Genomic DNA, 72089 nt, shown 5'->3' with positions numbered 1-72089 from the left:
CAGGCACTCTCGGAGATCGACGAGGGCAACAGTGGCTGAGCAAGGCTGGAAGAAGCTTTGAGCGAGGCAGCCGATGGCCTGAGGCCATCATGGACGCAGCTGGAAGAGACAATGGAGGCCTCCTCGGTAGCAAAGATCCTCTCCTGACTCTTCCCCCACAGCACCAGGTACAGTCCGGCGACGATGAAGACAGCTCCGATGATGCTGCACGAAGAAGAACAAGATGAGCTATGTAGTTGGTGAAGAGAATTAGGAAACAGTAGATTAGTACCTGCCGAGGTAGAATTTCTCGCCTAGAACGATGGAAGCCATGATCGCGACGACCAGAGTTTGAACTGGCTGGTACACGGCCACGAACACAGGGCCTCCCCTGTCGATGCACCATATTTGAACGGAGAAGGCGATTCCGGACGCTACGAATCCCTGCACGTTATCCGTGTTTGAGATCTAGCTGAATCGTTGGATTCATTGTGTGTTTATTCGTTTAGGTGATGGCTTACGGCGTAGAAGATGGCGAAAAGCTCGCCGGTGGAGTGGAAGGCCCAGGCGTCGGAGTCGGGCTCGATGAAGGCGGCGATGATGAGGAACTGGAGGAGGCCGAAGAAGCAGGTGAAGGAGGTGACGGAGAGCCTGGCGGGGTACTTCTTCAGCACCGGCTTCTGGAGCACCAGCCACCCCGACCAGGATAGGCAGTGGCCGATGAGGTAGACGCAGCCCAGCTTCCAGTTCTTCCCCTCCGCCATGAACGCCGGCGCTGCAGAGTTCAGCGCCGACGTAGACGCGCGGTCAAATATGGGCGGCCCTTTGTAGAGCGTGATCACGGTGGCGCCGCCGACGCACGCCAGCGTTCCGGCAGCCTTCGCGATTCCATCTTGCCGGTCGAGCCGCACCTTCTCGATTCTAATTCATTGTTTAAACAAAAAAGATCAAATCTTTACGCATGGAAACCAAGCTGGGAATCAGTTAGTGGAATTACCTGAGGGCGGCAGCCATGGCGAAGGTGATGGCCGGAACAGAGTTCTGGATGGCGGAGGCGAAGGTGGGCGACGTGTGGTCGAGGCCAAGCAAGTAAAATCCCTGGTTCGCCGTTATCCTGATTCCATCGATTCTATCGATCAGTGTACTCAAGATCGAACAAATCGCCCAAACCTGGGAAATTAAAATTACCCGCAGAGAGCGAGAAGGAAGAACTGCACGAGAAAGGAGAACTTCATCGTCGGCCGTTCGTTCCTGCATCAATCCACCACGACGACGTACGTTAAACAATCAAATGCTCTTCAAAATTCAAATCGAAGCAAATTGTATAAATCTGATACTTCTCGAGAAAGTAGGCGAAGGGGAAGAGGAGGATCAAAGCGATGATGTTGCGGTAGACGGAGTAGACGAGTTTGCTGGTGCCCATGTTGAGCGCCGTCCGGGAGACGACGTGGAAACCGGCGTAGCCGAACTGCAGCAAGAGCATGGCGACGTGCAACTGCACCTTCTCCGGCATGCCGCAGACTCTCTTCCCTCCGTCGGCGTCGGCCATTCCTGATCGAGCTCAGAGGCGATATATACCAGTGACCGTTGGGCGGAGAGGGCCGGAGGAAGGGGATGGGTGATGAAGCGAGGCGGAGCCGGTAGGCTATTTATAGCCGCCGAACAGTGTGAACAGAGAGCATGCCAACTGCCATTAACGACGACGATGGCGACGGAGGGAAGGCAAAAGAAACGCACGAGCGGCTTCGCCGATCTGAGGGAGAGATGGCTCTCCATTATAAATAAAAATATATATTAAATAGCTAGTTTAAGGTTTTTTTATTTTTTTCACTAATTTAAATATTCAAGACTAATTTTAGAGGTTACGGTCCATAAAAATTTTCTATTCATCGTCAAAGTACTCATGAAAGCTCATCTAATTTTAAACATGTTAGTTCATCTAATTTTAAACTTGTTTAGAATATTTATATTAATTTGAACATTAATATATATAACTCCACTTAAAAAAGTATGTCATATATTCATTTTATTAATACTTTTCATTTATTAACATACACTCTATTATTTAAACATTAATATTTATTATTTATGATCTCATTGTTTACTCATTCATCTTTATTCTTTATATTTAAAAGTTATATTTATTTTTTATTTTTTTTTTATAAAATATGTTCATTAACTGCGTTTAAATAATTGAACGTTGTTAATATATGAATGTTATAACTATTAAAATCAGTAGACTGACTTAAGAGGGTGAATAGCCTACAAGTTAAAATTTAAATATCTTACTAACTTATTTTTAGTAAGTAATTAAATAATAAAATAAATTACATCAAAATAAAGTAAAAGACTCAAAGAATTTATATAATTATAACCTAAGTGATTGTAATTTAAAACGATAGAAAATACTATTAAACTCCTTCTTCAACAAGAGTTTGAGATGACGTAGCCCCTTAAAGCATTTAAGAACAAGAAATAAAAGACAAATTTGGAAATGGAAATACAGAGTATGTTCTTTTCATTTCGAGTTCAAGGGCTCTATTTATAGTCCATTAGTCGAAAAGTGATTATTGTTGACGTAGCGTAGCTGAGGCACCTCAATTCCATCAAAGGCTCCTCAGTTTAGCTAAACGTGATCCACTCTACAACATTCCTCTAGTTGAGTTGGCAGATTAGAGGTGCCTCGGTTCATGGGAGGCACCTCAATTCAACCGCCATAGACTCCGCTGCTTATCTCAACGGTAATAGCTTCAAACCTTTGGAGATGCCTCGATAAAAGAGAATCATTCAATATAATTATACCAAAATAAAATTATGTCCTATCTGTTATTCCTTTCATATATTACTCTGTTAATTGATAGAGTCTTATAATATTTCTTTTATTTATTATTTAATTAACGGAGTCTTATAATGTATCTATAAATTATCCCTTTATAGACAAATCAAAACCATCAATAATTTTATTATTTCATATTATTTCTATTCAATTTTATTTCTATGATGGTACAAGAGCTATATTTTTTTTATTTCTTTTCTCAACTTTAAAGCTAATATCTAAGCAATAAATGATAAATTCCTTTTAATTAACCTCTTCTGTTATCTCTAGTAATTTTTCTCTTCTCTTGTTCTTTTTTAAAAATTAACTCCTCTCTCTTGACTTTTCCTTTCTCTCTGATTTTTCTAAGTGGGGAAAAAATCTTTCCTTTCTTCCTCCGTTGACACCCAGAAAAAGGGGTTAATCCTGTCCGAAATCTTAATCAGACAGACCATCAAATGAAGTGAATAGAATGTTGACCGAATCACGATGTCCCAGAGGGGGCATGCTGAGATGACTTCTATGTTGACCAAGTCGTCAGAAGTCCTCTGATCAACACTACCTGCAGTCAGCGACTGGGTCACCCCGATCCCTAGTACTCGATACTCGAGGCAGATCCAATGAGTATATAAGTAACAGACTAAGACATAAAATAATGAAATGTGTATAGAATATGAACAAAGAACGTACCCTACCCCAAGGGGGCGCCCTTGGGTGGAGTGAGCTGGTCGAGACGCTGCTCAAGTTGTCGTGACATGGAAGAGCAGATGATCGGGACCCAGATGTGGAGCTGGGTCTGGCGGCGTGGAGTCGAATGTGACCTAGATCCAGAAGATGACACACATGCCCAGACCTAGCAGCAATACACGGACCGAGATATGACATCGGCACGCAGACCGGGATATGATATTGGCACATAGACCAGGAGATGATAGAGGCACGCAGGTTGAGATAAGATATCAATGCGAAGGCCGAGATACAATGGCGGCACGAAGGTCGGAACATAAAAACATCACACAAGTCAGGTCAGAACATAATGACAGCGAGGGGTCGGGGGCCTGATCAGCATCGGAGGCGTACGACAATACGGATCGAGAGCTGGAGAACCGGACCGATGGATCTGAGGTGCCGACAGCCGGGCCTACGATTGAGGAGTGCTCGTCAGGGGTTATGTGCTCTCACGGGCGTTGTGACCGGCAAAGGTTGAGAGGGAGAAAAGGAGGTGACGGCTGGCTGTGGCGTGAAAATGAGGGTCATGGAATGCAACGACAATGCCCTCGGTGCTGGAGGGAGTTGTGGGTGGCTAGCGACTGGTTGGCTATGGCAATGACGCTGCGAGATGGCGATGTCTCACTGGTAAGAGAAGAGGAGGCAGGCAAGAGGCGGTCGTTGATGACGGCGGAGGTTAGGGACGACAATCATGAGGGGGAAGAGAGCTGCTGCCTGCGTGAGAGAAGACGGCGATGAGGTGCGTCGTGGTAGCCAGACGCAGTGGTTGCCGGTTGCGGCAGTGGCCGCCGAGGAGGAAGAAAGGAGAGGGGCAGTCCTGTCCCGGCGATGGTAGGCCTCAACGACGAGCGGCAACGGCGGTGGCGTGCACGAGAGCGAGGCGACATGGGAGGCCACGAGCGGTGGTCCGTGTGAGGAGGGCGGCAGCGTGCGTGAGGGAGAGAGCGTCAAGGGAGACGACGTAGTGGCGTCGGCATGGAGAAGGGAGGAGGTGGCCCAAAGGCGATCATCGCCGGCGGATCTTCCCGGTGGTGGCGGCGAGAGATGAAGAAGAAGCTCTCCTTCCGTCCCGATTCATGGTGGCATGGAGAAAGGAGAAGATGGCGGTTGGAAGCATTTTCCAGCGAGAGGAGAGGGAGAGAGGAAGAGGAGGTTGACGAAGGTGGCGACCCAGTGCCTCCTCCCCCTGGCGGCGACACCATGCAAAGCCAAGGACCACCCCTGTTCATGGCTGCGACACAAAAGGAAACCCCCTGGCGGCGGAAGAGAACCCGCAGCAGCCTCCTTTCCACGGGTGAACAGTGCCCTAAAAGGGATGCTACAGTACAATGATCAAAATGCCCCCCTTCCCTCTCATAATTCCTCCTCTATCCTTATATCATATTCATATCACAAGCCTCCCCCTCAAGTCTAGTCGAAGGTGGTGCAAGTCTGACTGACTAGACCAAGCCTGATGTAAAACAGAAACACTACAGAATTAGATCACTGGGCTCGTCTTATAACATCGAACGAGTAGTTGTGGCGATGCTGGGCAAGCGATCGATTGGATGCTGAGCGGGAGATCGAGTGATATTGAGCAGACGGTCGGGCGATGCTAAGCAGGGTGATCGGGCGATTATGAGAATGTTAAACAAGATGTAAAACATGTGTCAACTAAGCGGCAAAAAATAATGTCGAGCAAGTGCCAAGCAGGGGATTGAGCGAGTGTCGAGCGGGTCGAAAGTCGATGGGCGAGCAGTGTCAAGCACGTGATCAAGCGACAATAAATCCCGACCGTGCGATCGAAAAGTGTCGATCGAGTGATCGAGAATGCCGAGCGGGTCGAAAGACGATGGGCGAGCGATGTCAAGCGCACGACCGAGAAAATGCCAACCAGGCACCAAAGATAATGCCGATTGGGTGGAATGAGAACGGGCGAGCGTAGCCGAGCGCACGACCGAGAAAATGTTGACCAGACAATAGAGATAATGTTGATCGGGTGGAATGAGAATGGGTGATGGATGTCGAGTGCGCGACTGAGGAAATGCCGACCAGGCAACACAAATAATGTAGATCGGGTGGAATGAGAACATGCGAGCTGTTGGTTAGTCCTAGGAAAATGTACCGGTTCCACTGTACAAAAATTTTGTACAAGTGTCGAACCTTTCCTTAAATAACTTATTGTGTTCTTTAGAAGTTAAATTAGGAATCGCAGACGGAACTTAACATCATTGATTCCAAATTTAACTTATTTGTTCTTAATGGTTTAGATTTGAATCACAAGCGGAACTTAACACTATTGATTCAAATCCACCTATGTTATTAATTCCATTACATATTAATTTCCAAAATTGGCTTCCAGGACTGCATGGCGAGACACATGACCTTCTTGGATATGGGAGCAACCACCACCGCCTAGATAAAGCCTTTTAAGAAAAGCTAATATTTAATTTCCTTAAATAACTCTAGGTTAACCAAAAAGAACAATCGAATCACAAATTCGAAAACAAAGAAAACACAAATTCGAACAACTAGATCTAATGCCTCTTGTGTTTGGAATTCTTACAAAAAGAAATAACTAGCATGATGCGGAAAAAATTGCTAATTATACCTTCTCTTTGTAAACTAATGACCTCGAGATCTTCTGCCGTATTCCTCGCCTCGCCTTGGACGTCGTGTGGGCAACGATCCTCCAAGATGAACACCACCCAAAAGCTTTCTTCCTCTTCCTCTAAAATCCGGCCACCACCACCACCAAGGAGAAGAGAGTAAAGGGAAAGGGAGAAGAGAGAGGGTCGGCCACCAAGAGATCCTCCAAGCAATAGAATAAGAGTTGTGTCTCATGAAGCCTCCTCACCCCTTCTTTTATAATACTTGCCCAAGGCAAATAAGGGAAGAATTTTTACAAAAATTAAAATCTTCCTCTAGTTTTTCCTTTTCCCTTTTTATTTTCCTTTTCTTTCCTCTTGATTGAATCAATCACCAAAAATTAATTGATGATTTTATTTTTATTCAATTTGGCCAGCCACATTGCTTGGGCACCAAGCAAGGGTGGCCGGCCCCCTTAAAGAGGAAGGAAATATATTTTTTATAAAATTTTACAAGAAGAAAAACTCTTATAAAATTTTACAAGCTCTCTTTCCTAAAGTAGGAGTTAAAAAAAGAAAGTTCTAAAAATTAAAACCATGTTTTAAAATTTAAAACTTCTCTTATAAAATTTCCTTTTTTAACATGGTGATAGAAAATTTAAATTTTAAAACTTCTCTTCCTTTTTTTTTCTAAACCATGAGGATGGTTAAAAAAGGAAAGTTTTAAAATCTTTTAAACTTTCTTTTAAAACATGTGGCCTAATTCAAATAAGAAAAATTTTAAAAATTAAAATCTCTCTTTTAAAACTTATAGTTTTCTACAAAGAGAAGATTTTAAAAATTCAAAACAACCCTCCTTGTTTGAATTATTGTGGCCGACCCCTACTAGTTTGTTCACCAAACAATAGGGCCGGCCCCTATTGGAAGAGGTTGTGGCCGACCCTTGCTTGGTCACCAAGCATTGGACCGACCCCCTTCTTGGACACCAAGATGGGCTTATATTTGGATGGACTTGAGGCTATAATGAGGCTACAACAGGGACCTAGAGGAGAAATTGGTTTTGGCCTTCCGATGAGCTTGAGTATCCCGTGTTCGCCCCGAACACACAACTCAAGTTCATCGATAATAACTTATTTCACTAGATAGTTATTATCGCACTACCGCACCAATCCCAAATTACATTATGGGCTCCTTCTTATCATGAGTGTGTTAGTCTCCTTGTGTTTAGGATAACAAATGTCCACTAATTAAGTAAGTTTCTGACAACTCACTTAATTAATATCTAGCTCTAAGAGTAGTACCACTCAACCTCATTGTCATGTCGGACTAAGTCCACCTGCAGGGTTTAACATGACAATCCTTATGAGCTCCTCTTAGGGACATTCTTAACCTAGATAACTAGGACACAGATTCCTTCTATAATCAACAACACACACTATAAGTAATATCATTTCCCAACTTATCGGGCATATTGATTTATCGAGCTAAACCTCACCCTTTGATGAGTCAAAAAAATAAATATTAAATATATGTGCTTGTTATTAAATTAGGATTAAGAGCACACACTTCCATAATAACTAAGGTCTAGTTCTTTTATTAAGTCAGTACAAAAAGAACTTACCTAAATGGTCCTACTCAATATACTTAGAGTGTACCAGTGTAATTTATTAATCAAGATAAACTAATACTTAATTACACTACGACTATTTCGATGATTTATTCCTTTCCTTCTTAGTCGTGAGCAACTGTTTATAATTTATAAAGAACCGACAACATGATCTTCTGAGTGTGACACCACACACCATGCTATCTACTTATATAAATTAATTGAACAATTACATTTAACAAATAAATGTAAATATTGACCAATGTGATTCTTTTATTTCAAAAATAAATGTTTACAAAAGCTAGGCTTTTAGTATACACTCCAACACGAGCGATGTTGAGCGCGCGACCGAGGAAATGTCGACCAAGTAACAGAGATAATGTTGATCGAGTGGAATCTGAACGGACGAGCGATGTCAAGCGCGTGGTCGAAGAAATGCCGACCAGGCAACAGAGATAATACCGATCAGGTGGAATGAGAACGGGCAAGCGATGTTCAGCACGCGACCGAGAAAATGTCGACCAAGCAACAGTAACCGCAATCGAGTGACCGAAAAATGTCAACTAGACAATAGGGAGAATGCCAAGCGGGTTGAGCCAAGAGGTCGATGGTGAATAGAAGCGGATCCCGTGAGCAAAAGCGGATCCCATAAGCAGAGCGGATCCCATGAGCGAAACGGGTGTAAAGCCTAAACGGGAGCAAAGCCCTTAAGCTGAGTAGCGAGTGAGACGGGAGTGTCAAGCAATGCGGCGACTGAGATGAGTGCCGAGCAGAGCAACGATTGAGCGATTAGTGCAGACCGAGCAATAGCGATGAGCGAAACGCGAATGGTGAGTGCTGGGCAAAGCGGCGAGTGAAACGAGTGTGATGAGTGCTGGGCAGAGCAGCGAGTAAGCGGTGAGCGCCGACCGAGCAACGGCGATGAGTGAAACGCGAATGGTGAGTGCTAGGCAGAGCGGCGAGTGAAGCGAGTATGATGAGTGCCAAGCAGAGCAGCGAGTGAGTGGTGAGTGCCTGACTAGGGAGTAAACTTGACTGGTTAGTAGTTGGCCGTGAGTGGTCGTTGGTCACGAGAGCATGCTCGCTTATAACTCGCACTAGGACGAGAGTCTGGAGCTCGACCGAGAAGTTGTTGGTCGCAAGAGCATTCTCGCTTATAACTCGTACTAGGGCGAGAGTCTGGAAAGCCCGACCGAGAGGTTGTTGGTCGCAAGAGCACGATCGCTTATAACTCACGTTGAGGCGAGAGTTTGGAGCCAGACTAGGAGGTCATTGGTCGCGAGAGCATGCTCGCTTATAACTCGTGCTGGGGCGAGAGTCTGGATCTCGATCGGGAGGTCGTTGGTCGCGAGAGCGTGCTCGCTTATAACTTGCACTGGGGTGAGAATCTGGAGCCCCGACCGAGAGGTTGTTGGTCGTGAGAGCATGCTCACTTATAACTCGCACTAGGGTGGGAGTCTGGAGCCTCGATCGAGAGGTCGTTGGTCGTGAGAGCTCAATTATAACTCATGCTAGGGCGAGAGTTTGGAATCCCGACCGAGAGGTCATTGGGCGTGAGAGCATGCTCATTTATAACTCGCGCTGGGGTGAGAGTCTAGAGGTGTGAGAGTATGCTCACTTATAACTCGCGCTAGGGCGAGAATCTGGAATCCCGATCGGGAGATCGTTGGGCGTGAGAGCATGCTCACTTATAACTCGCACTGAGACGAGAGTCTGGAGGCGTGAGAGCATGCTCACTTATAACTCACATTGGGGTGAGAGTCTAGAGGCGTGAGAGCATGCTCACTTATAACTCACGCTAGGGTGAGAATCTGGAGCTCGCTCGGGAGGTAGTTTGACAACCCTACTAGGAATTGGTCTGGAAGCCCGACCGGGAATTGGTCTAGAAGCTCAATCGAGAATTGGTCTGGAAGCTCGATCGGGAATTAGTCTAGAAGCCTGACCGGGAATTGGTCTAGAAGCTTGACCAAGAATTAGTCTGGAAGCCTGACCGAGAATTGGTCTGGAAGCCCGACCGGGAAGTACTTTGGGAGCCTGACCGAGAGATCGTTTGCAATACTCTAATCCAAGACTGGTGGTAATACTTTGGTATGAGACTAGTGGCGATAGCTATGTTAGGACCGAAAAGTAGCTAGAGGGGGGGGGGTGAATAGCTCTTTGCGTGCTCGTTGCTCGGCGTTGCTTGTTTCTTCAAGGATGCGCAGCGGAAATACAAAGAAACAAATACAAACACGCTAACACTTGGATTTTACTTGGTATCCACCTCCAAAGGAGGTGACTAATCCAAGGATCCACACAACGCACGCACCCTCCACTAATGAAACTCTCCTTTATGGTAACTACCAAGGGCGGAGAAGCCCTACAAGACTCAATACAAGAAGAAGAAAGGGTAGTAAAGAAATACAAGCTTACAATGAGTGCACAAACCCTAACCCTAGTTTCTTCTTCTTGCTTTGATCCGCCTCTTGACTTGGAAGAGCCTCCAAGAACCTTCAAGAACTGGCGATCTCGAGCTTGAGAAGAGTTGTGGAGGAGCTGGTGAAGATCTGAAATGAATCTGTGAAGTGATGCCGAAGAAACCGCTCGCCTGCGGCTCAAATACGACGCAACGGTCGGATCCCAATCGATCCGATTATTCCCAATCGATCGGGGAGGCTTTGGATCGATCCACGGATCGATCCAGAGCGCCTCTGTGCTCTAGAAAAACGCCTGGATCGATCCACGGATCGATCCAGCGCTTATCACGCGAAGCAGCAGCATCCCAATCGATCCACTGGTCGATTGGGACCTCTGGATCGATCCACTGATCGATCCAGAGGCTTTCTGTTCGTTGGGAAAGGTCTGGATCGATCCACTGATCGATCCAGAGCCCGGATCGATCCACTGATCGATCCAGAGCTTGGTTTTTGCCCAAAACCAAGTCCCAAACCTCCCAAACCAACATCCGGTCAAACTTAACCTGTTGGTACGTCATGCCTAGCATCTAGTCACTCCCTTGACCTGCTAGGACTCCCTCACCAAGTGTCCGGTCAATCCCTTTGACCCACTTGGACTTTTCTTTCATGCCAAGTATCCGGTCACTCTCTTGACCTACTTGGACTTTCACCTAGCTTCACTCACTAGGGTTTTCAATCTGCCTAGCTTCACTCACTAGGTCTTTCACCTGGCTTCACTCACCAGGATTCTCATACTGCCTAGCTTCACTCACTAGGACTTTCACCTGGCTTCACTCACCAGGATTTCCATCTGCCTAGCTTCACTCACTAGGACTTTCACTCTCTTCACCACGTGGTTTTTCACCTAGCTTCACTCACTAGGTCTTTCACCTGGCTTCACTCACCAGGATTTTCATACTGCCTAGCTTCACTCACTAGGACTTTCACCTGGCTTCACTCACCAGGATTTCCATCTGCCTAGCTTCACTCACTAGGACTTTCACCTGGCTTCACTCACCAGGATTTCCATCTGCCTAGCTTCACTCACTAGGACTTTCACCTGGCTTCACTCACTAGGATTTCCATCTGCCTAGCTTGACTCACTCTTTCACACTGATCAGTCCCTGATCAGAATCTCCCCATATGAACAACTGCACCTGCATTGTCCATGTGTCTACATGTATTGTCAAACATCGAAACTATGACCAAGACTCAAGCTTGGTCAAACCAGTCAACCTTGACCTAAGGGATATTGCACCAACAATCTCCCCCTTTTTGATGTTTGACAATACCTTTAAGTTTGGACCATTCTGAGTTAAGCTAATCCCATAGCCTTAACTCCATTCATGCCAAGGTATGAATGTTGGTTCCCTTCATTCTCCCCCTATGACCTCCCCCATAGGTAATGAAGGTCTAACTTAAACCACACATTCTCCCCCTATTGGCACACATCAACCCATCTTTGAGCACACATCAACCCGTGCCTCAATTTTGGGCACTCTTCAACAAATGCCCCATTGTTGAAAACTCTCCCCCTGAAGAGTTGCTCATCGTTGTTCACAACTTCACTCGTTGTGATCAACACGATAATGAAGGTCCCATGCCCCTCTTTAACCTTAACCCTACATTCTCCCCCAATGTAGGCAAATGCCCATCCTTGAGCATTATCCACTTGAAGCCACTTGAACAATGAGGATATCCACTCCCCATTAAAGTTCAAACGCTCAACCTTGAGCATGTTCTTAACGGAAGGTTGACCACCTTCCAAGGTTCATGAAAAATAGTTTTCATGTCTTTAAAGAGTCCCTCCCCCTAAAGACATGGTGGTAACTTCTGTCATTGCACCAACAATGACTTGGAATCTCCAAAACTTTTAGGAAACCCAATTTTAGAAGTTTTGAGGTTCAAATATTCAAAATTTGAAACAAACCTCAACCTAAACTTCAACTTAGCCTTCCTTAACCAATCCATCCTTGTTTTCCACACGAAAACACTCTTTTTATGTATACAAATGTATTTACAGGGGTTTGGAATGGTTACCTAGACTAAAATTGGTTCAAAATGCTGAAAATAAGCTTTCCCAGCCAAAATCAGCATCTTCGATCGATTGGAGTTGGGTTCCAATCGATTGAACCCTGCTGAATCGATCCACCGATCGATTCAGTCTTCTTGGATCGATCGGCTGATCGATCCAGAGAGCTTCTGCTAGCTAGAATTGCCTTCTGAATCGATCCACTGATCGATTCAGACACTCCAATCGATCCATGGATCGATCGGAGCTCTGATAGTTGCTGAATTTCAAATTCAGCCAACTTTAGAAACCCCTAGAAAATTCTACAAAAATTCAAAAATCATGAAATTTTGTGTAGACATTATTTAGGGCATACTTTATCATGGAAAAATAGTTTTCTATGAAAATATATCATATCTTCAAAGATTGACACAATCTTGACAACTTGCTAAAACTTTAGCGTTTTCTTCAAGTTTGTGTCTAACTATTTAATGATGATTACTATCAAAAGATAGCCTTCACCAAGGTTTTCCAAAAGTCTCTTAAAATAATTTTCAAAACCAATATCCCATCACATTCCTTGGGCTTAATGCACATGACTTGTACATTAGCTTTCCCAATGATGGGAAAACACATAACTATGTGTTTTGATGAACCTAAAACTCAAAGAATGCACTAAATCAACATGTTGAGTTTTGTTCATCATCCTAACATCTCACTTGTATCTATTGTGGACAAAACACATACAAGTCATCTTATAGGTCTTTGTGAGATGTAAAATTTGGTTTTGCCCTATTCTAGGGATCATGCATATCTATCTAGGCATTTTAGAGATATTAGACATCCACCCAGGATGTCACTTGTTAATAAGTGTTGTTAAATGCCATTTGTCCTTAATTACAAGGAATTAAACTTAATGCATGATTATGCTATGACATACATCAAAATGAAATAACTTTCAAAAGAAAGATTCCTATAATTACATGATGTATGTATGACATGACATGGTATTTTTTTTTTTGTATTTTTATAATAAGGTATGAGTGCAAAAATAAACATGATGTCATGACATATAATGGGAAAACAATCATGGCAAGATTCAGCATAAATAAAATATACCTAAATTACCTTTTTAAGTATCCTTACCAACTTAGCTAATCCCACTTGTTTTAACTTAAAACGTTAAACCTAGATTGCCCTAAATGCTTCAAAGAAATACCAAAACCTAAATTGACATTTCTGTTTCTCTTGATTTGTTTATGCCACTTAAAAATTAAGCATATCCTCAAATGTTGGCATATTCCATTTTTCCTCAAGAATAATCACATAAATCAAGGTCCGGATTACCTTAAATTTCTAAGAGAATACCAAAATCCCAACTTGGTATTTCTCTAGGTTTTCCCAATTTATGCCATTTTAAGATAAAATCAATTTTTCACCATTAGGCACATTTTACTCTTTCAAGGAGTAAATAATAATTCAATTTCATTTTCAAAGGTTAACAAAAACCTTGAAAATGCTCCTTGAGTGTCAATTTCTTCATGATTGGGTTAACTATCCTTTCACTTAGAGTTGACACTCTCTAACCCATTTATGGGGTAGAGAAAATGCTCCTAGGAATCCAACACCTATTTGTGCTCCTTGGATGCTCTAGGTATTCACTAGGGCTAACTTCCCTAGATACCTTCCTAGTGACCTTGTTTGGCTTCTTAGAAGCCTTGGTCACCTTTTCTAGGTCAACTCTAGGGATAGCCACCTTTGTGACCTTGTTAGTGACTTTCTTAGACTTCTTAGAAGTCTTAGTCACATTGGTTGCAAAGATACTTCTAGGGATATCTTCCCTTGTATCCTTGACTTGACCTCTAGACCTAGGGTTTGTTCCATAACTATATGGAACCTTATGGTATGAAATTTCATCCTTCTTAGCCTTAGGTTTGTATCCCAAACCTCTATGGCCATTGGATGACTTTGATACTCCTAGACCTAGATTTTTACCCTTAGACCCTTGTGTCATATTTGTGATTTTTCTAAGGGTCTTCTCTAATTTATCAAGTCTTGACCTCAAGACTTGATTTTCCTTCTATAATCCCTCAACCATAGATTTTTCACTAAAATCATGATTTTTCACTAAAATCATGATTTTTCTTCTTCTTAGGTACATACCTAGAATCCTTAGGGTTCTTACCTAAGTTTCTATCTACCTTTCTAACCCTAGATTGAGAGGTTTTGGCATGATAAGCTACATGATTTTCCTTAACGCTATCATGCTTCCTATTTTCATGGTAAATAACATTAAAATGATATAAATTTGACCTAGCATGCTTTTTACCATTTTGCAAGGAAATAGGCTCAATAAAAGATACCTTCTTTTTTACCTTGGAGGCTCCCCCTTGAGTTGAGCTTCCTCCATGAGCCTTGACCATCTTCTTCCCATTAGGGCATTTACTTCGGTAATGCCCCTTTTGATTGCAAGAGAAGCACACAATGTGCTCCTTGCTCTTCTTTGTTCCAGGGATGGTCTCCTTGGGCTTCTCCTTGCCCTTTAATGCCACTTGGCCCTTCTTCTTGGCCAATTTAGGGCATTTGCTCTTGTAATGCCCATGTTCCCTACATTCAAAGCATATAATATGATTCTTATTATTAATTGAAATGTTTATACCTATTTGTGTAGGGGTGGCGTTTTCTCCTCCATGTGATGTAGATGTAGAGGCTTTCTCTTGATCCGATAGTGATGCTCCTCCATTTGATTTTTCTTGACTTGTGGAGGTGGAAGCTTCTTCATCCTCTTCTCTTCTTGACCCGGATGTAGACGATTCTTCTTGCTCTTGATCCGGTGTCAATGAAGATTGCTCCCCCTCAATCCTAGAGGTGGAGGCTTCATCATCTTGTACATGGAACAAGGAGTATGCTCCCTCCTTGTTCTCTTCATTGCACTCCCTTGAAGATGAAGCTTCTTCTTGGACTTCTTCTTCGGAGGTTGAGCATCTCTCAACCTCGGAGTCCTCCTCTTGATCTCGCTCCAATGAGTCTCCCTCTTTGGATTCTTCTTGATTCGGTACAGTGGAGGGTTCTTCATGGATTGTTGCCAATTTGCTCCAAAGCTCCTTGGCATCGTTGAATTCTCCGATTTGAGCCAAAATGTGGCTAGGCAATAAGTTGACCAAAAGCTTGGTCACTTTATCATTTGCCTCGCTCCTTTGAATTTGCTCCAAGCTCCATTTGCTTTTCTTGAGAAGCTTGCCCTTGGAGTTTGTTGGAGCTTTGAAGCCTTCCATTAGAGCAAACCATTGCTCTATCTCCATCATAAGAAAATTTTCGATTCTTGACTTCCAAGAATCGAAACTTGTGGATGTGTACGGTGGAGCCACCCTTGTGTCAAATCCAAGTCCATCTTGGAATTTCATCTTGAAGTTGAGCTTCTTGAAATCTTTGACTTTTGATGAATTTGCTTCAACTTCTTCACCCTCTAGCTCTTCTTGTTATGCTTGACCCTTCCGGCGATGATTCCGGTGAAGAGCGGCCTCGCTCTGATACCACTTGTTAGGACCGAAAAGTAGCTAGAGGGGGGGGGGGTGAATAGCTCTTTGCGTGCTCGTTGCTCGGCGTTGCTTGTTTCTTCAAGGATGCGCAGCGGAAATACAAAGAAACAAATACAAACACGCTAACACTTGGATTTTACTTGGTATCCACCTCCAAAGGAGGTGACTAATCCAAGGATCCACACAACGCACGCACCCTCCACTAATGAAACTCTCCTTTAAGGTAACTACCAAGGGCGGAGAAGCCCTACAAGACTCAATACAAGAAGAAGAAAGGGTAGTAAAGAAATACAAGCTTACAATGAGTGCACAAACCCTAACCCTAGTTTCTTCTTCTTGCTTTGATCCGCCTCTTGACTTGGAAGAGCCTCCAAGAACCTTCAAGAACTGGCGATCTCGAGCTTGAGAAGAGTTGTGGAGGAGCTGGTGAAGATCTGAAATGAATCTGTGAAGTTGTACCGAAGGAATCGCACGCCAACAGCTATAAACGACGCCAACGGTCGGATCCCAATCGATCCGATTATTCCCAATCGATCGGGAGGCTTTGGATCGATCCACGGATCGATCCAGAGTGCTTCTGATCGATCCACGGATCGATCCAGCGCTTATCGCGCGAAGCAGCAGCATCCCAATCGATCCACTGGTCGATTGGGACCTCTGGATCGATCCACTGATCGATCCAGAGGCTTTCTGTTCGCTGGGAAAGGTCTAGATCGATCCACTGATCGATCCAGAGCTTGGATCGATCCACTGATCGATCCAGAGCTTGGTTTTTGCCCAAAACCAAGTCCCAAACCTCCCAAACCAACATCCGGTCAAACTTAACCTGTTGGTACGTCATGCCTAGCATCTAGTCACTCCCTTGACCTGCTAGGACTCCCTCACCAAGTGTCCGGTCAATCCCTTTGACCCACTTGGACTTTTCTTTCATGCCAAGTATCCGGTCACTCTCTTGACCTACTTGGACTTTCACCTAGCTTCACTCACTAGGGTTTTCAATCTGCCTAGCTTCACTCACTAGGTCTTTCACCTGGCTTCACTCACCAGGATTTTCATACTGCCTAGCTTCACTCACTAGGACTTTCACCTGACTTCACTCACCAGGATTTCCATCTGCCTAATTTCACTCACTAGGACTTTCACCTGGCTTCACTCACCAGGGTTTTCAATCTGCCTAGCTTCACTCACTAGGTCTTTCACCTGGCTTCACTCACCAGGATTTTCATACTGCCTAGCTTCACTCACTAGGACTTTCACTTGGCTTCACTCACCAGGATTTCCATCTGCCTAGCTTCACTCACTAGGACTTTCACCTGGCTTCACTCACCAGGATTTTCATCTGCCTAGCTTCACTCACTAGGACTTTCACCTGGCTTCACTCACCAGGATTTCCATCCAGTTAGGTATACCTACTTGACTCTTCTTCATTCACACTGATCAGTCCCTGATCAGAATCTCCCCATATGAACAACTGCACCTGCATTGTCCATGTGTCTACATGTATTGTCAAACATCGAAACTATGACCAAGACTCAAGCTTGGTCAAACCAGTCAACCTTGACCTAAGGGATATTGCACCAACAAGCTAGACCCCGAATGGGGGAGGTGAAGCCCTAAAGTCCATAGAAACGGAGCCCGTATCAATACGAGAGAAGAGGGCCTTTATCATACCTGTCGGCTAGCTGAAGCTCCAAGTCAATCCCTCAACTCCCGAATACCCGTGGAGCGAGGGGAGAAGATAATAATCTGAGCCCTGACTGTCAAAGGGAGTGAAGCCCATGGAAATATAAGGGAGTAGAGTCCATAGCAATAGAAGGAAGAAAAGTACCGTGGGTGAAGGGAGCAGAGCCTGTAGACGTAAGAGGATACAAAATAGGTGGAGGATGCAGAGCATATAGTAGTAATAGAGTGCAACGCCTATAGTAGTAAGAGGATGTAAAGCCCCATGGTGAAGGGTGCAGAGCCTCTAGCAGTAAGAGGATGCAGAGCCCCATGGTGAAGGGTGTAGAGCCTATAATAGTAAGAGGATGCAGAGCCCCATGGTAAAGGGTACAAAGCCTATAACACACCTGACCAGGGAGCTAGGCCCCTAGTCCCTGATTGAAGAGTAAGGCCCCTAGCCTGTGATCAAAGAGCGAGGCCTCTAGATCCTAATCGGGAAGTTGTATTACGAGTCACTGATTGGGAAGTTGTGTCCCTAGTGTCTGATCGGGGAGTTATGCCCCTAATGTCTGATCGTGGAGCTGGACCCCTAGTGTCTAATCAAAGATCGAAGGCCTTAGTTTTTGATCAAGGAACTAGGATCTTATTCTTTTATCAGAGAGCTATAGCAGATCATATAACCATAAAAAGGGAGCAAAGCCCGTAACTTACCTGATCGAGGAGCCGTGCCAACCGGCTGAGGGTTTTTCTCAGTCCCTTGACTCCCGAATACCCGAGGAGTCAAGTAAAAATATAATGGAAAACTAACCTATTAGCCAGTTGAAGCTCCAACTCAATCCCTTGACTCTCGAATACCCGTAGAGTGAGGGTAGAAGATAATATGTACGTCAAGATCCTCCAAGACTGTGATAGTAGCATAGAACCTCCCGATATCGTCCATCTTCACATTCCAGAGCAGGTGGAGAAGATTCCCACAGACGACGTCAAATTGATTTTGTCCGGAATCTGAGTCAGACGGACCACCGAGTGAGGTGAATGGAATGTTGACCGAATCGCAACACCCCAGAGGGGGCATGCTGAGATGGCTTCTAAGTTGACCAAGTCATCAGAAGTCCTCTGGTCAATGCTACCTACAGCCAGCGACCAGGTTGCCCCGGTCCCTGGTACCCCGATGCTTGAGGCAAATTCAATGAGTATATAAGTAACAGACTAAGACATAAAATAATGAAATACTTATAGAATATGAACGAAGAACGTACCCTGGCCCAGGGGACACCCTCAGGTGGATCGGTGAGCTGGTCGGGAAGCTGCTCAAGTTGTCGTGACCCAGAAGAGCAGATGACCAGGCGCTAGATGTGGATCTGGGTCTGGCTGCATTGAGCAGAATGCGACCTAGATCCGGAACACGACACGCAGGTCGGGACCTAGCAGCAGCACGTGGACCACGATATGACATCAGCACGCAGGCCAGGATATGATATTGGCATGCAAGGAAGGAGATGATTAGTGGCGCGTAGGCCGAGATAAGATATCGACGCGCAGACTGAGATACAATGGAGGGAACGAAGGCCGAAACACAGAAACATCACACAAGTCATGTCAGAACATAATGACAGCGAGGGCTCGAGGGCCCGATCGACATCGAAGGTGTACGACAATGCGGATCGAGAGCTGGAGAACCAAACCGATGGATCTGAGGTGTTGACAATGGGGCCTACGGCTAAGGAGTGCTCATCAGGGGTTATGGAATGGGTGCTCTCGCGGGCACTATGGTAGGCAAAGGTTGAGAGGGAGAAAAGGAGGTGACGGCTAGCTGTGGCATGAAAACAAGGGTCGTGGAATGCGATGACAATGCCCTCGGTGCTGAAGGGAGTTGTGGGTGGCTAGTGACTGGTCGGCGATGGCAATGACGCTGCAAGGCAGCGATGTCTCACGGGTAAGAGAAGAGGAGGCAAGCAAGAGGCGACCGTCAATGACGATGGAGGTTGGGGACGATGATCGTGAGGGGGAAGAGAGCTGCTGCCTGCTTGAGAGAAGACGGCGACGAGGTGCATCCTGGTGGCCAGATGTGATGGTAGTCGCTGGATGCGACAATGACCTCTAGATGTGGTAGTGGCCGCCGGATGCGGCAGTGCCCGCCAGGGAGGAAGAAAGGAGAGGGGTAGTCCTGCCCCGGCGATGGCAGGCCTCAACGGCGAGCGACATCGGAGGTGGTGTGCGCTAGAGCAAGGTAGCATGGGCGGCGACGAGCAGTGGTCCATGTGAGGAGGGCGGCGGCATGCGTGAGGGAAAGAGGTGTCAAGGGAGACGGCGTAGTGGCGTCGGCATGGAGAAGGGAGGAGGTGGCCCAGAGGCAGTCGTCGCCCGCGGATCTTCCTGGTGGTGGAGGTGAGAGATGAAGAAGAAGCTTTCCTTCCGTCCCGATTCGTGGTGGTGTGGAGAAAGGAGAAGATGGCGGTTGAAGCATTTGCCAGCGAGAGGAGAGGGAGAGAGGAGGAGGAGGTTGACAAAGGCAGCGACCCAGTGTCTCATCCCCCTGGCGGTGGCACTATGCGAAGCCAAGGACCACCCCTGTTCGTGGCTGCGGCACAAAAGGAAACCCCCCTGGTGGCGGAAGAGAACCCGCAGCAGCCTCCTTTCCACGGGTGAACAATGCCCTAAAAGGGATGCTACAACACAATGACCAAAATGCCCCCCTTCCCTCTCCTAATTCCTCCTTTATCCCTAAGCCATATCCATATCAGGGACGAAGCCCTTTTCTCCATCTTAGCCTCTAGCCCTCAACGGCGTCGCCTACCGACGCCAATCGCCAGCAGATCCTACCAACAAGATTGCAACCCTGCTGTTACGCTTCCGCAAGTGCACGAATTCGTCGTCAGTAATAAAAATATCGATCCCACAGGGACTGGCTATAAGCACTAGCAATCACTCACTTATGGTTAGCTAGACTACCAACGGTTTTGATTAGGCTAAGAGAAAAGAAAGGTCGAGGGAGAGAGTCAAGAGTCGCAAGGTCGAAATATTACTTGGTGATGAGGAGTTCTAGCGGGTCGGTTTCGTCGTGGTAGTATTGATGTGTCTCGGTTTGCCTTATTCTCGCTGTCCTTATTCCTGCTATTGCCGGAAGCTAAGTGGGTATTCTCAAGAGCCAGGATAGAGTAATGCCCTAAAAAGTCCTATCACGGTTTACCCCTGTCACTAGGGCACCTCGGCTAATCTTGAGGGCATAACTCTAACTAGTAGATTAAGAACGGTGATTAGAGCTAAGCCTGGTCTCTCGCTCCCTTGGGGAGAATTTGCCTTCCTCTCAAGGAGCTATCCTAGATGTCCGTGAACGGGTTACCCCTGTCACTAGGGCCCCTCGGGTGTACGATCTAATGGTAATCTTCTACGAGGTTGACAAGTCCTTCACAATCAAAAGTAAGCAATTAACGATTGAAACAAAGCATGAAAGTTCATCCAGCAAGTACAAATACAATTCGAGTCTTACATCAAATCGTACCACGATTACTCCCTAATCCCAGAACAAGGGGATCTATTCCATGAATGCTAGAGAGATATCCAAAAATATAGTATAGACAAACATACAATTCTCAGCAAGTAAGAAGGGATATGCTTATCAGGTGTCGAAGAGCGGCCTTCGGATCCAACTCTCAGCTTCTGGAGTCGATGTGGTGGTGGAAGTTCACTAAACGGCGATCCTAAGCGATGTAGAATTGCTCCAAGACCTTTTTCTCGCTGACGGCTCGCCTCCTCTTTGGCAAAGAGGGTTAAAACCCTTATATAGGCTTAGGGTTGGCCGCGGCGGCACGACCGTGTAAGGGCGGCACGACCGTGTAAGGGCCGCACGACCGTGTAAGGGCAGCACAGTCGTGCCCTTCTTCGATTCGGTGCGAGGTTGCATTGCCGTGCAGAGTTGCACGACCGTATAGCCCTTGGGCTCTGTCACCTGGGGTATGGCCGTGCAGGGGTGCACAACCATGCAAGTCTCCTTCTTTGTCTGGGGTGGCACGACCATGTAGGGTTGCACGACCATGTGTTGACTGGCTTCTATTGTCGTCGCACGGCCGTGCAGGGTTGCACGACCGTGTGCTCTCCCTCTCCTGTTTGGCCACACGACCATGCAGGGTTGCACGTGTTGGTTGCTACTCGGAAAACCTAATGGTTCCACTGTACAAAAATTTTGTACAAAGATCTGAACCTTTTCCTAGCTACCATGTGTTCTTTTAAATTAAACTTGGATCGTCTGCGGAACTTAACACGTTTGATCCAAAGTTTAATCTATTTGTTCTTTTAGGTTTAGACTCGGATCTCCTGTGGAACTTAACATGTTCGATCCAAATCACCTAGGTTATTAATTTCATTAAATATTAGTTTCCAAAATTGGCTCCCAGTACTGACGTGGCCAGACACATGGCCTTCTTGGATATGGGAACAACCACCACCGACTAGACAAAGCCTTTTAAGGAAAGCTAATATTTAATTTCCTTAAATAACTTTAGGTCAACCGAAAAGAACAATCAAATCATAAGGAAAAGAAAAAAACAAAACAAAAGAACACAACATCGAAAACAAATTTGAAATACTAGAATCGCATGCCTCTTGTATTTGGTATTATTTCCAAAAATAACTAGTATGATGCGGAAAGGAAAAATACTAGTTATACCTTTTAGAAAGACCTCTTGATCTTCTACCGTATTCCTCTTCTAACCTCAGACGTTGTGTGGGCAACGATCTTCCGAGATGAGAACCACCAAGCACCTTCTTCTTCCTTACAAATTTCGGTCATCAAAACTTCTCTTAGGATGAAGAGGTTCGGCCACCACCATCATGCTCCAAGGGATGCTAGAAACAAAGCTTTCTTTCTCTCCTTCTTCTTCTTCTTCTCCAAACTTGATCCGGCCACCATATGAATCTCCATAAGAAGGATGAGGTTCGGTCATCAAAGAGAAGAGAGGAGGAAAGGATGGCCGGCCACACCAAGGAAGAAAAAGAGGGAGAAAATAGAATAGAGTTATTCACCATGAAACCTTCTCTACCCCCTCTTTTATAATCCTTGGTCTTGGCAAATAAGGAAAATTTAATAAAAACTTCCTTAATTTTTTTGCCATTGAAAAGGAAAATTTATTTAATTAAAAAACAATTTTTCTTTTCAATTTATAATGGCCAGCCACACCATAAAATTTCCAAGCAAATAAAATTTTAAACACAAATTAAAACTTCCTTATTTGCTTCCGGAAATTTATAAAAAATTTCGCCAATAATTTTTCCCTTCATGATTGGTTAATAAAAAGGAAATTTTATAAATTAAAATCTTTCTTTTAACATGTGGATAAAAAGAAAGTTATCTCTAAAAATTAATATCTCTTTTAATCTACAAATAAGGAAAGATATTAAATCTTTTCTTAATCTTTTGTAGAAACTAATAAAAGAGAATTATTAATTTTTTAAACTTTCTTTTAAATCATGAACATGGTTAAAAGGAAAGTTTTTACCAAAATTAAAATCAACCTTTTAATCTACAAATAAGGAAAGAGATTTAGCTCTTCTCTTAATCTTTTGTAGAATCTTATAAAAGGAGAGATTTAAATTTTTTAAACTCTCTTTTAAATCATGTTATCCACATAAGAAAAATTTTAAAAAATAAAAATCCTTTTATTTTAATTTGGGCCGGCTACACGAAGCTTGAACCCAAGCTAGGGCCAGCCACCTTGAAGCACCCATGAACCAAACTTTGGCCGGCCCTAGCTTAGTCTCCAAGCTAGCTTGGCCGGCCCCTATGGGATGGGTAAGAAGGTGGGTATATGTAGGTATAGTATTCTATAATTAAGAGGCTATGATAGGGACCGAGAGGAGGAATTGGTTTTGGTCTCCCGATAAAATTAAGCATCCCGTGTTCACCCCGAACACACAACTTAATTTTATCAATAGTAATTCATTCCACTAGAGAACTATTATTGAACTACCGCACCAATCTCAAATTACATTTTGGGCTCCTTCTTATTATGAGTGTGTTAGTCTCCCTGTGTTTAAGATAACAAATGTCCACTAATTAAGTAAGTTACTGACAACTCACTTAATTAATATCTAGCTCCAAGAGTAGTACCACTCAACTTAATCGTCATGTCGGACTAAGTCCACATGCAGGGTTTAACATGACAATCCTTATGAGCTCCTCTTGGGGACATTCTCATCTAGATCACTAGGACACAGTTTCCTTCTATAATCAACAACACACACTATAAGTGATATCATTTCCCAACTTATCGGGCTTATTGATTTATCAAACTAAATCTCACCCATTGATAAATTAAAGAAATAAATATCAAATATATGTGCTTGTTATTATATTAGGATTAAGAGCACACACTTCCATAATAACTGAGGTCTTTGTTCCTTTTATAAAGTCAGTATAAAAGAAACGACCTCAAATGGTCCTACTCAATACACTCTAAGTGTACTAGTGTAATTATATAGTTAAGATAAACTAATACCTAATTATACTACGACCTTCCAATGGTTTGTTCCTTTCCTTCTTGGTCATGAGCTACTGTTTATAATTTATAAGGAACCGATAACATGATCTTCTGTGTGTGACACCACACACTATGTTATCTACAATATAAATTAATTGAACAATTACATTTATCATAAATGTAGACATTTGACCAATGTGATTCTTATTTCTAGATAAATGTTTATACCAAAAGCTAGGCTTTTAGTATACATCCTAACAATCTCCCACTTATACTAAAAGACTAAGCTGTTATATCTGCTGCCATACATCTGATTCCCAACTCTTCAACATGCTCATCAAAAGCTCTTGCCTTAAAGGCCTTAGTGAAAAGATCTATAGGTCATCATCTAATGTAATCTAGGCAGCAACAACTTCTCCTCGTTTATACGATTTCTCGTATTGGGTGGTACTTGCGCTCTATTGTGTTTACCTGCCTTATAGACTTATGGTTTCTTCGAGTTTGTTACTGCACCAATATCATTACAATAAATTGTAATAATCTTTGGACAAATCAGAAATCATATCTAAGTCTATCTTGAGGTTATTGAGTCATTCAGCTTTTATGGCTGCCTCAGAGGCTTGCCATATACTAAACTTCTATGGTAGAGTCCAGAAAAACACCTATGCTTATCACTCTTCCATAGTTATGACTTTACCTCCTAAAGTAAACACAAAACCCCGAGGTTGACTTACTATTGTCCCTTTCCGATTGGATGTTAAAACCATGCAACCCACAGGGAACAAATTATCTGCCTTATAAGCTAGCATATAATCTCTAGTGCCTCTAAGGTACTTCAATATATGCTTTACCACAGATCAATGTCCTTGTCCAGAGTTGCTTTGATATCTAGTAACTATGCCCACAACAAAATAGATATTCAGTCTCGTACACAACATTGCATACATTAGGCTTCCCACAACCGAAGCATAAGGAACTGCCTTCCTTTATCTCCTTTGATGTCTACGGAGACATTTCTTTAGATAAAGTTACTCCATGCTAAAAAGGTAAGAAACCTTTCTTGGAGTTTTGCATGCTTAAAACGAGCAAGAATTTTTTTTCCGATATATGAAGCTTGGGATAATTAAAATATTCTTTTCTTGCGATCCCTTATTACTTTGATCCCAAGAATATATTCATTCTCCCAAGTCCTTCATATCGAATTGTTTGGACAACCATACCCTTACTTCTGACAACATTTTGATATTGTTTCCAACTACCAAAAATGTTATCTACGTATAGTACAAGAAATATCACCACGTTTCCATCACACCTTTTGTATACATAAGACTTATCCGGTTACTAAATAAATCCATAGGTCTGGATTCCTTTGATAAACCGGATGTTCCAAGACCTTGAAGCTTTACCTCAGTTCATAGACTGATTGAGCTTGCACACAAAATGCTCTTTACCTTTTGCAATGAACCCTTCTGGTTGCTTTGTATGGATGCTTTTTTTCAAGACTTCCATTAAGGAATGCTGTCTTGACATCCACTTGTTAAATAGATAAAAGAATCCGGATAGACTTAAGCATGACTACCAGTGAAAAAGTTTCCTTTTTCATCAAGCCTTGCTTTGAAAGTTTCCACCTTCCTGTCTATCCATCTTTTCCTATTGTAGACATATTTTCACCCAATGGCTTTTACACCATCTGGTGGTTCTACAAGCTTCCAGATTTGATTAGAATACATATATTCTAATTCTGTATTCATTGCTCTTTGTCAAGATGCTGCATCTTTATTTTGGAGTGTTTCATCATATTTCTGGGATCAGACTCATGTTCATTTGGGATCAAGTCCAAAAACTCTCCCAAAACATGAATCCTTTTGGTTGTTTGACAACCCTCCCACTATGATGATGTACTGTCTATAATTGTGTATCAATTGTAATACATGTTGCAGTTTCTTGTGATATTTCATCTTGTACAGTTGGTACTGGATTAGACATGTCCTTTATAATTTCTTTAAGAACAAATTTACTTATGGGCTTGTGGTTTATTACATAGTCCTTTTCTAAAAATTGATCATTGATGCTAACAATGACCTTCTGATTTTTAAGACTATAAACCTACTTTCATTTCTCTAGGATAACTTACAAACAAGTGAATTCCTATCCAACTTATCATTGTCTCTCTTCAGCATATGTGCTGGATTACCCGAATCCGAATATGCTTCAAAATAGGCTTATGCCTATTTAGCAATTCTATATGAGTAGAGAGTTCTGACTTTGGAAGGTACTATGTTCACTTCCATTTCCAGAGTATATCCTTAAAATGAATTTGGTAATTTTCCAAATAACTCATCATCAATCTACTTATTTCCATAAGAGTCCTATACCTTCCTTTTTCTACACCATTCTGTAGGGGTGTACCAGGTGCAGTTAGTTGGGATTGAATCTCTACTTTTGATAAGTGACTCCTAAATTCTCCCAAGAGGTACTTGCCACTACGATCTCACCGTAGTGTCTTGATACTTTTGCTTTGACGTTTCTCCGCATCAGCCTTGTACTCTTTGAACTAATCAAAGCACTTAGTCTTATTGCACATTAAGTAAATGTATTTGTATCTTGAATAGTTGTCTATAAAATAGATGAAATATTCGATACTACCTCTTGTCCGAATAGTCATAGGATCACACAAATCAGAATGAAACAATTCCAACATATCTTTGGCTCCATACCCCTTAGACTTAAAAGCTTCTTGGTTATTTTTCCTTCCAAGTAAGACTCGCAGGTTGGAAAGATTTCCACTACCAATGAACCCAAAAGTTCATAAACTACCAATGAATCCTACTCAAGTTAATATAACCTAGCCTTAGATGCCAAAGATATAATTGGTTCATTTCCGAAGGTTGCTTTCTCTTAAAGTTAGAAGATGTGTTATAATTTCCATTTATTGCATCGTGGGAGTTATTGGATTATAAATTGTCAACCAACATACCAGAATAGATAACTTCTCTATTTTTCTTGATAACAACTTTGTTATCAAAATAGACACAATATCTATTCTATAATAGTTTAGAAACTGAAATCAGGTTCTTTCTAAACTTAGTACGTAAAGACAATTTCTAATAATCCATATTTTATTCCTATTAAGGATAAACATCTCCCATTACAACAACTGTCACTTTTACAGCAGTGCCCATGTGGACGGTGTTTTTATTTTCATTTAGTTGTCGGGTTTCCTGGAACCCTGCAATGAATTGCGGACATGATCAATGGCATCTGTATCTACACTCCAGGTTCTGGTAGATAACACCACTAAACATGTTTCAACTAATGAATTAAATACACCTATATTGTTCTTTAGTTCTAAAAAGACAGACTACCTTAATGTCCAAGTCCTATTTCCAATTTTTACAATCGGGACTACTAAGTCTTTTCTATAGTATAACAACTAGGGAATTGACAAACATTTTAAATCCTAAGAATCACAAAAATATTTGGTCAAGATCAATTCCTTAAAATCTCCATGAATTTTGTATGCCACGATAGTATGGATGTATACAAAATCAAAGAAGAGATTTTATCCATTAATTTTATTATCTCGTCAACTTTACTTTATGACGAATAAAATTAATAGTTGATCTTTCTTTGATCAAATATTTGGTCAAAACTTTTGAATTTAAACTAACATTGATTCCTCAAACAATATTATTTAATTTCACCAACACCTCAAACACCGTGAATTTTGCATGCCACGATAGTGTGGACGTATACAAAATTAAACATTTGTAAGAGGAGGGGTTTACCCATTAATTATCTTGTCAATAAATCTTTATGACAAATAAAATTACCTCAAACACCGTGAATTTTATATGCCACGATAGTGTGGACGTATACAAAATCAAGCATTTGTAAGAGGGGTTTTTAATTTTATTATCTTGTCAACTTATTTATTTGACAAATCAATAGTTGATTTTCTTCGGTCACACAAATAATAGCAGTGACTCTGATGGGGAGGATACTATTAGACATGCCTAAGTGTATACCATTACTTGATACTAAGTCCGTTAATAAGATTGTGTCCCTTCCCATGGGGAAGATCACACGTTCTTAATTAACTTCCTATAGTCATCTAAAATGGAAGTTTAAGCTAGTGATCCGCAAACAAGCTCATCCGATATGGAGGAAGGCACTCAGAGCCAATGCGCAAGCTTGTTGCATCACTTATAAACCAGTAATGGAGACCGTGGAATTTATTTAAAAATAAATCCCTCTCCCACTTAGTTATTTAAAGTGAGGAATTTTGACTATGCTAGCCTACTTAGCATGCATACTAACAAGAACACACAATACAGCATAAAAAGCAATAAATAGAAAAACTAATTTTCAACTATTATGGCTTTTATCTATTGCTGTCCTCCGTGTGTCGCCAACCCTAGCTGCTGCCATCTTTGGCCACCGCCACCGGGTCTAGTTGTCGCATCCATCTTGCTCCTTGTTCCGCTGCGCCTCTGATCCTCAAAAGGTTCCATGCCTTGCAAGATTCGATCCGCGACATAAATAGAATTTTACATTTTTCGATCATATATTCCTCGAAGGAATGTACATGTAAACTAGATCGAACATAAAATAAAATTTACATCCATCGATCCTATATTCCATAAAAGGAATGTACATGTAACTAGATCAAAAAATAAAATCCTAATAAAACTAAATACAGCTCCTGCTGTATTTTATAATACAATCATGCACACACAATAAAATGTCCTTGACATGTCCAAGGGTCCAATCACACACATAATAACTATAAGCCATAATAGTTGGATCCTGCATCCACAAAGTTAGCACATCCTACTATTATCCTGCCTAAATTATGTATGACATGTGCATAATTAAACTAATACCAAATACACAGAGGCAAAACCCTAGCTCTGATACCAATTGTTGGTTGCTACTCGGAAAACCTAATGGTTCCACTGTACAAAAATTTTGTACAAAGATCTGAACCTTTTCCTAGCTACCATGTGTTCTTTTAAATTAAACTTGGATCGCCTGCGGAACTTAACACGTTTGATCCAAAGTTTAATCTATTTGTTCTTTTAGATTTAGACTCGGATCTCCTGCGGAACTTAACACGTTCGATCCAAATCACCTAGGTTATTAATTTCATTAAATATTAGTTTCCAAAATTTGCTCCCAGTACTGACGTGGCAAGGCACATGGCCTTCTTGGATATGGGAACAACCACCACCGACTAGACAAAGCCTTTTAAGGAAAGCTAATATTTAATTTCCTTAAATAACTTTAGGTCAACCGAAAAGAACAATCAAATCATAAGGAAAAGAAAAAAACAAAACAAAAGAACACAACATCGAAAACAAATTCGAAATACTAGAATCGCATGCCTCTTGTATTTGGTATTATTTCCAAAAATAACTAGTATGATGCGGAAAGGAAAAATACTAGTTATACCTTTTAGAAAGACCTCTTGATCTTCTACCGTATTCCTCTTCTAACCTCGGACGTTATGTGGGCAACGATCTTCCGAGATGAGAACCACCAAGCACCTTCTTCTTCCTTACAAATTTCGGCCATCAAAACTTCTCTTAGGATGAAGAGGTTTAGCCACCACCATCATGCTCCAAGTGATGCTAGAAACAAAGCTTTCTTTCTCTCATTCTTCTTCTTCTTCTCCAAACTTGATCCGGCCACGATATGAATCTCCATAAGAAGGATGAGGTTCGTCCATCAAAGAGAAGAGAGGAGGAAAGGATGGCCGACCACACCAAGGAAGAAAAAGAGGGAGAAAATAGAATAGAGTTATTCACCATGAAGCCTTCTCTACCCCCTCTTTTATAATCCTTGGTCTTGGCAAATAAGGAAAATTTAATAAAAACTTTCTTAATTCTTTTTCCATTAAAAAGGAAAATTTATTTAATTAAAAAACAATTTTTCTTTTCAATTTACAATGGCCGGCCACACCATAAAATTTCCAAGCAAATAAAATTTTAAACACAAATTAAAACTTCCTTATTTGCTTCCGGAAATTTATAAAAAATTTCTCCAATAATTTTTCCCTTCATGATTGGTTAATAAAAAGGAAATTTTATAAATTAAAATCTTTCTTTTAACATGTGGATAAAAAGAAAGTTATCTCTAAAAATTAAAATCTCTTTTAATCTACAAATAAGGAAAGATATTAAATCTTTTCTTAATCTTTTGTAGAAACTAATAAAAGAGAATTATTAATTTTTTAAACTTTCTTTTAAATCATGAACATGGTTAAAAGGAAAGTTTTTACCAAAATTAAAATCAACCTTTTAATCTACAAATAAGGAAAGAAATTTAGCTCTTCTCTTAATCTTTTGTAGAATCTTATAAAAGGAAAGATTTAAATTTTTTAAACTCTCTTTTAAATCATGTTATCCACATAAGAAAAATTTTAAAAAATAAAAATCCTTTTATTTTAATTTGGGTCGGCCACACCATGCTTGAACTCAAGCTAGGACCGGCCACCTTGAAGCACCCATGAACCAAACTTTGGCCGGCCCTAGCTTGGTCTCCAAGCTAGCTTGGCCGGCCCCTATGGGATGGGTAAGAAGGTGGGTATAGGTGGGTATAGTATTCTATAATTAAGAGGCTACGATAGGGACCGAGAGGAGGAATTGGTTTTGGTCTCCCGATAAAATTAAGTATCCTGTGTTCGCCCCGAACACACAACCTAATTTTATCAATAATAATTCATTCCACTAGAGAACTATTATTGAACTACCGCACCAATCCCAAATTACATTTTGGGCTCCTTCTTATTATGAGTGTGTTAGTCTCCCTGTGTTTAAGATAACAAATGTCCACTAATTAAGTAAGTTACTGACAACTCACTTAATTAATATCTAGCTCCAAGAGTAGTACCACTCAACTTCATCGTCATGTCAGACTAAGTCCACCTGCAAGGTTTAAAATGACAATCCTTATGAGCTCCTCTTGGGGACATTCTCAACCTAGATCACTAGGACACAGTTTCCTTTTATAATCAACAACACACACTATAAGTGATATCATTTCCCAACTTATCGGACTTATTGATTTATCGAACTAAATCTCACCCATTGATAAATTAAAGAAATAAATATCAAATATATGTGCTTGTTATTATATTATGATTAAGAGCACACACTTCCATAATAACTGAGGTCTTTGTTCCTTTTATAAAGTCAGTATAAAAGAAATGACCTCAAATGGTCCTACTCAATACACTCTAAGTGTACTAGTGTAATTATATAGTTAAGATAAACTAATACCTAATTACACTACGACCTTCCAATGGTTTGTTCCTTTCCATCTTGGTCGTGAGCTACTGTTTATAATTTATAAGGAACCGATAACATGATCTTCTGTGTGTGACACCACACACCATGTTATCTACAATATAAATTAATTGAACAATTACATTTATCATAAATGTAGACATTTGACCAATGTGATTCTTATTTCTAGATAAATGTTTATACCAAAAGCTAGGCTTTTAGTATACATCCTAACAGCACGACCATATCGTCTGGTTGGTTCCGGTGCATCAATGTTCTCCGTTCAAGCTCCGAAAATCTTTCCTGCCAACATAAAACCAAACAAAGAGCAAATATCCGAACAAAACAATAGATATGATGAATACAAGATAAAAGATGCGATCATGTGAAGAATATATGTGTATCAGTCACGTGAATGTGCACTAAAACATGCGTAGAAGATCATAATATTTGCGCACATCACACCCCCAGACTTGAAACTTTGCTTATCCTCAAGCAAAATGCTACAAACTATGTTCATGAAATCTTGTAGTGTTTCATAATCCTTAGTGCATTCGCCTAACTCTATCATCTAGCTTCACTGATAAGCATGACTGTGGAGTAACCTAAGTATGGCCTAAACATAAGTCCTCTGTGCTCGGTGCAGTAAGTAGCTCAAGCTTTTCAAGTTTCCATCCTCTGTCCTAGTTAAGTCGTCATACAATTGAATTCCTAATGTTCCCGGTGATAGGCACTTACCTGCCATACACTTGGTTCATTTTCCTTAAGTTACACAAGGTCTCAAAGGGTACTTCTCGGAATCAAGAGAAACCTAACATTCATTTCCCCAGTAACCTAACTCGGTCTCGAAAGGGTGAATTGTTAGTTTCTACTCACGACAACTATTTTTTTTATCCCTTATTTATTATTATATTTTTTTTTGTTTTTTTTGGTGCTATAGAGGTGTAGCACTTATTACACATGCGATGCATATGTTGAGATTTAGATTTTTCCAAATGAGATTCCATGATCCGAGGTTATCCAGTAACCAAAATGTAAATAAGGAATCACCATGGGAATAAAAGTACTAAATAATTTGGATGAATCATAACTATTTCAGAAGTATATCTACCATTCAAGCTTAAGTACTTAAGTGTAGTGAAAATAAGATCCTTAAGATCAGGCCAAAACTTATACAAAACTCCGTACAATACTTAGCTTATTTCATGCTACTAAAAATAGAGAAAGGAGATATACCAAACATACTAACACTATCTGGACAATACATGAACTAAGAAAATGCTAGTCATTTTACTATCAGACAAGTCAGTAGTAATGTGAGGGTTGATGTTGATGTAACTAAGCATATATTTAACAGAACTACCATACCCCCCCCCCCCCCCCCCGACTTAAATCTTTCATTGTCCCAATGAAAATAAAAAATGGAATAAGGAAGAGGTTTGAAATAAAAGAAATTACCAAATGATGCGTGCAAGTCATTGACTTCTCCATCAGATAGTCATGCTCTTCCTAATCTTTGAATCCTATATAAGAAGATAGACAAGAAAAAATTATGTAGAGGGCACGTGTTTATTATGAAAATAAGAAATAACTAAAGACATAAATAAAATAAGAAAGAACTTGGGTTGGCTCCAAAGAAGCGCCTGTTTAAGGTCATTAGCTCGACCACCTCATTGGATTCATCGAAATCTCACTCTTGGAGGGGTAAGATATTTCAACACCCTCCTACCAAGAGCTCTTATTATGGAGGGAGCTTTCAATGTAGGAGTTGAAAAATGAGATATCGCTCTCTCCATCTTCGTCTTCTTTGAAGTTCTTTTAGGTGGTTGAAGACGGTTCAGATTGAACTTCCAATTAGCAGCCCAAGTGAAATCTGCACAAGCAAAAGAAATACAAATCTCCCACAAACGTGTTAGATAAGATGGAACCATAACCATATTAAAATAAGTCGAATAAGAAATAAAAACTTAATCACATCCAATAAAGTCAATAATGGGTACCTCTATAATGTTTTCCAAAGGATCACAAAAAAATACTAACCTTACTTTGCTGAGTGATACCTGAAACTACTAAACCTGTGGATGTGACTTCCTCTAAAGCAAATGATGGTTCTGGCTCTGGCTCAGGTGTTGATGCTATAAAAGGTGGTGATTCTTGGGGCTTCACTTCCATTGCAAAAGTCCTTACACATTTATCATCAACCAATTCCATTCTTACAAATTCCATATCATCAATTGGTTGTGTGATCGAAGGAAGTGATTCTTGAGATGTTGCTTCCAAAACACAGCTCCCTACACATTCTTCAATATTATCATCATCAACAAAAGCATTAAAAAATAAACCAACATCAATATCCTCAGTGGGAGAATCATCTATAGGAGGATCACTAATTTCATTTGCAGTTTCAAGTTGATCTACCACATCACATTCATCATCCGAAAACTCAATTTCATCATAACACCCTGTAAACCCAGAAGGTAGATCTAAAAACTTGTTGTCTGCTGCATTATCATCACAATCATCATTTTAAGAGTCCTCATCTTCATATACATCCAAAAATCTACACTCAACCATATTAGTGTCATAGAATTTTCCAAAGTCTTTGTTTTCATTAGACCTCACTAGCCTTTGTGGAAAAGGAACCTTTGGTGAAGGTCTTGAGAATGGTTGAGCTTGTGACAGAGGTTCAAACTGCTTGTCTAGTGATGGTGTGATCAACCGTTGAGGGAAAGGTACTTGTGGCCTTTGGGAACTTCTTGGAGAAATGGAATTGAGTTCTTGTGATCTTCTATTATTCTTCTCCTCAATTCTAAGCATGTCCTTCTTCAGAAGTTCTTCATGATTCTTTCCCTTTCTCAACTCAATATCATTACAAATCTCACTAGATTTTGTTTGCAAATGAGGGGGATCTTCTTTGAACCATTTTGAAACTATGCTCTCAATCCTTGCCCCCAAATGTTTCAACTCCTCATTCTGTGACTTCTGAATTTTGGCATTCTTAGGTGGTTGAACTACATTTTGTTTAACAGGCTCTCTTGTATATATGGCTTGTACTTCTTGAATTTCTGAGGGAGATTCCATCCAACTTTTTCTCGAACATCCATGGAGGTTCAATGCCACTTGATCAATTAATGTATAAGCTTCTTCTATACTCTTGTCCATAAAAGACCCTCCAACTGATGAATCTAACAAACACTTATCTAAAAAAGAAATCCCCCTATAGAATATGTGTAGAATCAACCATTTCTCTAAACCATGATGAGGGCACTGTCTTTGTAGACTCTTGAATCTGTCCCATGCTTCAAATATTGATTCTCCATGTGCCTGAGCAAAATTTATGATGCAACTCCTCGTGTAGATTGTTCTGCTTGGAGGAAAAAAATGATTCAGAAATTACTGCTCCAATTATTCCCAACTTGTGATGCTTTGAGGATGGAGAGAATATAACCAAGTCCTTGCTTGATCTTTGATGCTAAAAGGAAATGCCATCAACCGAACTGTATCTGCTGATACTCCTTCACAATTCACCATATCACAAAGCTCTAGAAATGTCTCAAGGTGTAGATAAGGACTTTCTGATGCTTCTCCTCCAAATTTGTGACCTTGTATCATGGAAATTAACTCTGGGTCTAGTTGGAAACTTTCTGCTTCAATATGAGGCTACACAATAGGAGATAAAAATATTGCAGAAATGGGTGCAGAGAAACCTCTTAAGGCCCTGCTTGACATGTTAGTGCTCATGGATATCAAAAAAAAATTATGAGAAAAAACAAAAATGAAGAATTAAAGACAAGAAATAAAATGCTATATGAAAAACAAGAAAGACAATGCAAAATTTAAATTGCAAGGAAAAAAATGCAATGCCTTTTTTGGATTATGTATATAGAAAACAAATTGCAATATAAAATGGAAAAACACAAACTATTCACAAGTCTAGGTTAACTAAATTGCTAATCTACTAATCTTAATGCAAACAGTCCCCGGCAACTACGCCAAAAACTTGTTACGCTTCCGCAAGTGCACGGATTTGTCATCAGTAATAAAAATATCGATCTCACAGGGACTGGCTATAAGCACTAGCAATCGCTCACTTATGGTTAGCTAGACTACCAACGGTCTTGATCAGGCTAAGGGAAAAGAGAGGTCGAGGGAGAGAGTCAAGAGTCGCAAGTCGAAATATTACTTGGTGATGAGGAGTTCTAGGGGGTCGGTTTCGTCGTGGTAGTATTGATGTGTCTCGATTTGCCTTATTCTCGCTGTCCTTATTCCTGCTATTACCGGAAGCTAAGTGGGTATTCTCAAGAGCGAGGATAGAGTAATGCCCTAAGAAGTCCTGTCACGGTTTACCCCTGTCACTAGGGCACCTCGGCTAATCTTGAGGACATAACTCTAATTGGTAGATTAAGAATGGTGATTAGAGCTAAGCCTAGTCTCTCGCTCCCTTGGGGAGAATTTGCCTTCCTCTCAAGGAGCTATCCTAGATGTCCGTGAACGGGTTACTCCTGTCACTAGGGCCCCTCGGGTGTACAATCTAATGGTAATCCTCTACGAGGCTGACAAGTCCTTTACAATCAAAAGTAAGCAATTAACGATTGAAACAAAGCATGAAAGTTCATCCAGCAAGTACAAACACAATTCGAGTCTTACATCAATCCGTACCACGATTACTCCCTAATCCCATAACAAGGGGATCTACTCCATGAATGCTAGAGAGATATCCGAAAACATAGTATAGACAAACATATAATTCTCAGCAAGTAAAAAGGGATATGCTTATCAGGTGTCGAAGAGCGGCCTTCGTATCCAACTCTCAGCTTCTGGAGTCGATGTGGTGGTGGAGGTTCGCTAAACGGCGATCCCAAGCGGCGTAGAATTGCTCCAAGACCTGTTTCTTCCTGACGGCTTGCCTCCTCTTTGGCAAAGAGGGTTAAAACCATTATATAGACTTAGGGTTGGCCGCGGTGGCACAGTCGTGTAAGGGAGGCATGGTCATTCCCTTCTTCGGTTCGGTGCGTGGCTGCACGACCGTGTAGAATTGCGCGGCCATGTAGCCCTTGGGCTCTATCTCCTAGGGCACGACCGTGCAGGGGTGCACGACCGTGCAAGTCTCCTTCTCTGTCTGGGGTGGCATGGCCGTGCAGGGTTGCATGACCGTGTGCTCTCCCTCTCCTGTTTGGCCACACGGTTGTGCAGGGTTGCACGGTTGTGTCATTTGGTTGGTTACGGTGCATCAATGTCCTCCGTTCAAGCTCTGAAAATCTTTCCTGTCAACATAAAACCAAACAAAGAGCAGATATCCGAACAAAACAATAGATATGATGAATACAAGATAAAAGATGCGATCATGTGAAGAATATATGTGCATCAGTCACGTGAATGTGCGCTAAAACATGCGTAAAAGATCATAATATTTGTGCACATCACTTGCTGACCCTGTTCCTGCTCCTCTATCGCCGCCCAATGAAACTGTACACCTATTGTTGCCGGTGCACTTGTTGCTGCTAGCGTCTCCGGCCATGACCCTACTACCAGCAGACAACTGGGCAACCGTCGATCAGCAGTGGTTGTAGTTCAATTTCTGCCGCCACCCATGGCTATCGCCCAGCCCACTGGAAGCCGGCCAGCTTCCCTTCTTCGACTACATCGAAGTGTTGCTCACGTTGGAGAACCTCATGTTCTGTCATCGCCGCCAGTTCCGTAGAAGGTGATGTCTCACTGGAAATTTTGTTCCAGTGAAAGCTATTGCCACTGGAACCATCTTTCGTCACATTTCTGAAGAAGAAGAGGACAATGTCACATAATTAACAATATCATGATCAAAGACAAAATTCAAAACAATGTCAAATCTGTCATATCATTGGACATACTGGAAATCAATACTCCAAAAGATTTGATTGGTAATATACTCAAATTAAATTTCAAATTTTTCTTAGAATTAGACATATTGATATTCAATATCCTAGATGATTTGACTCAAATTTTATTGATAGTCCTGCAGCTTCAAGACAACCAACCGCTTCACAAGTCTATCCTAAAGTCCTCTTGTCTGTGCCCACTCGTGGTAAACCCCAGAGTTTGCATCTACTGAATGGTATATTGGCACTGTATCAACTCATCATGTCAGATCATATTATAATATACTTACAGACATAATGTCGTATTATGGCTCAAATACGGTCAAGTAGGCGATGGTTCAAGTTTAAAATTGCTTATCTTAGAAACACATATATTTATTCACTTGAATTTTTCACATGCGCAATGTCTTTCATGTTTCATCTATTACTAAAAATTTACTCTCCCCACATTAGCTTTATCTTGATAACAATGTCATTTTTGAATTTTATCATAATCATTATCTTATAAAAGATAGAGAAGCAAATTCTATTGTATTTTATGGGAGAATAAAAAATGGCCTCTACTATCTTCAAAGTTCTTCAATCAAAGCTTTTGTTGGTGAACGTATAAATAAACCAGTTTGGCATGCTCGACTTGGTCATCCTTTTCGCATTGTTCAATCAATCATCAATAGATATGGTTTACCTACTTCCTTTACCTCCTCTCCATCTCATTCATGTAGGGCATGTATGGAATCTAAAAATCATAAGCTACATTTCTCTTCATCTGATCATATTTCTAATTTTTCACTTGAAATAATTCATTCATATGTTTGGGGCCCTGTACCTATTTTGTCTAATAAATGTTTTCAATATTATATTAGCTTCATTGATTATTTTAGTAAATATAATTGACTCTATCTTGTTGGACCCCATGGTTGTTTTGACGTGATTAACCAAGTTAGGTTGGGTCATGTTTGATTTTGATCCCTGTGTCTAAGTGTGCAAGAGCTTAGGAGCACAGGAAGTCAAGACGAAGACGCAGCTAGTGAGAAAGATGGCACGGGAAGGGAGCCAACGGGTTCGGTGCATCCAAGGGATAAAGTGCTGCTGAAGAGTACACCGGTGGATGAGAAGAACATCACGACGTTCGAGGGACGAAAAGCCAGAGAGGAAGCCTGCTCGAGGAGAAGTCCAAAAATTGGGTTCGGGTAAGCCCTATTTCGATTGGCCGCAATTACCCAAGCAATTGGAGCAATAGGAGAGCAAAAGGAGCTGAGCAAACCTGCTGGAGGCGTCCTCAACAAAGGTTGAAGGCGCCTCCGAGGCGTCCCATGCACCTTCTCCATCGTCAGCCCGAGGGCGCCCTCCATAAGCAAGGGAGGCACCATCCATAAGCAAGGGAGGGACCCTCCATGCCTATGGAGGGCGCCCTCGACCTGGCCAAAGTAGTCGTTGGCAGCAAATAAAGCCTTATCCGCTATTGTCTTGCTGGAGGCACCTTCCATCCACCTTAGAGGTGCCCTCAAGCTACGGATAGGATTTCCAAGAGTTATAAAATGGCCCCTGGAGCTAGGAAATAGAATAACAACTTGAGAACAACTATTGTAATCATTTCCTAGAGATTTTCTAAGCTTTTCAAAGAGTGTAAGAGGCTTCTCCGCCTACACAAAGGAGATATTTCTAGTAGAGCTTTGCAACCACCTTGGATTAACAACCACCTACGTTGTAACCAAGTCAAATCTGTTTGTCTCTTTATTTCTAAATAGTTGTTCATTTTAGTTTATTATAATTTTGATATTGCTACTGATCTTAGTTGGAAAAAGGAAAGGTTCTTGTTTTTCTTTTCAGACGTTGTGCCCTCTTGTCGGCCCTGCTGTGCCAACAAGTGGTATCAGAGCTCAACCGCCTCAGAATAACTAACCATCAACTAAAGCATCAAGATCAAGACGATGGCCGGTGCAAGCATTCACCCACCAAAATTCGAGGGAGACTTCACACAATAGAAACGCCCGATGGAGGTATTTTTCAAAACAGATTTTGAAATTCTGTTAATAATGAAATACGGTTTTATAGCACCTTCAGATCAGCACGGAGGCAAGAAAGAAGAATATTAGTGGATGAAGAAGGAGCATGCGGACTTTGTGGCGAATGGTAAAGCAGAGTTCCATCTGCTCAGCGTCCTTCCTCCCTAGGAGGTCAATCGAATCGGCAGCTACGACTCCGACAAAGATCTCTGGGAGAAGATTTTAGAACTTCACGAAGGCACCTCAAAAGCAAAGTTAACAAGGCGAGATATACTCCGAACCCAACTAACAAACCTGAGGATGAACAATGGAGAAAAGGTAGCGAAACTCCAAGCATGAATCAAGGAACTGATTACTCAATTAAACAATCTCGGAGAATCGGTAACAAATCGAGATTCAATTCGATATGCGCTCAACGCCTTCCCGAGAACTTCAGAATGGATGTCCTTAGTAAATGCATACTACATCTCTAAGGATCTTGAGGTAAGTACGCTAGAGAATTTATTTTCCACTTTTGAACTTCACGAATCTTGAATTGCAGATCCTAAAAATATAGAAAAGACAAATCTCAATGTTGCCCTAAAAGCAAAGATGGAAGATCAAGACTCCGATGCATCCATTGATGAAGTCGAAGCGGCTCACTGGTAAGAAAGTTCAATAAATTTATTAAATCTAATAAATTTAAATAACAGACGAGAAAGCATCTTCGAAATAGAAGGACTGCCCAATGCTACAATTGTAACAAAGAAGGGTGCATCAAAGATAACTGCCCAAAACTGAAAAACAAAGACAAGGAAAAGAATAAGAAGCCAGCTCGACCCAAACACAATCTCAAAGCCACATGGGATGAGTGGTCATCCTCCGAATATGAAATCGAAGCATACGCTGGACTAGCCCTAACAGCAATCCATCAAGAAGAAGATGAGACCAGTTCAGAGATGAGCATAGATGAAGGGGGAGGATCATCAGAAGAAAGCAGTGATAAAGGAGGAGCATAAAAAATTGAGGTAAATGAGGTATGTGCTCTATCTCCCAAGCAGCCCTTTAATTTTATTAAAATTCTTACTAAAGATCTAGTGAAATTAGAAAAGGAAAATGCTAAGTTAAAATTGAACTTAGCAAAGGCATGTCCTCTAGAATTGTATGATAATCTAAAATTAGAAAATGAAAAAATTAAAAATAAAAATTAAAAAATTGAAAAATGACCATGCATGCTTAAAACCAAATAACTTTCAAAAATCAAAACTTAGAATTTATGGTAGGCTAAATTGGTATATTAGACATCACCAGGGACAAATAAGGAGAGTTCCAAAAAATCATCTACCCCCCAAAGTTTTAGTTAATCCAGTAGGAAGGAACCTATATTGGGTTCCAAAATCATACTTAAATTAAAATATTTTTCTAAAGCTTTCAAAAAAGTTAAATGTTTAAATTCTTTAAAAGGCTTTGTCTAGAAGTGGTTGATGATCCAATAACCAAGAAAGCCAAGTACCTCGCCACAGCCTGGAAACTAATTTTTGAATTAAATATTTAATTGACAAACTGATAAGCTTGTGAAATTAATTAAGATAATGTTTTCAGTATTTGTCAATTTTTGGGAAACTCCATAACTTAGAAATTATTTTAAATTTCTTTTAATTATTTTATTAAATCATGTTTTTTCCTAAAACTTAAATTTCCATATTTTTACCCTATTTTTTTGATGTGATCGAAGGGGGAGGAATAGATACAAGTTTAGGGGGAGTAGGGGGAGTTAGAATTTTTTTAAATTCTAAATTCAAATCAGTTTGTTTCATACTTAGTGTTGCATTTCTTTTATTGCAAACTTTATACTTAAAATATTTTATTTGCAATTTCTTTTATTACTACTTGTTTGTTATTACCCTAACTTGAACTTGGGTTGATGCACATCAAAAACTGAGAGATTATTGGACCCCGTGGTTGTTTTGATGTGATCAACCAAGTTAGGTTGGGTCCTGTTTAGTTTTGATCCCTGTGTCTAAGTGTGCAGGAGCTTAGGAGCACAGGAAGTCGAATGAAAGATGTAGCTAGCGAGAAGGATGGTACGGGAAGGGAGTCGACGAGCTCGGTGCATCTGAGGGGCGAAGTGTTGTGGAAGAGTACACCGGTGGACGAGAAGAATGTACACGATGTTCAAGGGACGATAAGCTGGAGCGGAATCCTGCTCAAGGAGAATGCCAAAAATTAGATTCAGGCGAGCCCTATTTCGGTTGGCCGCAATCACTCAAGCGATCAGAGCAGCAGGAGAGCAAAAGGAGCTGAGCAAACCTGTTGGAGGTGCCCTCAACAAAGGTTGAAGGCGCCTCCGAGGCGTCCCATGCGCCTCTTCCATCTTCAGGTGGAGGTCGCCCTCCATAAGAAGGCACCCTCGACCTGGCCAAAGTAGCCGTTGGCAACGGATAAAGCCTTATCTGCTACTGCCTTGCTGGAGGTGCCTTCCATCCACCTTGGAGGTGCCCTCAAGCTACGGATAGGATTTTCAGGAGCTATAAAAAGGTCCCTAGAGCTAGGAAATAGAACAACAACTTGAGAACAACTACTGTAATCATTTCCTAGAGATTTTCTGAGCTTTTCAAAGAGTGTAAGAGGCTTCTCTGTTGGTTGCTACTCGGAATACCATCCTAGTTCCCCAGTACAAAAATTTATACAAGCATAGAACTATCCTAGCTACCCATGTGCTCTACTGAAGTTAAATTTGGATAGGAAATGATGCTTAACATTATTAATCCAAATTGTCCTTCAGAAGTTAAACTTGGATTGGAAACGATACTTAACATTTTTACTCCAACTTTAACCGATGTGATCTTCCTAAGTTAAACCAAATTACAGAAGTTATCAAATATCTATTTCAAAGATCGGCTTCCAAGTTAAACATGGCGAGGCACTAGGCCTTCTTGGGTATGAGATCATCCACCACTTCCGAGACAAAGCCTTTCAAAGAAATTGGATATTTAAATTCTTACAGTAAACTAGGTTTAACTATAGAGACTCAATGGAAACACAATATCAAAACATGAAATCGAACAATAAAATCGATAACCTAAAATCGTTAACCTCTTGTGTTTGGTTTTCCAAGATCTATACAAAAGGATGAACTAGTCATGATGCGGAAACAAAAACTAGTTATACCTTTTGTATCTTATAGACCTTTTGATCTTCTATTGTATTCCTCTCCTTCTCTTGGACGTTGTGTGGGCAACGATCTACCAAGATAAAATCCACCCAAGCCTTCTCGTCTTGCTTCCAAGTTTCGGCCACCAACAACCTCCAAATGATGATGAATTTTGGCCACCAACCAATCTCCAAGGGATGCTAGGAAACAATGCCTCCTTTCTCCTCTTCTTCTTTAAGCAAAATCCGGCCACCAAAGGAACTCCAAGAGATTGATGCCGCCGACCACCAAAGAAGAAGAGAAGGAGAATAAGAAGTGTCGTCCACAAGGAATAAGAGAGGAGGAATAGAAGATGTCTTTTCTTCAAGAGGCACACCCTCCCTCTCTTTTATAATCCTTGGTCTTGCCAAATAAGGAAAGTTTTAAACATAATTAAAACTTTCTTATTTTCTTTGCCTATGACTAAAAAGGAAAGTTTTAAAACAAAAATTAAAACTTTCTTTTCTTCTTGTCATGGCCGATCGCCCCTATTGATCCAAACAAGGAAAGTTTTAAACATGAAATTAAAACTTCCTTATTTGTTTCCGGTAAGAAAAATTTTTAAAATAAAAATTCCTCTTTTAAATCCCTTCATGGTTGGTTATAAAAGGAAAATTTTAGAAATTAAAATCTATTTTTTAAAACATGTGGATGATTACAAAAAAGAAAAGTTTTATCAAAAATTAAAATCTCTTCCTTTTAAACTACAAATAAGGAAAGACTAAAAATCTTTCTCTTAATCCTTTGTAGAAAGTTATAAAAAGAAAGATTTAAAATTTTTAAAACTCTCTTTTAAAATCATGACTCCCACAATAGGAAAGTTTTCAAAAATTTAAAACTCCCTCTTAATTTCAATGTGGTCAGCCACCCTTGCTTGGGCTCTAAGCTAGGCCAGCCACAACATACCTCCCATCTTGGTTTGGTTTGGACGACCCTAGCTTGGTCTCAAAGCTAGGCTTGGCCGGCCACTTCAAGATGGGTAAGAAATTATGCTTTAGGTGGATATAAGACTTTATAAATAAGAGGTTACAGTAGGGGCCTAGAGGAGGAATTGGTTTTGATCTCCCGATGAGCTTGAGCTTCCCGTGTTTGCCCTGAACACCCAACTCGAGTTCATCAATAATAACTCATACAACTAAAGAGTTATTATTGCACTTCTGCACCAATCCCATATTACAATATGAGCTCCTTCTTATCATGAGTATGTTAGTCTTCCTGTGTTTAAGATATCAAATGCCCACTAATTAAATGAGTTACTGACAACTCACTTAATTAATATCTATCTCCAAGAGTAGTACCACTCAACCTTATTGTCATGTCGGACTAAGTCCACCTGCAGGGTTTACATGACAATCTTTATGAGCTCCTCAAGGGGACATCATCAATCTAGATTAGTAGGACACAGTTTCATTCTATAATCAACAACACACCTTATAAATAATATCATTTCCCAACTTATCGGGCCTATTGATTTAACGAACTAAATCGCACCCTTTGATAAATTAAAGAAATAAATATTAAGTATACGTGCTTGTTATTATATCATGATTAAGAGTACACACTTCCATAATAACAGAGGTTTTGCTCTTTTGTGTAGTCAGTATAAAAAGAAACTACCTTTAATGGTCCTGCTCAATACACTCATAGTGTACTACTGTAATTTTATAGTCAAGATAAACTAATACCAAATTACACTACAACCACTCCAATGGTTTGTCCCATTCCATCTTGGTTGTGAGCTACTATTTATAATTTATAAGGAACTGATAATATGAACTTCTGTGTGTCTCCTCACATCATGTTATCTACAATATAAATTAAATGGATAACTACACTTAGCATAAATGTAGATATTTGATCAATGTGATTCTTATTTCATAATAAATGTTTACAGAAAGCTAGACTTTTAGTATACATTCTAACAATCTCCCACTTATACTAAAAGACTATGTTGCCTTAAACGCTACCATACATCTGATTCTCATCCACTCAACATGTCGATCAAAAGCTTTCGCTGAAAGGGCCTTAGTGAAAGGATCTGCCAGGTTATCTGCTGATGCAATCTTGGTGACAACAACTTCTCCTCGCTTTACAATGTCTCGTATCAGGTGGTACTTACGCCCAATGTGTTTACTCGCCTTATGGGCTCGTGGTTCCTTCGAGTTGCTACTGCACCGCTATTATCACAATAAATTGTGATGATTTTGGGTAAACCAGAAATCACATCTAAGTCCATCAAAAAGTTCCTGAGCCATACAGCTTCCTTGGCTGCCTCAGAGGTTGCCACATACTCAGCTTCCATGGTTGAGTCTGAAACGCATTTCTGCTTAACACTCTTCTATGCTATGGCTCCACCTCCTAAACTAAACACATAGCCTGATGTAGACTTACTATTGCCCCTATCTAATTGGAAGTCAGAATCTGTGTAACCCACAGGGAGCAAATCATCTGCTTGGTAAACCAGCATATAATCTCTAGTCCTTCTCGGGAACTTTAATATATGCTTTACGGCAGTCCAATGTCCCTTTCCTGGATTACTTTGATATCTGCTAACCATGCCCATGGAAAAATAAATATCTGATCTCGTGCATAACATACCATACATTAGGCTTCCTACAGCTAAAGCATAAGGAGCTGCCTTCATTTCTTCTATCTCTTTTGATGTCTTCGGAGACATCTCTTTAGATAAAGATACTCCATGTCGAAAAGGTAGAAAACCTTTCTTAGAGTCTTGCATGTTAAAACGAGCTAGGATAGTATCAATATATGAAGCTTGGGATAAACACAACATTCTTTTCTTGCGATCCCTTTTTACTTTGATCCCGAGAATATGTGTGCATTCTCCCAAGTCCTTCATATCAAATTGCTTGAACAACCATACCCTTACTTCCGACAACACTTTGATATTTTTCCAACTAACAAAATGTCATCTGCGTATAGTACAAGAAATACCACCACGTTTCCATCACACTTCTTGTATACACAAGACTCATCCGGATACTGAATAAATCCATAAGACTGGATTACTTCATTAAACCGAATGTTCCAAGACCTTGAAGCTTGCTTCAGTCCATAAATAGACTGATTGAGCTTACATACAAGATGTTCTTTGCCCTTTTCAATAAACCCCTCTGGGTTGCTTCATATGGATGTTTTCTTCAACACTTCCGTTAAGGAAAGCTGTCTTGATATCCATTTGCCAAATCTCATAATCCATATGAGCAGCAATAGATAAAAGTATCCAGATAGACTTAAGCATAGCTACTGGCAAAAAGGTTTCCTCATAATCGATTCTCTCTTTCTGAGTATACCCCTTTGCAACAAGCCTTGCTTTGAAGGTTTCCACCTTCCCGTCTGTCCCTTTTTTCCTTTTGTAGATCCATTTACATCCAATAATTTTTACACTATTTGATGGTTCTACTAGCTCCCAGACTTTGTTAGAATACATAGATTTTATTTCTGAATTCATTTTGGAGTGCTTCTTTATTTCTACTATTTGATGGTTGCATCTTTATTTTGGAGTGCTTCGTCATATGTTCGGGGATCAGGTTCATGTTTACCTGGGATCAGGTCCGAAGACTCTCCTAAAAATATGAATCTTCCAGGTTGCCTCACAACCCTCCCACTACGACGAGGCACTATCTGTAGTTGTGTATCAGTTGTGATACATGTTGCAGTTTCTTGTGATATTCATCTTGCAATGTTCGTACTAAAGTAAGCGTGTCCTCTCTCATTTCTTTTAGAACAATTTCACTCATGGGCTTGTGATTTATTACATAGTCCTCTTCTAAAAATCGGGCATTAGTGCTAACAATGACCTTCTGATCTTTAGAACTATAAAACAAACCACCTTTTATTCCTTTAGGATAACCTATAAATAGACGAACTTCTGTACGAGATTCCAACTTATCAGCATCTCCCTTCAGCACATGTGCTAGACTACCCCAAATTCGGGCATGACTCAGACTAGGCTTACGCCCATTCCATAATTCCGTGCGAGTATAGGGTACTAATTTAGAAGGTACCAAGTTCAGAATGTACACTGCCGTTTCTAAAGCATATCCCCAGAACGAATTTGGTAATTCTGAATAACTCATCATCGATCTAACCATTTCCATAAGAGTCTTATTCCTTCGTTCTGCCACACCATTCTGTTGGGGGTGTACCAGGTGCAGACAATTGGGATTGAATCCCAATCTCTGATAAGTAATTCCTAAACTCTCCTGAGAGGTACTCGCCACCACGATCATACCGTAGTTTCTTGATAATTTTGCCATGGCATTTCTCCACATCAGCCTTGTGCTCTTTGAACTTATCAAAGCACTCAGACTTGCGGTGCATCAAGTAAATGTATCCATATCTCGAATAATTATCTATAAAAGAGACAAAATATTCGAAACCACCTCTCGCCTGGATAGTCATAGGTCCACACAAATCAGAATGAACCAATTCCAATACATTTTTTGCTTTATACCCCTTAGCCTTATAAGGTCTCTTGGTCATTTTTCCTTCCAAGCAAGATTCGTAGGTTGGAAAGTTTTCCAACACTAATGAACCCAAGAGTCCATCGGCTATAAGCCTTTGAATCCTACTCAACACTACAACAAAAACTCTCATAGACATCGGTGGAACAACAACGGTTTTAAGCAAAAACCGATGTCTTTGAGTATTTTACACCGATTTTTCCAAAAATCGGTGTCTATGAGCGCAGATTTTCGTTCATAGACATCGGTTTTTTAAGCCGATGTCTATGAGCACCTTTTTTCGTTAATAGACATCGATTTTAACAGCGGTTTTTAAAACCCGGTGTCTATGATAAAATAAAATAATTTATTTTCCCCCCAATACTCCAAACCTAAACCTATATCGCGCCGTATACGGTCGTGACGCCACCACTTTCCTCCTCGCCGCAGGCCGTCCAACCATATCTCTCTCAGCTTCATCTTCCTCTTCCCCTTCTTAGATCGACGCCTCTTCCTCTCCCGATCAAGATTGACTCACGATGCATCTCCTCCACCTCCTTCCTTTGGGTAAGAAGAGGAACCCTTCTTCGTATTTCGAGAAAGGAGAGGTGACGAGTTGGTCTTGTTTTCTAGGGTTTCAGAATAGTAGCGGTGGAGGGAGGCAAGATGAAGATGACTAAGGGGAAAGGTGATACTAAGTTCCACCGATCCGATGAAGACGATCAAATCATGTCTTTTATTTCTAAATTCTGAGTTTGCAGTAACCTCACCGCTGCCCTCTTTCCTCTCTCTCCCTCTCCATCAAATTCCAAGTTTTCGATCTTCTTTTTTTCGAGGATCTCGACATCTCGTCACGGAGGAGACCAGAAAAGCGGAGCCCAACGCTGGCAGCGGTGGTGGCGGCGAAGGCAGCAGCCGACGAGGAAGAAGGAGAGCAGATTGTGTTGTTCGCTGTTGTCAGTGAATAGGGTTTGATTTCTTTATTTGCTCGCTCGCCCGCTCATTGTGCGACTGGGGGGAGGAGGAGGAGGTGACGGATCCGCTGGCGTTGGATGCCAAGTGCGCGCTCTCGATCGAGGAGACCGTCAAGGCGCTGCTGCAGGGCCTCGGAGAGAATCACGAGCGAGAAGGCCTCCGGAGGACGCCGCATCGCGTGGCCGAGGCCTTCCGACGAGGAACCAAAGGTTTGCGATCGTTTTATTGTAAATCTGCTGCTACTCCGTTGGTCCCCCCTCTTTTTTTTTCCATCCTTTTGCATTTCACACGATCTGTCGGTCATCTTCCGTTTCTTTAGTTTAGAAAACATAACCACTCGCTTTAGATATCTGCCATCGCTTTCCCAATATCCTTTATTTGGTGAGTAGATTGTTGTGTAGTTGTTAGCAACCAAAATGCTTTCTTTACAAGGATAAGTAGTTAGTAGTATGCTATGTTGACATCATAAGACAAAGCTGAGTAGTTTTTCTATTCCACTTTAGATAAGGAATGTTCTGCTTCTCTCTGCTTGGTAAAGAAATCTTCAGAACTTGTGTTATTTGGATTCACTATCCAAATCAAAAACTTCAATTCATACCCGAGAATAAAATCCATTTTATCAGCATTCTTATCCTACAATTTGCTCTGTTACTTGTGTTACAAATTACTGAATTACGAATGCACAAAAAGATCTGTAAGGAACTAGTGGCTTGTATTGGTGTATGGCATAGTTCAATCAATTTCTTCATTTGAGCCAATCTTTTCTGTAATAGGGTACAAACAAAAGGCGAAAGACATTGTGCAGGGTGCCTTATTTCCAGAAGCTGGACTGAATCCGGGAGTCAGCCATGCAAGAGGGGTTGGTGGGCTAGTGGTTGTTCACGACATCAACTTGTTTTCCTACTGTGAGTCTTGCTTGCTTCCATTTAGCATCAAGTGCCATGTTGGCTATGTGCCATCCGGAGGGCGTGTCGTCGGCCTGAGTAAGCTGTCGCGAGTTGCAGATGTATTTGCAAGGAGGTTTCAGGATCCTTTGCAAGGAGGTTTCAGGATCCTAAAAGACTAGCAAGTGAAGTTTGTGCAGCATTAACTCGGCCGGTGTTGCTGTCTCTCTTCAATGTTGGCACATTAAATTTAGCCATTTGTGTGACACCAATTTTACTCATTCGACCATATCAGATATGCAAAGTTGGGGAACAATTTTAGCTTCTTCCAGGTCTGGAGTTTTTAAGGAAGGGAAGAACTCTTTGTGGGATGATTTCACTTCTCTTCTGATACTAAGTGGGATTTTACAGTTTGTTAGTTTAGTTGTAGTTGTTTGGTCATACTTTAACATGTGACTGCTTTTTACAGTCCAAGGCTGAAGGAGCATATGAAGTATTGTATAAATCATCCAGAGGAAATGAGCAAACTTTCAAAGCTAAAAGCTCATATAACTAAGGTTAAAGGAATAATGATGGACAATATAAACAAGGTATGCTGTTGCTGGCCCCGTTACTAACAACTTAGCAAGTTGTAATAGCACTCTGTAAACATAAGTTTACTGCTTTAAAATGTGGTGGTTTTATGGATTTAATGCTGAGTGTTTGAGCTCAATTGTTAATGCTGAGTATTTGAGCACATACCTATACATGATTTAATGTTGAGTAATAGTGCTTGTTGTGCTACGTATACAAAATCCTACCTATAGGATTTGATGACAATGTGAGCTCTTATTTGGATTGGATGAGTACAAGAGGTTTGAGTTCATTCGAAACTGAGTTTTGACATGTTTAGTTTGCCTAAGGCGATCACAGTCGAGTCGAAGTGCCTTATGAGTCTGCTGAGTTTGGTTGAGGGGCGTTGCACTTTGGCCGAGTTAGGATTGGGTTAGTGCGAGATGGATGATGTTGAAGCTGACATTCAATCGATGCCGACTCGTCTAAAATTACAAAAACTGACAAAAGTCCCTGACAGTAGTAGTACTATTAACACCGACAGTAACCAAAAAATGCTACTTGTTATTCAGCAAAAGATGCTACTTGTTATTCAATCGATGGATTTGTGTTATTTTTTTATCTTCATAAATTTGTTTGATCCCTCTAATTTAAGTGGTTATTTCTCTTTATTTCAAGCCATATGGACAGATCTGTGGGGGCCCTTGGCACTCTATCATGCTTGTATTCCGTTATTTCAAGCTAAGCTTGGCAATGACGAGAATGTACTGGAAGAAAATGACATCGTTAAAATGTATATGTTAATTATCTAGATTGTTTTGTGACTCTCTACGATTTAATTCTTTTGAGGTTTTTTGACAATATCTTCTCTGTGTTGCAGTGACATGGGCTGTCATATTGATGGGTTTATTACTGTGGTGGCACACACTCATGTTATACAAGAAGGACCAGTGACTGGTAGAGCAGCAGATGTGATTGCTGCTGCCAATACAGCAGTAGAAGTTGCCTTGTGCCTTGTGAGGCCAGGAAAAAAGGTGCCTTTATATTTGACAATGATGAAATTGTTAATAATCTTTCCTAATTATATAGAGGGATTTTGAATTTAGTTTCTAATATATGCATTGCGAAGACGTTACAAGATTGCTCATTGTTCTAAGTCAACACTTCAAGCCACGTTGATGTTAATTCCAACTTCAATATTACCATCATCTGGTGTGTATTTGACCAACTCAATGTTGTGTCTTGCTCATGGTGACTGGCGTTCAACCAATTTGCAATTTATGAAAATTAACTTTTACAAGCAATTGGTGTGTTAACTCTTGAAGGCAGTCGGAATAGCAAGAGAAATTGGGAATTTCCTGTTCATTTATGTCATCCTACACTTTCTGTTTTATATTTTCTCACGCTAATTATAATTTTTTTGTTTGGAGAATGTGATAAATTCCCTGTCTCATGGATGAATGCCATACGACATCTTCTTTAAGATCTTTATCATTTTGATGGTTCTTAAATTTTATTTTATGATTTATTTATTTAAGTTCTTATTTGCTTATGAAAGAATCTAATGGATAAAAGGTTCGTTTAGTGAACATTGATTTTTAAGCGATCCATCTGAAATAATTAGCACAATCAATTTTCTTGTCAACGTTTACCTTGTTTCTATGCCATTAAGTTTGATACTTAGAAGCTGCAAATTGATGGCTGGGTTTTCCTGGTTTAATCTTAGTTTCAGAATCGGAAAATTGATTGCTAGTGAAATCACCTAAGAAATATTTCTTTTAGTTGTAACTGGTTGTAGTACAATTTGAACAAGACCTCTTAATACAACTGAATTAAATCATTTTCATCAAGAAATATAATAAAAGCAAATCAACCTTCATACATGTGGGTTGCTTCACTTTGAACCAAATAATTAAAATCATTCATTAAAGTTGTTCTTTTGAACACTGAATTAAACTATAGATATAGTGTGGTAATTTTCAAGCTGAACAATGCAAAATATTCTGTTGAAAGTGTACAGAACATGTTTTATTTTTATGTGTTTTCTGTATGAATTGATAATATACACATGTACTTGTTGGGAATTCCTGAAGGACATGATGGCTTGGACTTTAATAATTGATGGAATGACCTCTTGGATATGATCCAGTGTCTTTCATAAGTTTTTTTGGCTTCTCTTCTTACCTTTGTTGAAAGTCATGCAGAAAGATCTGGTAACACCAGATTCATCTTCTCCAAGCTCTGGAACTTGTAGCTCTGGACCACCTCCTTCAGCAAAAGATGCTACTTGTTATATGAGCAGTACTCAAAGCAGTCCAGTTGATCAAGATGACAAGGATGGCTCTGGTCCTGAAGGTCATGTTACAGAACCAGCAATGGAAACGATATAATGTTTGAGCTCCTTTAGTACTCTCTCAACAAAAAAATCGGTATAACTCTTTGTTTTTTACCAGATGGAAGATAAGTTCCTCAATCCAATCCAGAAACAGGACGAAAATAGGCTAACTATACATGGTAAGTTAGTTTTGATTTCAGCTGTAAGTATAATTAAACTTGCCTGAGATCATGGCTTTCAGGTGGCTTTACAGGTCCGTAGATTCCCTCCTCCAGATGTAAGCCATTTTTAACATCACACAAGTAAAAGACGTCCCACCAGGCAACGTCTGTGGTCGACGAGACAAGAATGTCTACAAACAGAAAAGTCATTGTGAGAAGCTCATACTTCAAGCATAAGCCATCAGATGTCAATAGTCTCCATCGACCCAATGATGGTGCCACATATGGTAATGAAAATAACGATTGTATTCCTGGTGGCTACCCTGTCAAGAAAAGAAAACTATCTGAGGACAAGGAAAATCAGCCACCCATCTTAGTAATGAATCAGGAAAATCTGCCATCAAAGAATGCAAGGACTTCAGTTCATCATGGAGAAGGTTCGAGCTACTTCTTTCATAACCAAGTTTATGTTCTTCACATCAGTTGATGATAAAGTTGTTATGCTTGCAATACTCTATAACGAGCGAAGGAGACAGTAATCACAGTCAAAAGGTTTATGCTAAATAAAACTAATAATACCGGTACTCTGCAGATAATCAAGTGTCTCGTTTGAACAACAATGGCGCCATGGTAAGGGGAGGAAAATTCGGTTGTGACATTTCACATGTGAACAACTACACAACTGTAGCGGAGAGATCAATGGACAGATTTGCAGCGCTCATGTCATCTTTCAGATACACTCAATCAAGTGCCCGTGCAAGTGTCCTCCGTGCACCTCTAAAAGACGTTCAAAATTCTTCTTCCTCTGCAAGGTATTTTTATCATCTCAATCTATAGTGTTTCTCGATACTATCCAAGTTTCTGTTTTATCATTTCCGAACAGGAGGAAAGCTGTGCCCATTGCCATTGAAGAATTCACATATACATTCCAAAAATAAGGTTGACTTGGGGAGTTTCTAGTCAGACAAATTTTCACAATTTTGTATGTATGCTCAGTGGCCTTTGCCATTTATACATTTTGGTAGGCCTCTAAATTGCATATTATATGCATATGTATATGTATATGTGTATCGGTGTGTATGCGGATGCGCGCAATTATCCTTCAATGAATTAAGCATTATGAACAATAGTCTTCCACAGCAGTCTTTAAAAACTTAGTATTCTATTTTATTTGATACATGTACACATTTATTTTAGTTATTTGACATATGGTGGATTATTGGATCCTGATCATGAATTAACTTTGTATAAAGTATTGTAGATTATCTTTGTTGCAAGTATCAATTAGAAAGGGACTTTCTTTGGTTTAGATATTTTGCATTCCAAATTTAGTTTATTGGTAGTTCTCATTACAAAACCAGACTGAAAAGCTTTCAAAATGCTTATTTGAAGTGTTAGAAGGATAGAGATCAGAAAAACTAGACTGGCCTCGTTAGAGCTAGAGCAGATATTTGGAAAAAAAAATAAATAAATCAAAATTGCATATTTACCATTTCCAGCTTTCAAAATTGCATCTTTACCATTTCCAGCTTTCAAAATTACATCTTTACTAATATATTATTTATGTGTTTTTACAGTTTACAAATCTCAAGTACTCCAGAGTTGAAATTGATGAAGTGCGGTTCGAGTGGGCTGAATGCATGCTAGATTACATTTGAAGTGCGGTTCTAGCTACCTTGATGTGTTGTTAAAAGAATGTTCTACCTTGATTCTGATATCTATTAGTTTTTGATGTAAAAAGAATGTTTGTGTATTTTATGGATACTGTTGTAAGAAGATTATTTATGTAATTTATGAATATTTGTGTATTTTATGGATATTGTTGAATGAAGAATATTTGTGTAATTTGTGTATTTTTTGGTTACTGTATTCATTGTTTCGGAAATCAATGTGCTGTTAAAAAATACCGACATTACATCGGTTTTCCACCGCTGCAAAACCGGTGTTATTAACTGATATTACATCGGTCGTATACCGCTGCCAAAACTGGTGTTATTAACATATAATATTACATCGGTTTTACACCGTTGATGAAATGGTGTCGTTAAGTCATACTACACCGGTTAATAATCGATTCGAACACCGGTGTCGTTAAGTGATACTACACCGGTTTTAACCCGATGTCTAAAATGGTTGACCTTTTACATCGGCTTCATAGACATCGGTCGAAAATGTAATAGACACCGGTGGAAAACCGATGTCTATGAGGGTTTTTGTTGTAGTGCAAGTTAATATGACCAAGTCTTAGATGCCAAAGATATGTCTGGTTCATTTTCAAAGGTTCCTTTCTCTTATTTGAATTAGAGGATGTGTTATTAATTTTCATTTGTTGCTTTGTGGGAGTTGTTGGATTTAGAGTATACAAATTATCAACTAATGTACCAGAACAGATAATAACCCTATTTTTCTTGATAACCACTTTGTCATCAAAAGAAACAACATGTCCATCCAAAAATAGTTTAGAAACTGAAATTAAATTCTTTCTAAAACTTGGTACATAAAGACAATTTCTCAAAATCAAAGTTCTATTCCTATCAAATGATAAGTAGACATCTCCCACTGCAACAACCGCCACTTTTGTATCATTGCCCATGTAGACGGTTATCTCTCTCTCATATAGTCGTCGAGTTTCCTGGAACCCCTGCAATGAATTGCAGACATGATTAGTGGCTCCTGTATCTATACACCAAGTACTGGTAGATAACAACGCTAAACATGTTTCAACTACTAGAGAATAAGATATACCTTTATTGTTCTCTTTCCTACGAGGACAGTCTGCCTTCCAATATCCAGATTGCTTGCAAATAAAGTACTTGCCCTTCGGCTTCTTTATTCCTACTTTTAGTCCAGTACCTAGAGATCGATTCACTTTCTTTGCCGAGCCAGCTTGTTTCTTCTTCTTGCCTTTCGACTTAGAAGTAGAAACATTTTCAGCAAAGTGAATTTGAGAATTATGACGAAATAGCCCTTCTGCTGCCTGAAGTTCTGTCAGTAGTTCTGCCAATGAATAAATCCTTTTATTCATATTGTAGTTCAGGCAGAACTGCTCAAAACTTTTGGGTAGCGTTTAGAGAATAATATCGGCATGGGTTTTCCCATCGATTTCAGCTTCAAGGATTTGTATCTCGTTCAAGTAAGTCATCATTTTGAGGATATTATCCCTTACGGGTGTCCCCTCTAACATGGTGGTTGCAATTAAGTTTCTCATAACCTCTTGCCTAGCAACCCGATTCTGGTATCCGAAGAGTTTCTTGAGATTGTACATCATATTATAGATAGTAGGCATGGATTGATGCTGATGTTGCAGCACATTTGACATAGAAGCCAAAATGTAGCACCACGTCATCTCATCTGCCTTGACCCATTTCTTATGATACTCAATCTCCTCTTCACTAGAATCACTATTAAGCACTTCAGGGCAGACCTCTAACAGTACAAACTTATAGCCTTTAGCAGTTAGGACAATGTCCAGGTTTCTTTTCCAATCTATGCAATTGGGACCAGTAAGTTTGTTCTCTTTCAGAATAATAACCAGTGGGTTGAAAGTCATCCTAAGAATCACAAAATAAATTTTAGTCAAAACTTTATAATTTAGAATAATATTGAGTCCTCAAATAATATTATTTAAATTCACCAACACCTCAAAACACCGTGAATTTTGTATGCCACAATAGTGTGAACGTATACTAATTCAAACATTTGTAAAAGGAGGTTTTACCCATTAATTTTATTCTTGTTAACCTAACTTTATGACAAATAAAATTAATAGTTGATATTCCTTCGGTCACACAAATAATAGCAGTGACTCCGATGGGGAGGATACTATTAAATGCGCTTAAGTGTATACCATTACTTGATACTTAGTCCATTAAATAGGATTGTGCCCTTCAGATGGAGAAGATCACACGCTCCTAAATAATTTCCTATAATCATCCATAAAGGAAGTTTGATCTAGCGATCCTCAAACAAACTCATCTGATATGGAGGAAGGCACTCAGAGCCAAAACGCAAGTTTATTTGCATCACTTACAAACCAGTAATGGAGACTGTGGAATTTATTTACAAATCTCTCTCCCACTTAGTTATTTAAGATGAAGATTTTAACATGCACACACACAGCATAGGAAATAAAAGGAATAAATATGGAAAAATAATTTCCCAACTATTATGGCCTCTTCCATCACTATCCTCCATGTGCTGCTAGCCCTAGCAGTTGTCAAAACTAGCCGCCAGCCCTAGGGTTCATGTCGTTACGTCCATCGAGCTTCCTTTTCTGTTGTGCCTCTGGTCCTCAAATAGCACCACGCCTCGCAAGGATATGATCCGCGACAAAAATAAAATTTTATATATATCGATCCTATATTCCACAAAGGAATGTACATAAAATCCTAAATCTAATACAGCTCATGCTGTATTTAATAAATACAATCACACACAGTCACAATAGGCCATAATAGTTGGAGCCTATAACCACAGAGTTAATCTATTTGCACATCCTACTATTATCCTGCCTAAAATATGTATGGCATGTGCATAATTAAACTAAAACCAAACACACAGAGGTTAAGCCTAGCTCTGATACCAATTGTTGGTTGCTACTCGGAATACTGTCCTAGTTTCCCTGTATAAAAATTTGTACAAGCATAGAACTATCCTAGCTACCCATGTGCTCTACTGAAGTTAAATTTGGATTGCAAACAATGCTTAACATTATTAATCCAAATTGTCCTTCAGAAGTTAAATTTGAATTGGAAACGATACTTAACATTTTTACTCCAAGTTTAACCGATGTGATCTTCCTAAGTTAAACCATATTACAGAAGTTATCAAATATCTATTTCAAAGATCGACTTCCAGGTTAAACATGGTGAGGCACTAGGCCTTCTTGGATATGAGATCATCCACCACTTCCTAGACAAAGCCTTTCAAAGAAATTGGATATTTAAATTCTTACAGTAAACTAGGTTTAACTATAGAGACCTCAATAGAAACACAATATCGAAACATGAAATCGAACAATAAAATTGATAACAAAAAAGATAACGTAAATCGTTAACCTCTTGTGTTTGGTTTTCCAAGATCTATACAAAAGGATAAACTAGTCATGATGCGAAAACAAAAACTAGTTATACCTTTTGTAGCTTATAGACCTCTTGATCTTTTATTGTATTCCTCTCCTTCTCTTGGACATCGTGTGGGCGACGATCTACCAAGATGAAATCCACCCAAGCCTTCTCTTCTTGCTTCCAAGTTTCGACCACCAACAACCTCCAAAGGATGATGAGTTTCGACCACCAACCAATCTCTAAGGGATGCTAGGAAACAATGTCTCCTTTCTCCTCTTCTTCTTTAAACAAAATCCAGCCACCAAAGGAACTCCAAGAGATCGATGCCGCTAGCCACCAAAGAAGAAGAGGAGAATAGGAAGTGTCAGCCACAAGGAATAAGAGAGGAGGAATAAAAGATGTCTTTTCTTCAAGAGGCACACCCTCCCTCTCTTTTATAATCCTTGGTCTTGTCAAATAAGGAAAGTTTTAAACATAATTAAAACTTCCTTATTTTTTTTTTCCTATGACTAAAAAGGAAAGTTTTAAAATAAAAATTAAAACTTCCTTTTCTTCTTGTCAGGGCTGGCCACCCCTATTGATCCAAACAAGAAAAGTTTTAAACATGAAATTAAAACTTCCTTATTTGTTTCTGGTAAGAAAAATTTTTTAAATAAAAATTCCTCTTTTAAATCCCTTCATGGTTGGTTATAAAAGGAAAATTTTAGAAATTAAAATCTCTCTTTTAAAACATGTGGATGATTACAAAAAAAGGAAGTTTTATCAAAAATTAAAATCTCTTCCTTTTAAACTACAAATAAGGAATGATTAAAAACCTTTCTCTTAATCCTTTGTAGAAAGCTATAAAAGGAAAGATTTAAAATTTTTAAACTCTCTTTTAAAATCATGGCTCCCACAATAGGAAATATTTCAAAATTTAAAACTCGCTCTTAATTTCAATGTGGTCGATCACCCTTGCTTGGGCTCCTAGTTAGGCCGACCACAACATACCTCCCATCTTGGTTTGGTTTGGCTGCCTTAGCTTGGTCTCCAAGCTAGGCTTGGCCAACCACTTCAAGATGGGTAAGAAGTTGTGCTTTAGGTGGATATAAGACTTTATAAATAAGAGGCTACAATAGGGACCTAGAGGAGGAATTAGTTTTTGTCTCCCGATGAGCTTGAGCTTCCCGTGTTCGCCTCGAACACCCAACTCGAGTTCATCAATAATAACTCATACCACTAAAGATTTATTATTGCACTACCGCACCAATCCCATATTACAATATAGGCTCCTTCTTATCTCGAGTGTGTTAGTCTCCCTTTGTTTAAGATATCAAATGTCCACTAATTAAATGAGTTACTGACAACTCACTTAATTAATATCTATCTCCCAGAATAGTACCACTCAACCTTATTGTCATGTCGGACTAAGTCCACCTGTAGGGTTTACATGATAATCTTTATGAGCTCCTCAAGGGGGCATCATCAACGTAGATTACTAGGACACAGTTTCATTCTATAATCAACAACACGCCTTATAAATAATATCATTTCCCGACTTATCGGGCCTATTGATTTAACGAACTAAATCACACCCTTTGATAAATTAAATAAATAAATATTAAGTATACGTTCTTGTTATTATATCATGCTTAAGAGTACGCACTTCCATAATAATAGAGATTTTGTTCTTTTATGTAGTCAGTATAAAAAGAAACTACCTCTAATGGTCCTGCTCAATACACTCATAGTGTACTACTGTAATTTTTTAGTTAAGATAAACTAATACCAAATTACACCACAACCACTCCAATGGTTTGTCCCATTCCATCTTGGTTGTGAGCTACTATTTATAATTTATAAGGAACTGATAACATGAACTTCTGTGTGTCTCCTCACACCATGTTATCTACAATATAAATTAAATGGATAAATACACCTAGCATAAATGTAGATATTTTGTTGGTGCAGGAAGCATCCGACGATCGAACCTAAGTTTTGATAATGGCAAAGGGATTCAAAGTTAAGATTCTCTATTATCTAACATGTTGAATGAGTGTTTCAGGAAAGTCCTAACTGCGGTTAGGCAGGTGAAAACCTTAAGGGGTGGTAACCCTAGGTCCTAGGGGGTGGTAACCCTAGGTGGAGAAAAGTCCTAGCTGCGGTTAGGCAAAGGGAAAACCCTAGGGGGTGGTAACCCTAGGTCATAGGGGGTGGTAACCCTATGCGGAAAGTCTTGGCAGGTCGATGGCTTCAGGCAAAAGTCCTAGGGGTGGGAACCCTAGGTGGAAAGTCCTGGTGTCGCGAACCAGGTGAAAGACTGGACTGGTAGGGAAGCGGATGTCCAGCAGAAAGTCCGGAAGCATCGAGTGCTGAGCAAAAGTCCAGTCGATCTGGAGGATCGCACTGGCAGCAGGTAAATCTCCTGAGTGGAGTAGGTGAGGACGCGTTCCCCGTAGAGGGAACAGTAGGCGTCGGGTCGACCTAGGGTTTCCGGTAGGAAATCCGAAGTCAGACCCGGACAGTCCGGAGACTGTCTTAAACATTCTTTATTATCCATACTGTTATTTTGTGCTAACTTTGTGTTGCAGGATGTTGTTTGGGACTAACATATCTTGCAGGTACAAAATAACGAAGATTTGCCTCGGATGAACAGTGTCCAAGGCGCCTCCATCGGACTTGGAGGCGCCTCGGGTTCAAAATCCTGAGCTGGCGCGAAGAGCAGGCTTAAGGCGCCTTGGATGGGTTGAAGGCGCCTTAGACAGCTTGGAGGCACCTTGAAAGGGTTTAAGGCGCCTTCAGGTCGCGGCAGTCAAAGGATTATCCCAGCGAGCAGATCGGGATAAAATTCTCATTTAAGGCGCCTTGGAGCTTGTTTAAGGCGCCTTGAACACTGTTTATAAAGAGGATTCGACCAGCAGCTCAAGACAACAATATTCAAGTCTTCCCTCTGCATTTAGCTGCTAACGAACTCGTCCCGAAGTGCTGCAACTCGACACCGACAACCCGAAGCTTCAATTTAGTATTTTCCATTGTCGGTATAAGATTACTTACTGCATTACTTGTAAATCATCTTTTGTATACTTTCGAACTTATAGTTGTTGCCCACCGGAAGTGATCAAGGATCGCGGGCCTTCGAGTAGGAGTCACCTTAGGCTCCGAACGAAGTAAAATTGACCTGTGTCTTTGTGTTGTTTGTTTTTATTCCGCTGCATCTTTACTCGAGTGTTTTATGAATCGAACGAAATAGCCGCGAGTGCTATTCACCCCCCCCCCCTCTAGCGCGGTCTCGATCCAACATATTTGACCAATGTGATTCTTCTTTCATAATAAATGTTTACAAAAAGCTAGACATTTAGTATACATTCTAACATTCTCCGCCTACACGAAGGAGATATTTCTAGTAGAGCTTTTCAACCATTTTTGATTAACAATTACCTAGGTTATAACCAAGTCAAATCTGTTTATCTCTTTTATTTCTAAATAGTTGTTCATTTTAGTTTATTATAATTTGATATTGCTACTAATCTTAGTTGGAAAAAGGAAAGGTTCTTGTTTTTTTTTTCAGATGTTGCGCCCTCTAGCCGACCCCGCTGTGCCAACATATCCTATAAGGAGGAAATCTGATTTATTAAATATATTCTATAATTTTAAAAATTAAATTGAACAATATTTTAATCATAAAATACTCTCTTTTCATTCTGATTGGGAAGACAAATATCTTGCTCTCCATCGCCATCTTATCTCTTCTAGAATTATTCATCGAGTCACTTGTCCTCACACTCCAGAATAAAATGGCTCTGTTGAGAGAAAACATAGACATATAGTTGAAACTACCTTAGCTCTTCTTCATCATGCATCAGTTCCACGTAAATTTTGGTATGAAGTTGTTAGCATTATTTTATATCTCATAAGTCAACTTCCTACTCCATTACTCAATCATAAGTGCCCTTTTGAAAAACTTTATAATCAAACTCTTGATTACACTTTCCTTCGAATTTTTGGTTGCACATGTTATCCATGGTTATGCCCCTACTCTAAACACAAACTTGACTCTTGTTCACTACAATATGTTTTCTTTGGTTATAGAAATTTGCACTATGGTTATAGTTACTTGCATATACCAACAGGATAAATCTATATTTCACAACATGTTACTTTTTATGAGTCTTTATTCCCTTTTTCAGTAGCTTTTTAGATCTCTCCTCCAGATATAAGTGGCACCTTCTTGATGTCACCTAACATTGTAGAACTTGATGGCATCCAAGGTCATGTTCCAGAGCTCTCTGACAACTTTCCTATACCATCAGAATCATCTCAAGTTACTACTCCAATCTTGGAAGCCTCACTAGTCGAAGATAATATGCTCTCTAGTTGTGGATCTTCAGATAATACAAGTCTGTCATCTAAATCACTATGTCAACCTACTTCCTCGTTGCCATCAACAAGTGATTTGGATGATAATACTCCTCACCGTATGCTTCCCTTAAGTGACATCTATGCATGTTCCCACCAATGACAACTCTGTTGGATCGAGAATTCGCTAGAGGGGGGGGGGGCTGAATAGCTATTAAAAAACTTCAGCGTATAGAGTAGGCAGCGGAAAAACAAAAACACAATGCTAACAAGGTCGTTTTACTTGGTTCGGAGCCTTTGTCGACTCCTACTCCATGGCCCGCACTCGTTGAGTGCTTTCGTTGGGCAATTACTAATAATTCGAAATGTTTTTACAAATATAGTACAGGAATTTTAGTAAAGGAAAATAAATAGACAAATAAGAGAATAATAAGAAAACAAAACTTGTCGGAGAGCCTTCACAGCATCGCAGGAGCACAAAAGCATAGATCGTGAGTTTTTAAGTTGTTTCAGCCTTCACCCTCCTTATATAGGAGGTTCGGAGCGGCTGGATCCCTTCAGGATGCCCTGAATGTGATGAAGCCAAGCCAACTAGGGTGCTCCACGTGGCAAAGCGACGTTGTGGATAAAAATTGCCTCCGGGCGCTCGGATCCCTTCCGGGCGCTCGGACCCTTGTTTTCCAGCAATCTCCTTCCTGTAAGAAAATGTTAGTCCGAGGCAATGTAAATTCTATATCCTGTAAAACAGAGTGTTAGCATAATTTATAATAAAACAGAATAGTAATTAAATTTTGTCTCCTCGAGACCGAAATCTAGTCACGATCTCGACTTAGATATCCTAAATGGATATAAGTTGGATCGATGCCTAATGTTCCCATCCCGGAAACGCGTCCCCACAGTCACTCCCCTCGAGTGACTTACCTTCACTTACCTGCTAGACGTCCGGTCAGCCCTTCGACCCATCTGGACTTCGTGTCAGCTACCTGGTCAGCCCGTCGACCTAACTGAGCTTCCCTGCAACACTGAGTTAGCATAGTATTAACAGAATTCAAGTATAACCTAGGGTTACCTCCTAGGGTTGGCTAGCTTCACTCACTAGGGCCTGACTTCACTCATCAGGACTTCCTCCACCTAGCTTCACTCACTAGGGCTCGGCTTCACTCACTGGGACTTCCACCACCAAACTTCACTCACTAGGGCCCGACTTCACTCAACGGGACTTCCATCACCTAGCTTCACTCACTAGGACCCGACTTCACTCACCGAGACTTCCACTTTACCTAACCTTTGGTTAGGACTTACCTTTGCTAGTCATTTAGTCCTGACTAGACTTCTCTCTCCCAACCATCATGTCACGCCCCGGGGAAGTCCCTTTCCGAAGAAATTTCGACAACACCTCCCCTGTACGGGTGACAATCTGAAACTTCTACAATGCCCCCAGGGCCACATATATATCGTCCAACACGACCGGAACAATAACAATAACATAAGGCAATCACCCACGCAGTTAATAATTAACAAACTAGAACAGTGATAAGAAGACTCAAAAACAACCTTACTCAACTACACTCATAAAGCTCAAAACTGATACCCTACTCCACTACACTCATAAAGCACAAATCACAACGAACTTACCTCTTCTGCCATCCAGGCAGGCATGTAGCAAAACACATCCAATCCAAACCCATCGACAAATAAGAATCCATACAAGATCCAATATATCAAAACAGAACAAGTCTAAACATAGTCTAAACAAGAAAACTAAAAGATCAACACACGTCCTCGTGGACTGCAGGGGACTAGCGACTGGAACTCTCCGGACAACATCAACCTGAAAATAGCAACGGAGGACGGTGTGAGTCCAACACTCAGTGGGTAACAACTAATATGCATAATAAAGAAAATAACAACCATCAATAATCATGCGTACAGTCTCCTGATACAAGAAGGATAAATGCAACTGAAATAAGCAGGAGAAATCGTACTAACCAGGACCAGGGTATAAGTACAACAGGTCGTCAAACCGAGAGTGTCATAAATCTTGTATGTATGTCAATCATATGCATCCATATAAATGCAGCAAGTAAATGCAGCAAACATAAGTAATAAACGCATCATGTATATGATGCAAATGTCATGGTCACCCCTGACGCCAGTCAGCCATGTCACACACAATGGTGAGACCGAGTGGGTAGGGTTGTGACAACCATGCACTCTGCCATCACTGCTCCTAATGAGTGACCGAGTGGACGGGATGCTATCAGAGTACACCTATCCTCCTACCCCAAATTATAAATGGGGGAGCTCAATGCTCTCATCTCCCGGTACACGATGACATGTCACACACAATGGTGAGACCGAGTGGGTAGGGTTGTGACAACCATGCACTCTGCCATCACTGCTCCTAATGAGTGACCGAGTGGACGGGATGCTATCAGAGTACACCTATCCTCCTACCCCAAATTATAAATGGGGGAGCTCAATGCTCTCATCTCCCGGTACACGATGACTGGGAGGAATCTCTGCCAGCTACCACGCTGCGTCACACTACCCATGAGCGAACCAACGGAGCCAAACAGAGTCCAATCGCCTGCCGACTACCACGCTACTACACTAAATCAGCGGAGTCAAACAGAGCAGAACCGTCTGCCGGCTACCACGCTGAGTCACCAGACCAACGGAGCCAAACAGCAGAACTGTCACACACCTGTCTGATATACCAATAACCCATGAGTGGTGGTGTGTACAGATACATGTAACTGGCGATGTGCTCGATAATAATGGAGCAGACTATCGCACAGCATGCAATCATGCGAGATGATGCATGACACTAAACATGACAATATCCTGAACAGCATAGCAATATCCATATATAAATATAAAATGTGTACCATAGGACAATGAACCAAATCAAAGGTACACAGATCAGATATGGTATCAAAAATCCTAGGTCCTGAATATAATAAATAACATGATTGTGTCACTACCCCTATAAGCATGTATAATCAGATAAGTACTAACATGATGTGCATAACAAATAAACAAACAAGCATGTAACAGATCGGGTAGTGATCAACCGAAGCAAATAAGAAACACAATCATTGTTATTTGTTAAAAACATTACTATGCAAATCAAATGACATAAACTTAAAGTACCAGCCTCCAAATCGAAAAGTCCAATCTAACGTCGAGATACTCGTCTTGAATCAGAGTCCTGTACCAATCAATGTGTATATTTTATTTAGCTAAATTCCAATAAATAGCTAAATAAAATCTTTAACACTAAATTAGGGCAAAAACCCTAATCAACACACAAATATAAACATAATTCACACTCGATAACTAATTACAACCTCTAATTCAAACCTACACACGATCATGTAATCAAATCATACCTAAATCAATCCATTATCCACAACACGTATCAAATCCCTACACTTACCTCAATTCCATATATGTTTAACAACACAATTTAAGCCAATACTCACTAACCTTCAAGGCGATCGCTAGTGTCCTACAATCGGAGATAGTGTACAACCGGTGATAACAACTGATGCTCCGAATAGATGGTGAACAGTATCACCGAAACTGAGTAGGCAAATCGAACCCACATCAACACCACATCCGAACATTCATTTGTAGCCTCACAGCCCATGAAGCTGCTGAAAATAAAACCCAGGTGGAGTCACTGACCTGAGTAGCCGGAGATGGGCAGATCGGATCTAGGGCACCAATGAAAAAAAAAAACTAGGGTTGGGCCGAATGAAGGGGACAGGTAGCGATCAGCGGTGGTGTGGAATCGGCGGTGATCGGGTGTGAGTCCGCAGTGGACAACAACGACGAAATCCTCGGCAGAGAGGAAGAAATCGACCTCAGGAAACTAGGGCTCGGTGTGGAGAAGGTCGACGCTGTCTCGTGCGGCGACGGCGCTAGGGCACAGGCGACTGGTACTGGACCTGGTGGCCGGCGCTCGGCTACGCTGTCGGGCAGAGACAAGAGAAAAGCGAACGGTGCTCGTGTGCCGGCGATCAGCGTCGTCGCTCGGAGGAGTGGAAGAGGAAAGGTAGGTGTGCGGCAGTAGAGCAGAGATTAGGGCATGAGGGAGGGGAAAAGGGGTCGAGTGCGGGAAGAAGAAGGAAAGAGGGGAGAAGAAACCGCCTCGTGCGATTAGGGCCGGCGTCGGGCGCGAGAGAAGAGGCTCGGCGCAAGAAGGAGGTGTCGTGAGGCTTAAGGCACGGGCTTGGCAAGAGAAACAAAGAAGAAAAAAGAAAAAGAATTAGAAAAAGGAAAAGAAAAATAAACTTTTCCTCGCTTAAATGAGTAACCTAAACAGGCTTTCCCAGGCCCTGTTTTTTTATCCCCGTAAACTCGTCCATACGAGTTTCAAAAAATTCCCAAAAAATTTCTACAAATTCCAGAAAATTCCCCTTATTATTATCTGCCTTTTTCCGGTATTTTACATTCTCCCCCATTAATAAAAATTTGGTCCCCAAATTTCGTTATTTACCATCAGCAAATACTAACAACAGGTAAAGAGTATAAAATACTGAACAGTAAATTAAATCACATACCTCAAGTGAAAAGATGGAGCTATTGATCTCGGATAGTATCCTCGAGCTTCCAGGCAGCCTCCTCATCCAAATGATGCTGCCATCTGACTTTAACCAGCCGGATAGTCTTGTTCCGCAACTGACGCTCTTTCAGGTCTAGAATCCATACCAGAATCTCCTCGTAAGTGACGTCAGGCTGAACTGGAACTTAGATATCTGTCAGCACATGCGTCAGGTCAGGTACGTATCTCCTCAGCATAGATACGTGGAATACATCATGCACGCCTGCCAGGGACGGTGGTAGTGCCAGCCGGTAAGCCACTGCTCCAATCCTCTCCAGGATCTGGAAAGGGCCAATGTATCGCGGAGCTAGCTTACCTCTGAGGCCAAATCTCTTCACCCCTTTCGTGGGTGAAACTCGCAGAAATACATAGTCACCCTTAGAGAACTCCAAGGGTCTGCGTCTCCGGTCAGCATAACTCTTCTGGCGGTTCTGCGCCTCTAACATCCTCCGTCTGATAGTACGGACCAACTCTGCCTCATGCTGAGCTCTATGAGGTCCCAACAGCTGAGCCTTCCCAACCTCATCCCAGAGGGTGGGTGTCCGACAAGGCTTACCATACAATGCTTCAAACGGTGTCATCTGGATAGCCGAATGAAAGTTGTTGTTATAGGCGAACTCTACCAATGGCAAATGGTCCTCCCAACTGCCTCCAAAATCCAATACACACGATCTCAGCAAGTCCTCTAGAGTCTGAATGGTCCGCTCTAACTGTCCACCTGTCTGCGGATGGAAAGCAGTACTGAAACGGAGCTGAGTGCCCAAGGCCTGCTACAGACTCTGCCAGAATCGAGACGTGAACTGGGGGTCTCTATCCGAAATAATAGTCAAAGGGACACCATGTAATCTGATGATCTCCCGACAATACAGATATACCAATCGATCCAGGGAATCTTTCCTCCGGATCGCTAAGAAGTGCGCGGATTTGGTTAATCGATCAATGATTACTCAAATCGCATCATGGCCTCGTCGTGTCCTCGGCAAACCCACCACAAAGTCCATGGTAATGTGTTCCCATTTCCACTCGGGAATAGGAATCCGCTGAAGTAAACCGGTAGGTCTCTGGTGCTCAACCTTCACCTGCTGACAGACAAGACATTTAGCTACAAATTCTGCGATGTCTTTCTTCATACCGTTCCACCAGTAGGAACACCTCAAATCTCAATACATGCGAGTCCCGCCTGGGTGGATTGCAAATCGAGAGCGATGAGCCTCCTGAAGTAGCTCCTGTAAGACCGGATGAGACTGAGGTATGCATAATTTGCCTAGGAAGTATATAATACCCTCCTCGTCTCGTGTGAACTCGGTCTGCTGCCCGGAAGCTATCTAGCTACATATAAATTGCAAATGCTGATCACTAGCCTGAGCCTCTCAGATCCTCGTCCTGATCGATGACTGAGCAACCATGGTAACAAGAATACCCTGCTCTGTCTGTCCCTGCTCCTGAAGGCCTAACTCGAAGAAACCCTGAACCAAGTCTGTGACTGAAATTCGGTGGCAAGCCAAAGTCCCTCTGGACTTCCTGCTGAGTGCATCGACAACCACATTAGCTTTCCCCGGGTGATAGCTAATGGTACAATCATAATCCTTCAGGAACTCCATCCATCTCTTCTGTCGGAGATTAAGTTCCTTCTGGGTGAAAATATTTGAGACTCTTATGATCAGTGAGAATCTCAAATGTAATGTCGTATAAATGATGCCGCCAAAGCTTCAGAGCGAAGATGATGGCAGCTAACTCCAGGTCATGAACTGGGTAGTTCTTCTCATGCTCCTTCAACTGTCGAGAAGCATAGGAGACTACCCTGCTGTGCTGCATCAGAACAGCGCCCAAACCCTGAATAGACGCGTCGGTATAGAGCACGAATCCGTCCTCTCTAGAAGGTAAAACTAAAACTGGAGTCGACACTAATCTCCGCTTCAACTCCTGAAAGTTGGTCTCGCAATCCTCGGACCACGTGAACTTCACGCCTTTCCTGGTCAGGCGTGTCAATGACATAGCTATGCAGGAGAAACCCTCGACGAAAGGTCTGTAATATCCTGCCAGTCCCAAGGACTGCGGATCTCCTGCACTGATTTCGGCTGCTCCCAGCTGTAACAACCTCTATCTCCTGTGGAACCATGGTATACTCATACTGGTGACCGTGTGTCCCAATCATCTCACATAAGACAATCCAAATACGCACTATTGATCTTGACATATAGATGTTCTCGTCGAAACATCTCTAGAACTATGCAAAGATGGAGTACGTGACTCACCCCAGATCCGAAATAGACCAGATCTGAAATAGACTAGATCTGAAATAGACCACAACATCGTCAACAAAGACAATGGAAACCGATCCAAACATCCTACGAATATCAAAATCATTAAGTCCCTGAAAACATCTAAGGCTCTGCAAGCTTTAATGGTAAAATCAAGAACTCACAATGTCCGTACTAAAGATATTCCTAACCATAAGATCTCTGACAATAACTCTGAAATCTAATCACCAACAATATAAATCACCAAAGAATAGATCCTCCAGCATGAGAGCAACGCTCCATCACAGGAAATACCACATATGTGGGGAGCAATGCTCTACCACAAGAAATCCTCAATATATGGGAGCAACGCTCCACCACAACCAAAACCATAATATGCATCTACAATATATATATGGGGGCAATACTCTGCTACAAGCAATCCACAATAGGTGAGAGCAACACTCCACCACAAACAATCTAAAATATGTGGGAGCAACGCTCCACCACAACAATCCAAAATATGTGGGAGCAACGCTTCACCACAAACATCCCATAAGTGACCAAGACACCTAACTATCCAACTAGAAACTGCATGAGATCACTCTACCACATATCACTGTGGCAGCCAAGGGTATCACAATACAGTAAGCATATCAAATCCATCATCAACTCTATCAACATCGTAGTGGGTCACCCACTAATAGTAGAATTAGTTGACAGAGCAATACTACAAATGACATTTTGTAAACACTCAACATAGGTAGAATCATCATAATGCTACCCATAATACACCTGGCACATGTGTACACACAACATAGGTATGATCGACATAATCCTCCAATTAGTACACACCAAACATACTCATAACACAGATATAAATCAACGTGATACCTTCAAAAATACATTCTCCAAAAATACATTCCGAACCCGTGTGCATATATCAACGTAGGTATAATCGACAATACACCTCAAACAACATTCACCTAACATATATATACACCTATGCCAAGAGAATAATCAACATAATACTTCCAACAAATCATAATAGACACGAGTGTACACACAAAACTAATATAATCAACAAGATACCTCGAATATTACACCGAACACATCTGCACATATCATAACTCAGATTAAATCGATAAGATACCTCCAAATAAACACTCAAACACATGTGCACATTCCACAACATAGATTAAATCGACAAAATACCTCCGATAAACCAATCAGACATGTATGCCTAACCACTAGGATATAATCTACTAGATACCCACAATAATCATAACTGGACAAGTATACACCCACTACATGCAATTAGACCGTCTATCATAGAACTCCTACAACACATAATAATCATATGTACACACCACATAGATAAACATAATCAGCATATTTAACCCAATCAACCTAACATTCCTTATGCTACCTTCTAAGTTATCCAACCCGGTACATACAGTCCATGGTCAAAGTCTTCATGGAATAGGATACATCGATCCTCTAAAACTAGTCGAGCCGACAATGCTATACAGTTATTCTAGTCCTTTCCATGTCGGTATAAGCCTTGTACTCACATGTGCTCAAAATACCCAACTAAGCATGAATAACTCCAAAGATCAGCATCTCTATAATTAGAGTAAGTCGATCCTCTGCTGATTGGACCAACCCAAAAATGAATCGGTCATCGACTATCTAAATCTAACAAACGTACATTAATCCTCCACAAGCAACTAAGGTAAATCGATCTACGACTACCCAAGTCGACAAGCGTAAATCAGTCTTCTATTGACCGATCTAACCAGAGTAAATTTATTGGTGGTGCGGGTGTCGCTGGTGCCGGGTACTTAGTAGGTCCAAGTGGCGGTGGCGCCGGGTACGCCGGTGGTGCTGGTGGTGGTACCGTAGATCTGGTAGAGGTGGGTACCACGGGTGCAGCCGAGGTAGGCACCTCTAAAAAAAAAGTCATCGGGGTCTGAGAGCCCGATGCGCCCGCAGTATCCTGAGTCTGTCCCTGACTGACAGGCTCAACACCAGTAGGCATCTCTGGCAAGTCCAGGGATCCCAAAGTCCTCGTACGTGGCCATCCAGCACCACGTCTCGACGCTGCTATGTGAGTAGATCTCCTCCTATCTGTTAAGTTATATCACAGATATTACTACAAGTATCAACTATAAGATAACATATCATACCTATTTGCCGTATGGAGATGTTCCGTCGCTGTCCAGTCCCCAAATTGACCTCAAAAATTATGAACGAGAAAATCGACGGAAATCCATACTAAATCCGAAAATAAGTACCCAAGTTAACTAGTAACCTTGGGTTAACCCAAAAATCCAGAACACCAAAAGCAGGTATCATAACCCGCTCTGATACCAATACCAATAAATTGGTATCAGATAAATCTCGAAATCCTTAACACAATATACAAACAAGTATCGCCAACCTGGCACTGATACCAAATAAATTGTCATGCTCCGGGAAAGTCCCTGTCCGAAGAAATTTCGACAGCACCTCCCTTGTACGGGTGACAATCTGAAACTTCTACAATGCCCCCAGGGCCACATATACATCGGCCAACACGGCCGGAACAATAACAATAATATAAGGCAATCACCCACGAAGTTAATAATTAACAAACTAGAACAGTGATAAGAAGACTCAAAAACAACCCTACTCAACTACACCCATAAAGCTCAAAACCGATATCCTACTCCACTACACTCGTAAAACACAAATCACAATGAACTTACCTCTTCTGCCATCCAGGCAGGCATGTAGCAAAACACATCAAATCCAAGCCCATCGACAAATAAGAATCCATACAAGATCCAATTTATTAAAACAGAACAAGTCTAAACATAGTCTAAACAAGAAAACTAAAAGATCAACACACGTCCTCGTGGACTGCAGGGGACTAACGACTGGAACTCTCCGGACAACATCAACCTGAAAATAGCAACGGAGGACGGTGTGAGTCCAACACTCAGTAGGTAACAACTGATATGCATAATAAAGAAAATAACAACCAACACTAATCATGCGTACAGTCTCCTGATACAAGAAGGATAAATGCAACTGAAATATGCAGGAGAAACTGTACTAACCAGGACCAGGGTATAAGTACAACAGGTCGTCAGACCGAGAGTGTCATAAATCCTGTATGCATGTCAATAATATACATCCATATAAATGCAACAAGTAAATGCAGCAAACACAAGCAATAAATGCATCATGCATATGATGCAAATGTCATGGTCACCCCTGAGGTCAGTCAACCATCTTACACACAATGGTGAGACCGAGTGGGTAGGGCTGTGACAACTGTGCACTCTGCCATCACTACTCCTGATGAGTGACCGAGTGGACGGGATGCTGTCGGAGTACACCTATCCGCCTACCCCAAATCATAAATGGGGGAGCTCAATGCTCTCATCTCCCGGCACACGATGACGGGGAGGAATCTCTGCCGGCTACCACGCTGCGTCACACTACCCATGAGCGGACCAACGGAGCCAAACAGAGTCCAACCGCCTACCGGCTACCACGCTACTACACTAAATCAGCGGAGCCAAACAGAGCAGAACCGTCTGTCGGCTACCACGCTGATTCACCAGACCAACGGTGCCAAACAGCAGAACTGCCACACACCTGTCTGATATACTACTAACCCATGAGTGGTGGTGTGTACAGATACATGTAACTGGCGATATGCTCGATAATAATGGAGCAGACTATCGCACAGCATGCAATCATGCGAGATGATGCATGACACTAAACATGACAATATCCTGAACAACATAGCAATATCCATATATAAATATAAAATGTGTACCATAGGACAATGAACCAAATCAAAGGTACACAGATCAGATAAGGTATCAAAAATCCTAGGTCCTGAACATAATAAATAACATAATTGTGTCACTACCCCTATAAGCATGTATAATCAGATATGTACTAACATGATGTGCATAACAAATAAACAAACAAGCATGTAACAGATCGGGTAGTAATCAACCGAAGCAAATAAGAAACACAATCATTGCTATTTGTTAAAAATATTACTATGCATATCAAATGACATAAAGTCAAAGTACCCGCCTCCAAATCGAAAAGTCCAATCCAACGTCGAGATACTCATCTTGAATCAGAGTCCTGTACCAATCAATGTGTATATTTTATTTAGCTAAATTCCAATAAGTAACTAAATAAAATCTCTAACACTAAATTAGGGAAAAAACCCTAATCAACACACAAATATAAACATAATTCACACTCGACAACTAATTACAACCTCTAATTCAAACCTACACACGATCATGTAA

At 40.9% G+C, this 72089-nt stretch overlaps 2 protein-coding genes and 1 non-coding gene across 3 annotated transcripts in view; 2 read left to right on the top strand and 1 right to left on the bottom strand.

The window, feature by feature from the left end:
• The window catches only part of LOC122030183 (protein WALLS ARE THIN 1-like), a 1573-nt gene extending 45 nt beyond the window's left edge, over positions 1-1528 (bottom strand). Inside the window, exons 1-6 of the mRNA XM_042589353.1 lie at positions 1317-1528; positions 1168-1230; positions 977-1093; positions 501-900; positions 272-423; positions 1-204 (exon numbers count right to left, since the gene is read on the bottom strand). The exon at positions 1-204 is cut by the window's left edge and continues 45 nt beyond it. Coding sequence (XP_042445287.1) covers positions 1-204; positions 272-423; positions 501-900; positions 977-1093; positions 1168-1230; positions 1317-1528 — 1148 coding nt within the window. The remainder of the gene's footprint in view (positions 205-271; positions 424-500; positions 901-976; positions 1094-1167; positions 1231-1316) is intronic.
• A 32830-nt stretch (positions 1529-34358) lies between these two features.
• On the top strand, positions 34359-34464 carry LOC122030626. Its single transcript, XR_006125502.1, has one exon. It is a non-coding gene; the product is annotated as a small nucleolar RNA R71 (small nucleolar RNA).
• A 12806-nt stretch (positions 34465-47270) lies between these two features.
• Positions 47271-48645, top strand: LOC122029276 (GTP cyclohydrolase 1-like). The gene is made up of 3 exons (XM_042588209.1): positions 47271-47292; positions 47573-47788; positions 48353-48645. The coding sequence occupies exons 1-3, from the start codon at positions 47271-47273 to the stop codon at positions 48643-48645; spliced, it is 531 nt and encodes a 176-aa protein (XP_042444143.1).
• The last annotated feature ends 23444 nt before the right edge of the window (positions 48646-72089 follow it).

This window comes from Zingiber officinale, chromosome 10B (genome assembly GCF_018446385.1).
Source record: "Zingiber officinale cultivar Zhangliang chromosome 10B, Zo_v1.1, whole genome shotgun sequence".
Taxonomy (NCBI): Eukaryota; Viridiplantae; Streptophyta; class Magnoliopsida; order Zingiberales; family Zingiberaceae; genus Zingiber; species Zingiber officinale.
This window is presented reverse-complemented; position numbering and strand designations above follow the sequence as displayed.

What these genes read in the sequence shown, in the direction of transcription:
- LOC122029276 (XM_042588209.1), top strand. Translation starts at nt 47,271, where the DNA reads ATGAAGATGACTAAGGGGAAAG. An exon ending in GAAGATGACTAAGGGGAAAG is followed by an intron (nt 47,293 to 47,572) that starts GTGATACTAAGT and finishes GTCAGTGAATAG; the next exon opens with GGTTTGATTTCTTTATTTGC. An exon ending in CTTCCGACGAGGAACCAAAG is followed by an intron (nt 47,789 to 48,352) that starts GTTTGCGATCGT and finishes TTTCTGTAATAG; the next exon opens with GGTACAAACAAAAGGCGAAA.